At 33.4% G+C, this 72,089-nt stretch overlaps 3 protein-coding genes across 5 annotated transcripts; 2 read left to right on the forward strand and 1 right to left on the reverse strand.

The window, feature by feature from the left end:
- Positions 1–10,713: 10,713 nt before the first annotated feature.
- Positions 10,714–12,881, reverse strand: LOC112732346 (1-aminocyclopropane-1-carboxylate synthase 7-like). The gene is made up of 3 exons (XM_025781048.3): positions 12,535–12,881; positions 12,140–12,435; positions 10,714–11,875 (listed from the first exon to the last, which is right to left on the reverse strand). Exons 1-3 carry the CDS (start codon positions 12,706–12,708, stop codon positions 10,999–11,001), a joined length of 1,347 nt encoding a protein of 448 aa, XP_025636833.1. The 5' UTR covers positions 12,709–12,881; the 3' UTR covers positions 10,714–10,998.
- Positions 12,882–21,269: 8,388 nt separating this feature from the next.
- Positions 21,270–22,457, forward strand: LOC112735108 (uncharacterized). Its single transcript, XM_025784681.3, has one exon. It carries the CDS (start codon positions 21,270–21,272, stop codon positions 22,455–22,457), a length of 1,188 nt encoding a protein of 395 aa, XP_025640466.2.
- Positions 22,458–25,076: 2,619 nt separating this feature from the next.
- LOC112732347 (uncharacterized) lies at positions 25,077–29,215 on the forward strand. 3 transcript variants are annotated; one of them, XM_025781049.3, is made up of 7 exons: positions 25,077–25,660; positions 25,755–26,002; positions 26,174–26,377; positions 26,469–26,561; positions 26,671–26,778; positions 27,775–28,168; positions 28,918–29,215. In XM_025781049.3, exons 1-3 carry the CDS (start codon positions 25,108–25,110, stop codon positions 26,354–26,356), a joined length of 984 nt encoding a protein of 327 aa, XP_025636834.3. In that variant the 5' UTR covers positions 25,077–25,107; the 3' UTR covers positions 26,357–26,377; positions 26,469–26,561; positions 26,671–26,778; positions 27,775–28,168; positions 28,918–29,215. The 3 variants fall into 3 exon arrangements, with proteins under 3 accessions (XP_025636834.3, XP_072068202.1, XP_072068203.1); XM_072212101.1 differs by having other exon boundaries at positions 28,921–29,215; XM_072212102.1 differs by lacking the exon at positions 28,918–29,215 and adding an exon at positions 28,357–28,814.
- Positions 29,216–72,089: the final 42,874 nt, after the last annotated feature.

The raw sequence follows: 72,089 nt of genomic DNA on the forward strand, positions 1-72,089 counted from the left end.
GCACTGAGCCCCCAACCCAACTCTTTGCACGCGTGCGCGCACATTACGCGTGCGCATCCTTGCTAGTTAAACAAGTCACGCATGAGCGCACATGACGCTCTTGCGTCCATCCCCAAAAATATTCAATGCACGTGGACGCGCACGGTGCGCGCTCGCGTCGATTCTAAAATGGGATAACCCTAAAGCACGACGAACAATCATGCAGACGCCCCATCCCCCAACCCACCTTTCTTCTCCTTCCACCCCTCTCACCCCCATCCCGCCTCTGACCACCGCGCCGGCGCGCCTCCACTGCCGTCCCCCTACCCTTCTTCTTCCACCCTCACCCCGTTCTCTCTCTCTCTCTCTCTCTCTCTCTCTCTCTCTCTCTCTCTCTCTTGCTCATTCCTCTTCTCTCACTCCCTCGCTCTCTCTGTCTTCTCTCAACCGCCACCGCGCCGGCCCCTGCTGCGCCGCCGTGGGGTCACTGCCGCCACCATCTGAAGCGGGCACTGCATTTCCGTCCTCCCAACCTCACTACTGCCTACCCTCCCCATTCCATTCCTGCATATTCCTGGTCTGCTCCTAGGTCGTTCTCCTGTTTCCCTTATTTCATTCTTTCTTTGTTCATTAGTTTACTGTTAATTTGTTGTTAATTAGAATTTAATTTTCTTTTCGTTACATGTTAGGATAGCTAGAGATATCTGCTGTTAAGTAGTTAGGTTCTGGATAGAGGATTCTAGGCTTGATATTTGCGCCGTATTTGTTTACCTATCTGAGCTTATTTTGATTGATTGCTGCGTGATATTGATTGCTTTGCTGAGTGATAATTGCGCCTGTTGCATTTCTCATTCTGTAATTCTTTTGCTGCTGCCTGGCTTTGTGACTTCCATTGGGCATCACGAACATTATTTTTTGCTACTATTTGGTTATGCCTCTTGCTTCTTAGATTCATGTGACTCTCCTGCTGATTAGTTGTTGTCCGGAAACGTCCGAATTACTGCCGAAATGCTACCCAATTTTCTAGAATTGCTTTGCTTTCAAACATCTTGCTTATGATTGAACTTGTTGGCTTTGAAATTGCTTATTCACCAAGCTACATAAAGTTCAATTCTTAGGTATCCTTGGGTCAGTTTTTCCATATTTCATATGTTTCCTATGACTCACTTTAAACCATCCCTTGTTTACACTTTTCAAGTTAGTTGAATGTCTTATTCTTGTGCTTCACTCCCCATTCAATCTAACTTGTAATTTTGTGCGTATGGTTCTTGCATTGTAAATAGTTGATGAATTCTACTTGTGTAACTGTTAAACCTTGCAATATAAATTATTGCAAAGAATTGATTGATGACTTGTTTTCAATTAATTGCATCATTCGCAATTTCATATTTCATCATCAATGACTGCACTTCCTTCATGAGTGTGAACGTGCTTGTGTACACATTTTGCAATTCTCTTTCAATTAAGCCGTTTTCCATCATAACACTAACTACAAATCTCATTTTTTTTAACTCACTAACTAGTTTAACCTCCTAACTTCAATTTTCATTTTACTTAACTGTTTAACCATTCTTTTGAGTTATGATGGTGAATGCGCCTAATATACTCACTTCATGACTATCCCATTGCTTGCTTGCTATCTCTCTACTTGGTTAAGTGCTTATTTGTCATATTTGATTTTTAGGATGGCCGATAGAGAAATAGAAAAGTCCACTACTTCCAAAAAGAGAAAGAAATCTCAAGCTCTTACCCTTTTCCCTTATGTCAATTATGCCAAGAATCCGATTAATAAGGTGGATAAGGAGAATCAGCTAAAACCACCCACCGATACATACATGTTCCTAAATCTCTACTGTGAGCTCCGTTTTTCCGCCTATCGGAAGACGGGACTGAATATTGAGAAGAAATTGGCCTTACCCGATGACCTGAAGGAACCCATTGAGGCCCGTATTCAGGGATTGGGCCTTGGCTTTATTGATAGGGGTTTGGGACGGATCAACACTTCCTGGGTCAAGGAGTTTTATTGTAACTTCTTTCGAGAGACTCTGGATTCAGTGCACCTGCGGGGTGGGCAGATTTCGATCCTTGAGGCAAACATTGAGAGTGTTTTACAGTGCCTACCTCAGACTAGTGATATTTGTGCATATCAGGAGGCAGAGACTGCCATAAACACTATGACTTTTGATTATGAAGCGCTGAAGAGCGTTATTGCCACGCCGGACGCCTCTTGGGTCATGGAGTCCACCAACCCCAGGCCAAAGGGGATGCTATTCACCTATCTAACTAAGGAGGCTAGGACCTGGCAGCAGATATTCGCACACTATGTCCTGCCTACTACACACTTTTCTGAGATCCCGATTGATATGCTTCTTCTGATTGGCTGTGTCATGGAAGGGAAGGAGGTATATTTCCCCCGGCTGATCAGGAGAAGCATGTGGTGCGCTCACATCCGTGGCCTTCTGCCATTTCCCACCATGATCACTAGGTTGATTGAGTTAGCTAGCGCCCCATGGAGGGATGATGATGCAATTCAACCACCCCCAGATGAGGATGAGAAGGAAGTTACTATCCCATGGGGCGGGTGGGTGCACGAGAAGTCCCCTTCCAGGCGCCGCTCTCGAGCTCGAGCAGTAGTCGAGGCAGCTAGACCCTCATCTTCCACAGCAGCAGCAGGACCATCTTCTTCTACAGCACCAGCAGCAGTACCACCACCAGTACCTCAGCCAACCTACTTATTGGTTCAGCGTCTTTTCCGGTTCATGGAGCACGGCCAGCGTCAGATCATGCGTCGCCTGGATCGGATTGACCAGATGTTTGTGGCCCAGGGCCTTGAGCTGCCCCCTCTCCCAGAGTCCTCTGGTTCAGATAAGGAGACCCACGAGGAGGAGCATACGGATTTACATGATGAGGATACTCATGAGGAGGAGCCGGTTCATGTGGAGGCACCATCCCAGACCCAGGCTACTCAGGAGACACCTCAGCCACAGCCCCAGCCAGAGCCAACCGGCGTACCTCTCCCTGAGCCTGAGGATTAGCATCGAGGATGATGCTTGATCTTAAGTGTGGGGAGGTTGCCGTTGGCACCATTGGTGGATCGGTGAACATTTTGGCATATTTCCTAGTTATATTCTCTTAGTTATCTTGTTTTGTACACTGTTATATATATTGGTTGTTTTGGATTACTTTGGATACTTTTGCCTTAGTTGTTGCATACTTTGTCATTTTGGATGCTAGATTTCATACTTTAGTTGGATTTTTCTTATATAGTTATCTTTTAGCTTATGGTTGTGATTAGAAATTGTTTTAGAATTGTTTAGACCTAGTTAACCCTTTTCATATAAAACCTGTTTTGATTGAAAAGAAAAGGGTGAACTAAGGAATTTTTATAAACTCTCAATCACAATATTGCATTAATAAGCGTAGTCAAAATGATGAAATTTTCAAAAGAATCTATCTATAGAGCACACCCCAATTGATTGAAAATTTTTGTAACTTTCTTGAATTCATACTTTGTGGAGCATGTAGTGAGCCAAGAACACAAGCATGTGAGATTTGAGCCTATTGATATGGTTACATTTTATAACCACCCATTTTTCATTCTTGTGTGTGATTATCTCTTCCTATGATTGTGATTCTTGGTTTGCTTGATTCTATATGTCCATTTATTCATTGTATTCATGCATTTATATGATTGAGACCATTATTTCAATTAGCTCACTTACCCAAATAGCCTACCTTCTATCCTCCATTGTTAACCAATTTTGAGCCTAGCTTAACCCAATTGTTCTTATTTCAGCATATTACAAGCCTAAAGCGAAAAACAATAAAGTCCCTTGTTTGGATATTTGATTGGCTTAGAGTAGTGAGAGTGTCTTATATTCAAGTTTGGGGAGATTAGGAACATTGGTTGGGATAAAAGAGTAGTTTTGTATTTTTATTGAAATTATTGGGAATTGGGTACATGCACATGTATTAATAAAATGTATAGACCTTATGCATTGATGTCTTATATATAGTTTAAAAGAAAAAAAAAGAAAAAGAAAAGAAAAAAATAGAAAAAAAAGAAAGAAACAAATAAAAAGAAAGAAATAAAAAGGGGACAAAATGCCTCAAAACAAAGTAAAGCTCAATAAAATCAATGCATAAGTGTTGTGAAATGAAAAGGAATACATGAGTATGTGAAAAAGTGAGAAAAATGGGTAGTTAGGTTAGATTAGAATTTGTATAGGTCATTGTATAGATTAGGTGGGAAGGTCTAGGTTAATCAAAGATTCAAATCTCTAGCCCACTTAACCATATATGACCCTACCTAGACCCTAACTCCATTACAACCTATGAGAAAGACCTCATGATGAATGAATGCATACATTGAATGATTGTTGATTGTTAGATGAAGAACAAACTTTGGAAAACATGATTAGGAGAGAATTGAGTAAATCAACCCCTAAACACTTGAGTGAATAGAGCGGATACACATCCGGTGAGGGTTCGACTGCTCAAATTACATGTATTCACCACTATCATCTATGTTCATGCAAGTTTGTAAATTCCTATGGTAATTCAATACAATTGTGGGTTGGATTCAACTTCCATTGTTTGAGCCCTTTGTGCTTACATGTATTCTTTTGGAATTTGATTTGTTTTAACCAAGCATTAGCATTCATATAATTAGTTGCATTCATTTGGATCGTTGCATATAGGTAGTTTAATTGCATTGAATAAATGTCATACCCTTTGCTTCATTCTTGGTTAAGCATGAGGACATGTTTGGTTTAAGTGTGGGGAGGTTGATAAACCCCCTTTGTAGGATTTATCTTGTGTTGCATTTAGAGCATTTTGATAACCTTTCCTCACATTTATCCAATAAAATAGCATGGTTTTGTGATTGTCTCCATACTTGTGCTTAGATGTGAAAATATGCTTCTTAGACCTTTAATTTGATAATTTTGATTTGCCTTTGATTCCACTAGATGCCTTGATGTGTTTGCTAGTGATTTCAGGTTGAAAAGGGCTAGAAAGAGATCAAAGGAGTGAAAGGAAAGCATACAAAATGGAGAAATCATGAAAAGCCAAAAGTTTGGAAAACCTCATGGGCGCGCACACGCACTATGCGCTTACGCGCAGATCGCGAAATTCTCCAGGGGCGCGCGCGCACAGCACTGTGCGCGCACGCGTCGATGACCACACGTGATATTTAAAGAGGAAAACGTGCCTGGCGATTTTAGAGGGTTTCCAGCCCCATTTGGAGCTGAGTTTTTGGTGGGAAAGAGACTAAAAAGACCAAGGAATGAAGGGGGAGGGGGAGCATCTAACACAAGACACATTAGGCTAGTTTAGTTTTAGTTTTAGAGAGAGAAGCTCTCACTTCTCTCTAGGATTAGAATTAGGATTAGGTTTAGTTCAATAATTTAGATCTAGGTTTCAATTCATGCTTTCTTCTTCTTCTACCTTTCAATTCTATGTTGTTACATTCATCATTCTTCTCTTGTTGTTATTTCTTTCTTCTATTTTGTTTGTAGATCCACTCTTGTTCATTCTATTTTCTTTTAATGCAATTTGAGGTAATTCATGTAGATCTTGTTTTCTTTGATTGTTGTTATTAATTCCTTGCAATAAGTAGTTGTTAGATTTCATTGTTGTTATCAATTTACTTTGCTTTACTTTTATGCCTTCCAAGTATTTGATGAAATGCTTGGTTGGATTTTAGTGTAGATTTTGTTCCTCTTGGCTATGGTAGAGTAATTAGTGATGCTTGAGTTATCTAATTCCCTTGTTGATTGATAATTAGAAGTTGCTAATTGATTTGGATACCACTAAAGCTAGTCTTTCCCTTGGGAGTTGGCTAGGACTTGTGGAATCAAGTTAATTCATCCACTTGACTTTCCTCCATGGTTAGAGGTTAATTAAGTGGTAGCAATGGATAATTTGTGGTCACAATTGAGGAGGATAACTAGGATAGGACTTCTAATTCTCACAACCTTACCAAGAGCTTTCATAGTTATTAGTTTACTTTCATTGCCATTTATATTCTAGTCTAAAACCTCAAAATCCCAAAATATAACTCATAACCAATAACAAGACACTTTATTGTGATTCCTAGGGAGAACGACCCGAGGTTCAATACTTCGGTTTATAAATTTAGGGGTTTGTTACTTGTGACAAACAATCTTTTGTATGAAAGGACTATTGATTGGTTTAGAAACTATACTTGCAACGAGATTTGAATTGTGAATTCTAGGCCACACAAAAGTCCAAATCATCAATGTTTTAATTAAATATATCATTCTAAAAAATTGAAGTGCAAAAGAGAGAGAGAAGAGTGTAATTAAATAGTGACACACGGGATGTGCACAATTAATAGGATCATGCTAATAGAGACGGTTATCAAGCATGTGAATGGACTTTCTCTCTTATCCAGAAGTTAAGATAAATCTTATCAGGATCAATTATTTCATCTTTAAAAAAGATTTCAAGGATAATAATAATTCTAAGGGGCAATTTATTAGTCGAAGAATTTTGTGAATCGAAATATTGTTGGTCGAACTGGTAAGGATGCTAGCTTGGAAAATAAGTGTTGATAGAAAGGGGTCTCGATCTACCATAACTTGTCAAAAAATGAGATTAACAGACAACGTGTCAAGATCGATGGTGTATTGCACAAGGGCGGTTATTTGGCTTTGCACTTGGCGGAAACGTTTTTTTTTTTTCGGACTTCTCAGAGATGACATCTGGCAGTAGGATAAGATTGATCGAATTGATCTATAAATTAACAAAGCTCAAAAGAAGCAACGGGTTGGAATTTGTCTTCAGAAAATACTCCTGCACACTCACATCTTAACAAATTTCTGAGTGTACCTTAAGTTCATTTCTATAGAATTTTTTCTATGTTTTTCAATTCATGTCTTTACATTTTTCTTTTCAATTTCTTGTAATGTCTCTTCCAGTAAAGTAATTTTTTTTTCTCTTTAAATTATGTATTGTCATTTTCATTCCAAAGTCCTTCGACTGTGTTGAAGGCGTTTGTTACTTCCTTTAGATTGAAGTCATTCACTTTATTTTCTGTAATTTTAAATTCAAGAAATTTAATTCCAGTTTATGTTTTATTTTTTGGTACCTTTTATTTTGTTCAAAATGGAACTTTTGGTATATTTTAAAGGAAAAGTCTAGGGGGCTAGTAACTTTGTTAAATTCTGGGCAGCATGTAATCAGCAAAGAAAAGTGAGCTATTGGATGAAATCTCACACCTATCTCACACCATTAAAACTATCATTGATGGGTATTTAATGGCTACAAATCACAAAGTTGCTAGCCCCTATCATTCCTCTATTTTAAAAATTGATATTCACAAAAGAAGAGTATGTTTCGCTCCTAAATCATAAATATCGAACTAACTCGGTTTAAAAATTTTTGTATTTTTTTCTGAGTAAAAAACTTATTAACATCTCGGCTTCCAAAAGATAGATGAATCCTGGAAAATTGGAGATTATTAAAGACTATAGTTATATTCAACTAAAAAATATAATAAAGAATTAATAGTAACAAAATAAATAACTCGTTTACATAACTTTTATATTTATATAAATATAAATATTTGAAGGCATCTATGAGAGGTGTTAAAAAAATTAAATTGATAAAAAAATATAAATGTAGATTTTTTTATTCATGAATTTTTACATAAATTGTTTTTAGTTGTTTTCTACTTAAAATTATTTATCTAAAAAATTAAACTAAAAAAAAAACACAAATAATTATATTTGTCACAACCAGCAGTTATGGTTAAACTTGAGGAGCCAGATGGGACCCAACCCAACACTCGTCTTTGTTTGGTAGGATATATCAGTTTTAGCTAACAACACACGCATAATAATAACTGTTTCGAGGAACTGTCATCAACATTTCTCCATCTTAATTAAATTCATAGCACAGAATGATTGGTTCAAATGCGCAGAAATTGTCAACAACAAACAAGAAAACTTCTGTTATGCAATCTGGGATATACTATATAGGAGGATATTATCTTGTGCATACAAATTAAGAAAGATACAAAACTTACCGCGATTCTCATACGCAGGCATAATTATTCTACGCAATATTTAATTAATTTTTCGAACGGACTTAAATTATGGTACTAATTATACACCGAGAAGTAACTCACATCATGCATCCCAAAATCGCTATTTTACTGCATATCAACCTTTAATTTACGTACCAGGAATATATAATTTATTATTGCCAACTAACAAAAGAAATAGTCAAATGCAACGTGATACTATACTTTGCTGTCTTGGGCTATATTACTAAGAAAAAAAAGGAGTGACGCGATATATACCAATCTCGTTCAAAGATGGATGGAATATAAAATCAAAAATACTATTTGTATATCAAAATTAGTTATTAAAATTAATTAATAATATATTTATGTATATATAAATGTAATTTAATTTATTTTTAATGTATATTTATATTTTAATATATATTTTATACTAATAATTGATTTTAGTAATTGATTTTAGTATACACTTAATATAATTAATATAAAATAATAATATTATCGTGATCCTCATAAGCCAAAAATATTTTGACCACACAACTGAGGTTGACTAAATCATTTTTATTCAATCATCGCTCATAAGAGAAGTACACAACGTAACTCGAACTATGTATATATATGATGAGTAGACTTCGCCTTTTTAATAAATTCTGTTTATTGGCACAAGAAACTAGTTGTCACGTTTGATTGGATATCAAGCCATGTTTAAGTATCTTGTATTACGTTGTTTAGTATATGGGTCTGTGTGTATATATACATACAGATGTTTCGCATTAAGAACTTAAACCGACAAGAATATTCTCATATGTATTACAAATACAAACAATCATCAGCAGGGTCTGTACGTATTTAGTAGAAAAGTAGCTAGATGGATCATTATCAAAGTCAAACCATACCTTTAAAGTAATTAGTACTAAATTAAATAATTTAATAATTATATTAAACTCCTGCTGATGATGCTTGATCAGAAGACAAGAAGCGATGAGCTAGTTAGTCTCTCTATTAATATACAAATGTTGACTTAGATTATAGTATTCAGTTCTTATCATGTAATTAATTTATTATTCTCTAGTACTATAAGTTGAAAGCAATGAGAACACTTCCGACATATAATGATGATTATAATAATGTCAAAAGGATAACAATTTAAAGTTATTTTATTTAATTTAATATTTATAATTTTAAATATTTATTATCTTTAATATTATTTAATTATTGTAATAATAATTAAAAATATAAAATAAAATAATTTCATATTTTTTTATCGTCTCTTAAGTATTTTTTATAATGATTATATATGTTGTTGTAATGAATTGGAGGAGATTGTATTATCATCAGTGTTAGTTTTAGCTCAAATTAGTTTGTACCTATAAGCATGCTTATAATACATGGATACATATAGATTCGCAATTGTTTTAGAACATCACGTGCATGCCAAGTCTAATAAATAGGCCTTAATTAGTCATGTGACTAACGACAAATCTTAAATAAAATCTAAATTTACCACAGATTAATTTTTATTATGTCAGAACTAGGGATACTTTGGGAAAAAAATGATGAAAACGACCTTGAGATGAAGTTTCCACATCATATCATAGGGTTGGTTTCTTGCTAGCTGTTGCGCGCTTGCACACGATCACTCACACGCACACGTGTGCTCACCTTTGACCTGGTACGCCGGTACGGTATAGCTTTGTCCCTCACAAAGTCACAACAAGCACTGCTAATGTCTAAATCCATGAAACCAATAATGACTAAATGTATAAAGACTTTTCAATACCAATTTTTACTGATTTTATGTCAATAATAATTTTATAGGACTGGTTAGCAAATGTTCTCACCTCTAAGAATACTTATTAATATTACTTAATGTAAATATTTAATTTTTTTCTAATACGTACAACAATATTGAAAACTTCAAAGTTTTCAATTTTAAATAATTGTTTTATATTTGATACTTTAAAAATAAAGTAATTAGAAATTAATTTTTTATATTTAAGTTTTAATAAATAAAATACTTAATATAAATAATTTTAAATATTTTTTATTATCTTTTTCATCGTTTTAGTATAATTTTTACCTAACATTTAAATTCTTAAATTTTAGCCAATAAATTAAGAAACTTTTTATGCAAAATATACAACAGGAACAAAATACATAGAAAGTAAATTGAAGAATAAATTGTACACAAATATATATCCAATTTTTCGTCCGCAATCAACTTTTCGTATACATATTCTGAAATTGTAAAACTAATTCATATTCCAATAATAAATAACTATTGATGGCTACTATTTTGTGTGTATATAATATTATATATAATTTTTTACCATAAAATCAACTACTAATATATTTATATATAAATATATATTTTATTTAATTTAATTTTAATATATATATTTATATTTTAATAAATATTTTATATTAGTATCTAATTTAATGTGTACCTAACATGATTATGTATATACTTTTATTATTCGTGTAAAATGTTGTCGTGGCATGAATGGTGCATTTTGTTTTTGGAGTGAATTGTGATTTTTATTGGACTAGTAGATTAAATGAATTGAATTAATAGTTAAAAATAATAATAAAAAATAATAAATTATACCGAGACTCGACTCGAGCATTTTTTTTTATATTCCAACGTCATTTCATAGTCAATATTTCTATATATAAACTGTAGATAGATAAGATCTATTTTCATTATTGATCAGCAATATAATTCCAAAACAAAAGTAGCACTAGAGTTACAAGAAACTTGCTTAAGCAGTAAAGCAAGCAAACAAATACAACCAATGACAATTATTAAGATGAAAAGTAATAATATGCTTTACAGTATTAATTAAGTACCCGGCCATTTACCCCTCCAAAGAATTGATCAAAATGGCCCGAAGGAATTAACAAGTGTACCATTTATCAAAAAGTTAAGGGACTAATTAATCATGAAGTATATGTATAGTATAGAGTCGTCAATTAGAACCAGCTGTGAGAGTGTGAGTCCTTATTTTATCTACGAAGTTACGTATTCTTTCGAGTGCAACTTGGAGGGTGTTCTCAGACATGTTTGCAAAGCAAACCCTGAACCAACCTGGTTCGGAACAATGGCATGAAGACCCTGGCGATATATTGAGCTTCACTTGATGAATAATCGCATTCCATAGCTTAAGTTCACCTTCCTTGGTTGCCTTCTCAAGCAACGGACTCATATTCATCCAACAAAACAATCCTCCATTACCTTTCAAGCACTCAATCCCATTGCTCCTCAACCCTTCAATGATCATCTCGTAGCGCTTCCTCAGTCTCTCTCTGTTGGTCCTAATGTAGAGCTCCGTGAAGTCCTTATCCGATAACATGGAAGCCAAGAGATGCTGCGTCTGAGAGGATATCAGTGTGAAACTCGACATCCGCCTCGCGGTCGTAACCACCTTATCGTTGTAAGAATAAATGGTTCCCACTCTGAAGCCGGGGAGTCCAAGATCCTTCGAGAGGCTATAAACAATGTGAACTCTTTCAGCATCTTTGTAATTGCGTGCTTCCAGGATCTCCGCAACGCTCACGAACTCTGATGGAGAGAACACTGAGCCTGAGTAGATCTCGTCGGAAACCAGGTGGATGTTCTTGCGAGTAACAAACTCCAGAATTTGCTCCAGAACTGAGCGCTCTATGGTTGCACCTAATGGGTTTGAGGGGTTTGTAATTAGCACTCCTCTCACCTTTGTGTTCATAGATTCTGCTTCTTTGTATGCGCCTTCTAACGCTTCTGGAGTGATTTGGAAGTTGTTGGAGCTGTCGCAGTGAATTGGAACTATCTTCACCCCAGTCCTCCACCTCAAATCTCTATCAAATCTGTAGAATCGTCACAATTAGATTCTTCTAGCTAAAACTTACGTTCCAAAAATTAAAAAGAAAAAATGACCCCATATTTTTTTATAGTCGGGTACTGTAGTAACTATAATAATTATGCAAGTGTTGACAAAATTAAATTTATATATATTTTTTATTTTGATAATATTTTTTAAAATGTTATAATCATGATAATCACTGTAATATAATTCTAGAATAATTTTTTTATAATATATAATTAAATGTATATATAAAGCATTTTGTTACCCTGGATAGTAAGGGGTTGGAACGAGCAAAGCGTCTCCAGGGTTTGCGAGGATGAAGGTTAAGAGTTCATTGGCTGCGGTTGCACCAGCAGTGATGACGAGTCGGTCAGGCTCGAATTTGGCTCTCTCTCCTCTTATTTGCTCCATGAAGCTGGCCATTGCAGCTCTAAAAGAGTGGAGTCCATGGTAGTCTTGAAACAAAGCATTGTCTCTGAAGCTACTATTACGAACTCCTTTACCCCATGTTGTGGCCTCTGAGTGTTCCTCCAAGTATTTCTCAAGTAAATCAAATGAAACCTGCACAATAAAAAAATAACAAGATTAGTGTTCATATTCTAATATATATGTATAATATGTGTATATAGTGTGGTTATAATAATGCATGTATTTACTTACTTGATTCTCTGCTAGTCCCATTTGTATAACCCCAGAAGGGTTAGTGAGTTCATCATAGGGGTTGTCATCGTAGGCTTTCCAACCAGCGAAATAAGGAGAGTCTTCTCCATGAGTGTTAGAAACTGCAATATTGGAAAGCTCCACCACGCAAGGTTTCTCAATCTCAATACCCATTATTATATCTAGCTGCTTCTTAGCTTGTTAATTATAGCGTACAGATTAATATTTAGTAACAAAGCCGAAAGTTTCTTAATTATATATGTTATGTTGGTGTGTATTATGTATGTTGTGAGAGAAGAATGAAAGAGAGATTCTGATATATGATGAGAGATTGTGTTGTGTTGAATGAGAAGCTTGTCATGAAACTCACGCTATATATAAGCTTTGAGCTAAGAGTGATGCAATAAGAAATAGAAAAAACGTTCCCTTCAACTTGGCTGGCGCGCTTACCACTAAGAAAATAAAAAAATAAAAAATGAAATTATCAATTATTGGTAGCAAACTCAAAGCTATAAAGCCCACTTACTTTGAGTAGTTTATAGCCTTTTAACAAAGATTTATCTGATTTTGACTAGTGACAACTGTACTTCCTGCCAGATCCGCACGGATCAAATATATATGGTGGTTGTTTGGGGGTGGATTTCTTTTATTTATAATTTCCAAAACCGTAGGGATTTTTCTTATTTGTCGGTTTAATGGACTAGTGTTAGTTTATAGTATTACTTTATCACTTTTAAATTTACCAATTCTCATATTCGAAGAGGTCGAGTTGTCTTTAAAAATATTTATATACTTTTATATATATAAGTAGTATTTTATTTTATCAAGTAAAAACATTTTTATTATGTGTTTTTTTATTGGTCAATTCTATGATATTTTTTATTTTAGTGTTTAAATTGTCTAATTTATTTTTTATAATTTATAAAATATTATTAATTTATATTTTTTAGCAAATTAAACACCATGTTAAAAATATCATAACGATCACTTTCTCTATTTTAAGTATAGTCTCTTGTATGGTGTTTAATATTTACTCATAGAATTTAAAAATAAAGAGGAGATTGTCACTTTACTCTATCTCTACTTTTAAGTAATTAGACAAAAATTATATAGCTAGACACGAAAAAACCCACCTTTAAATATAGAGATTCATTTAAAAAATGTTATTAACATTTTTTTTTTCCTAATACATTATAATAGCAATGAAACCCTACTGCATAGATATTTCTTAATCTAAGAGTGATTGAGTTCCGATGAGAAGTAAATTTTCAGTTCTCAGCAACTGAGCAACCTGTACATGAGGTTATGACTAATCAATTTTCTATATCATAAAATTATTTTTTTAATTTTAAATTAATAAAAAAATATAAATAATTATATTTTTAATATATCTTATTCAAATATTTTTTTATTTATTTAAATTTTTTACATAAATATTTTTTTATTTTATGCTATTTTTTTAAGAGATAACAAAAATTAAATTCTTTTAGTCATAAAAATTTTAATATTATATTAAAAAATTATTTTTTTTAAAAATTTCTAACACTCTAATTAACAACTAGAAGAACAAATATACTCCAAAAATTCCTTTATGGGGGAAACCAGATAGCATGCTTTCACATTGATTACTATAGGTTCTATTGTTCTAACGTACGTAGTGTCTTAATAAGAGTAGTTAAGTTTCAATAGCGACATGACGAGTGGCAAAGATACATTATCAGGTAGTAACTGGAAAGATCGAACAAGATAGATTGTGAATTGCAAGGAGGAGGTTGAAAGTAAGAAAAAAAGAGCGTTCACGGATCTTGTGACCCCCACACTCTTTTAATTGATGAGAGGGAGCCAAGAACAAACAACACAACGCAAGTACTATAGAACTTCAATAACGACTTCCGTCAAAAATTTGTTGTCATTTCAACAGTAGTTTAACATAGTTCCATGATGTGATTTCATCATCATTGCAATCAATGATCATCATTGCAACAGATTAAAGAGCCAAATTCATCAGTAGTACATATATTTTTGTATTTTTCATTTATTAAAAGGAATTAATTAATAGTCGTATACATGGTTTTAAAAATCAGATCGGATGAATCGATTGGACCAAATTAAAATCTAGACCAATTTAACTGAGATCCGAATGTTTTTGCGGTTCGGTTATAATAGAAAAATCAAAATTATAAAAATTGTTGTTGAGCTGTTGAATCGGTCGAGTATCGGTTAATTAGATCGAATTGAAACTCGGCTGATTTACATAAAGTGATGCCGTTTTTTAAATTAAAAAAACGGAGAACATTGAGCTGAAACTGAAAACGCGTTCTCCTCTCATAATTAAAAAATTGTTTATTACAGAAGGATTTATAGATAGATTTTATCTTTATTATAGACGAATTTTCGTTACTAGATTTTGTCCCTCTATAAAAGCAGCATTGAAAATTATTTACCGACAAATTTTTTCCCGTCGATAATTTATCGACATATTTTTTCTTGGTAATCATCCCCTCCATTTCGCTAAAAAGTCAGATTTTTCGATAAATTTTCTGTTGGTAACTAGCATAAGATTTTTTAACAGATTTTTCGTTGGTAATTGGAGCCTGAAAAAGCATTCCGAACTCTGAATATAGACGAATTTTTCGTCTGTAAATCCATCGGTAAGGTAAAACATAATTTTTTTTAGATTTTTCCATTGCAAAATAAACATAATTCCATACAAAATAAATATAATTTTAATCAAGACAAATTTTCATCTAATTTGTCTTTGAATATTCATAGTATTTCAAAAAATAAACAAATTTATCATATTATCAAACTAGAAAAAAAAGTACTAAAAGTGTTCTATATTATTGATGTACAGAATCTTATTATTTGAGCTATTGTACACAGTGTATCAGCAAATCTCTCTTTGTTTTCCTTCAAAGTGTGGGTGTACTTGAAGGTCTTTGCCAATGTCGCATCGCGATCCAGCGACTTCGACTAGACATGTTGCATTGAAACAATATATTAGGATGCCTACTAATGATATCTCAAAGAATTTAACTAAGTTAATGACAAAATTAGAGATCACTGAAAGACTTTGTTCTACTAATGATATATCAAAAAATTTAACCCATATTATCTTGGCTTTAGTCTCCATGAAGGTCGCTGAGCCATCGTTATACTTGGATGACTTGATCGATGCCATGTTAGCTCTGTTTGTGAGACACTGATGCCTGAATCCCTTATCGGTCTCCCAGTGAACGTACAAAGCCTTCTTAATTTCTGGGCGGAGCCAGGTAGTGAGGTGGTCGTGCCTCTCACATACATCCTCCAGTATCTATCGCAGCCGCCTACCCATTCGATGGTCATATATCTTCCTGATGAGGACATCGTGCTCCTTGTCCCATATAAAGAAAAGCTGCACAAAAAACTTTAAAATTAGTTAAACAAAACAGAAGATATAAACTAGCTAATAAGGTTTAACTATACTAAATTTTTACTGCCCACTTCTGCAATCATTGCTTTCTAGTCTCAGATGGGATCTTCTTGTAGCTCGGCCATGGTTGGTCGTACATCAGCTTGATGACGTTGGTCATCTCTTGAATACATGCATTGTTGTTTGGTGCAAACCTATCAACAATTCATAAACAATCCAATATGACAATATAAATTAAAACTTCAGAAGCAAAAAATCATAATATATAGAGATTTTTTTTAGAAATTTTGGCAGAGTTGCATCTATAAATGGAATGCGCCACAAACTTTATCCATCAACAATTAACTTAAACAGCACCAACTATCAACAATCAATGAACAATAGTAAATAATCAAGAAGCAAAATCTATAAATCCACTAAATCCACTAAACTAGAATCATTAATCATGATATATTAAACACTTTTAGCGGTTCAAACCTACAATCTTAAATCCACTAAAACTAGAATCAATAACCAGGATATATCAAACACTTTCAGCATATAAAAGACTTAAAATAGTACTTACACCATTTCGCCATCAGAACAGATAATCAACCATATGATGGGAGGTGGTGGAGGGGCATTAGCTGACTAGCTTCCGTGAGAGGATTCCGGCGTCGTGGTGTTCGTCGCTGGAGGCGGCGTCGCTGAGATAGTGTTCTGCTAAGCGAATTGAGGCAGCATCATCGTCGTAGATGCAGGGACGTAGTTGGGGTTAGGCACCATAATGAAAGGCTATTCTAATGCACCTGCAACCTGTGACATCACCGGGGTAGTCAGGTTAGAGGGAGAGGATCCAGAATTTCCAAGGGTACCGGCAGAAATCCTCCCTCTACCACGACCACTAGGTTGATCCGCATGTCTGCGAAAAACATACTAATTGGAAATGTTCTTAACATATTCACAACATTGATCAAAATTCTTAATCAAAATAAACTATGTTAAACTTAGTTAAAGAAATTCATTATCCGATACAGCGTCTTATATTCTTACAAGGTGGAGACACGTCGTGAAAAGTTCGTGCACGAGCTATTTCTTTTAATGGATGTATTATAGGGATCTTAAGCTTTAATTCACATCAAGTTTCATTGTAATCGCTTTAAAATTGAATTTCGTACAATTTTTCAAAGTTCTGTCCTTGTCCTAGCAATTTCTAAAAAACAGCAGGCAGGAAAGTTTTTACAAAAATAACAAAAAATTAATTCTAACTCATTGTTCCTAAATTTTGGTGGGGCTATACTAGACACCTTCAAGTTTGATTTAGAACAAGTTTCAGACTCACACCACATCATATGAGAAAGTTATGTAACTTTAAATTCTGTTCTGTTTTAATTTTTTCAATCATTTTTAAGGCAACATACAAGGGTTCAAATCCTAATCCACCCACTAAGAGGCTTCAAGCATTGTTATCAATAAACTCAAATACACACATTTGCTAAACTTTTAAAGCATTCTAAATTTGTGAAACAAACGAACCCACTACAACAATTTTGATCTACGGCAACATATATTCAAAACAATACTTAAAAAGTGTTGTCTAAAATAATAAAAAGCAACTCTTAATATTTATTGCAAAAAAATAAGACTATTGCAACTCTTTTAAATCAACATGTTATAAATGTTATTTTTTAGTTAATTAAAAAACATAACAAAAATGTTGCTTTAATAAATTAAATAGACAACATTTATTGTATTCATATATTACATTTTATAAAAGTTGCTTTAAAATTTTTAATAAACATCAATTTGTAAATGTTGTCTAAAATAAATTAATATTTTTTTTTAAATTATAAGCTTCTCTCCAAATATTTTAACAAAATATTTTTTCCCACTTTAACTAAAAAAAAGAAAAACAAAACCCCTTTCCTCCACGGGTCTTCAATTCATCATCTTCTTTTCCTTTTACTGAAAGAAAGTCTGAGACAAAACCCCAACCCTAACAAGCACAAAATCATCTTCATCTTCCTCTCTTCGATGATGGCAATAGAGGAGACATTGACGTGTGCTCTTCTTTGCTAATTCATCCTCATCTTCATCTTCCTCAGACATTGACGTGCTACTAAATCATCTTCTTCTTCGTCTTCTTCTCTTCGAGGATGGCAATGGAGGTCTTGACACGCGTTTGAGCTTTGATTCTCTCTGCTTGTAGTTCGAGATTCAATCTTCTCTGCTCGCAATCGAGATTCAATCCACTTTGTTCGCGTTTGACCTTCGATCGTCTCCGCTAGCAGTTCGAGCTTCCATCATTTCTGCTCACTTGTTCATCACCGGGTACCTATGATTCTGCCTATTCCTTTTTCTTTTTCATTTTGAATCTTAATTTTAATAATGTTGATGTTGCTATTATAGGGTTTTTGGTAATAATGTTGCTGTTTCGAGCTAGCCGTTCATATTTGTGTATATTTGTGTATTTTGTAACCAGATCTATAAAGTCTTTAGGTTTTGCTTGCCGTTCATCTATGATCTCTTCCAATTTGCCAGCGTTCTTCTGTTAGGGTTCATCACCGCTGATCATTGTTTTACAGGTACTCATGATTTTATCTCTGTTTTTCTTTTCTATTTTTGTGTTTTGAATCCTAATTTTTGGTTATATGAAATTTGTTGCTGTATGTGTGCATTAGTGTTGAAGCAACTCTACTGTCATTGTGTGCGTTTAATGGAACTGCATGTGTATTTTAAATCTTCTGGTTGAACTTAAACTTGTTTTTACATACATAGCTTTGTGCAGTACCATTTTATTTTGGTTTTTTTATTATGATTTTAAATTTTAGCTTATATATATTACAAAATACCTGTTGTTTTATTATTATAATGGGGATGAAATGGTTTCAGAGATAGGTTATGGTAGAAGCAGTTGTTGAAGTGATTAGTATAATTATTATGATGAGTTGGTGTGTGGAAGGAGTTGGAGTGAATTGGATAACACAAGCTACACATGATTTTTACACTATGATGGTTATCTTTGAGTAGGCCATGGATGATTGTGCTCTGAAGTGTAAGTAATAACAAGCATGTTTGGGTCTGTTCTGCTCCTCTCTACTTGTTTCCTTGCTGAACAACCCTTTGAGCTGCTGCATCTATAATACCCCCTAATAATAATAAAAATAAATAATAATTAATGTCACAGACTTATTCATCTTAAGAAACACAAATTTAACCTCTCTATCACCAACAATAATCAAATTGACAATGTCATTTCTTCAATCAATAATAATTAAAAGGAGATATTGCTTTTAACTTTGGGTTGCTAAAGAAATTAAGTGAAGCTTGTTGAATAGTATGTGGTTGTGTTTTTTAAAACCTCAAAGGTGTGAGTGTTGAATGGTCAAGAAACATGGAAGAGACACAGTAGTACACTGCAAGAAATTGATGATTTCAGTTATAGGTCAGCAATATTATATAACTTACTATAAGAATACATACACATATTGATATTAATATGTGCATTATTATTTGTTGCATCTAGCTAGCGTGTTTTTACAATTTAATTAATATTTGATGGATGTTACCAAGAATATTATTGTAATTAATAAGGAGGTAAAGAAAAAGAAATTAAGAATGTGAATGAAGTAGTTACCTTGGATAAGGTGAACCTTTGATAGGTTTCTGACCGTATTTCCTCCAAGCCCACAAATCTGAAGGAACAACCTCTCCAGTTTGTCTGCTGTTTGCAGCTGCTGGTGCAGGAATACACACCACCTTTTTCGCCTAATTCTTCCTGCACATACATTTAACTTAATTAATTTAATTTAAGCTACACATGCATGTTCATTGCAGCTGTTTGATTTTGCTGACAAGTATAGAGGATCGTACTCGCTTTCTTGCCCATTCTACTGCTCCTACTCAGGTTACCAGGTATAATCTGCCTTGGGTAACGATGAGCTTAGAAAAACTCTTCAAACCATTAATTTTTAGTATTTTTCATTTTTTTGTTATTATTTAATCTTTATAAATACTAAATTATTTTTAACATTGGATTTCCAAGTCATGGTTAATTTGTTAGCGCCCTGAGGCTTGCTCTGTAGTCGGTTCCAAGTCATGGTTAATTTTTCTGGTAATGCTAATTTGACTACCTCAACATCTCCAAATTGATCTTTTAGAGACGGTTCTTGTATTTATATTAACATGATGTGTATTTGCACAATTGCTAAAAAATATACATAGTTGTTGGTAATTGGAAATTTTGTGGTTATCAAATTAGTATCATTTTCCTTATAATTTATTCCTTCTTTGATGCTTTTCCTGAGGAATGAAATGGAATTAGTGAATTACCACTTTAAGCATAAACATATATAAAGAGGACCAATTATGAGGACTGGGTCATTGGGTGGGACAGCTAGCTACTGTGGTTGTTTCTAGAAATTACATTATTGAAATTGACATCCTAATCATAATGATTAGTATAGTAGTAATGACAAATTGAGAATAGATTAATAGTGATTAGTTCATTTATGTAGAGTAGTCCACTAAACTAATATTCTTAGTCCTGTTATATTTGCGCATAATAAAATCCAACTAACTAGGCTTCTTTGGATGGCTTCTTTCAACGCCACATATAACTCATTATTTTACAGGTCTCGTCAAGAAAGAAACTAAAAAAGAAAAAAAGAATTGTGGTCTGTGTTCTTTATTAAAAATAATTAGAAAATATTTATTTTTTAAGTTTCTTTTTTTCTCATTTCATCTTATTTTTTATTTGATCTCCTTAATGCATCTAGATGTTAGTACTGATCATACTTGGAGACAGTTTTCATTAAATAATACTGCACTTAAAATAGACATCCATTAATCCTGACTTGAGTTATAGTTTTAGTTCCAACTTGATAATTCACTATGTGGTCTGCAGATACTTAATAAGAACTGGATCTGTTCTTTTTTAAATTTTCTAAATAGAATCCTATGTGAATGAAAATACCTCATTTATGCTGATCCTGTTTTGAATGTTGGAAAACATAAAGTTTTTAATCTTGTTCTATTTCAGGTTCTTTTGTCAATTTGCTCATTGTTGACGGATCCCAACCCTGCTAAGTATGAAGCTACTGCACGCAGCTGAACACTAAGTGCAAATTATTGCGGCATGACCTCGTAAGATATTTCTATCTTATACTTATTTGCTTTTATATGTTTATGTTATTCTTTTGCACTTTTTAATATATTTTATATTAAGTAACTGTGCATATATAGCAAGTTTCAGATTCCATTTTGATAAATAAAAATCGTTTTTAGTTTAATAGTAATATCACTATGAACAATTAGGTTTTCCCAGGACTCATCCAAGAACTGGATGAGTTTACCAAGACATAGCCAAGAGTTTAGAGACGGCATCAATAGATTCTTGGACTATGCTTACTCCGTTGAAAATCCTCAAGGAGAGGAAATTCTATGTCCTTGTGCAAAATGTTGCAACTTCCTTTGGGGTCAAAGAGAGTCTATTTATAGCCATTTAATATGCTTTGGATTTGTCAAGGGCTATACACGATGGGTTAATCATGGGGAAAGTGTAATTGGTATGGATGTCGATACTGGTGATACCGGTGAGATTTATTCATGCGATGACATTGAAGGCTTGCTAGACGAAAGGTTTAGGAATGTGGCAGATGTTGAGGGAGAAAAAGAAGGTATGAACGAAGATGCAAAGAAGTTCTATAATTTGGTTGACGAGGCTAGCAAGGAACTATATCCTGGTTGCAAGGGATTTTCTACGTTATCTTTCACCATCCGACTATACTTGTTGAAGTGTCTACATGGATGGAGCAATGCCTCGTTCACTTCCCTCCTGGAGTTGTTGAAAGAGGCTATTCCTAACTTGAATCTCCCTTGTTCTTTCAACAAATCCAAGGCTATGGTGAGAGATTTAGGTCTTGATTATAAAAAGATTGATGCATGCCCAAATGACTGCATGCTATATTGGAAAGAGCACGAGAATGAAACATGTTGCCATGAATGTGGAACTTCTCGTTGGAATGAGCCTGTGGTAGTTGAAGGTGACATATCTTCAAAGAAAGCTCACAACATTCCTGCAAAGACATTACGGCACTTTCCCCTAATTCCCAGGCTTCAAAGGCTATTCATGTGCTCAAAGACCGCTAAGAATATGAGTTGGCATCAGGAAGAGCGTAAAAAGGATGGAAAGCTAAAGCATCCTGCCGATGGTCAATCATGGAAAGATTTTGATAACCGACATTCAGAATTCGCCAAGGAACCTCGTAACTTGAGACTTGGTTTGGCGAGCGATGGATTCAATCCGTTTCGAACCATGAGTATATCTCATAGCACATGGCCGGTTATTTTAATGACTTATAACTTGCCACCATGGATGTGCATGAAACAAGAATACTTCATGCTTTCTCTGTTGATCCCGAGACCAAAATCGCCAGGAAATGATATTGACGTATACCTGCAACCATTGATTGAGGAATTGAAGGAGTTATGGGTACTTGGGGGTAGAAACATACGATGCCGCAAGAAATAAAACTTTTCAAATGCATGCAGCTCTCTTATGGACAATTAGTGATTTCCCTGCATATGCAATGTTATCCGGGTGGAGTACAAAGGGGAAACTAGCTTGCCCTTCTTGTAACTCTAGGACTTGTTCTAGTTATCTTACACATAGTCGGAAGATGTGTTATATGGGTCATCATGTTTTTTTGCCCGAGGAACATCCATGGAGAACTAATAAAATGTCATTTAATGGAAAAGAAGAACATCGAAAAGCTCCACCGTTGCTAAAGGGCATGGAAGTTTTAAGTCACTTAGATTCTATGGAGAACTCCTTTGGGAAGACAAAAAAAAAGGTGAATGAAGGCCCGTGGAGGAAAAGGTCAATCTTTTTTTATTTACCTTACTAGAAGTATAACACATCAAGACACAATCTTGATGTAATGCATATAGAAAAGAATATAGTTGACAGTATTCTTGGAACTCTCTTGGATATATCTGGAAAGACAAAAGACCACCTAAATGCTCGATATGACTTGAAAGAAATAGGCATTCGTAAGAATCTTCATCCAAAAGAAATAAGAGGTCATAGAAAAGTGAAGTTTGCAAAAGCATGTTTCTCCATGACTAAAGCTGAGAAATCAATTTTTTGTGATGTCTTGAAGAAAGCAAAGCTACCTGATGGTGCTGCCTCAAATATTTCTCGATGCGTGAACCTTGCAGAAAGAAAAGTATCAGGTTACAAGACTCATGATGCCCATTTTATGCTGCATTATTTGCTGCAAATTCCCATCAAAAGTATACTTCCAGATTCGGTCGCAATCCCTTTAATTCGGCTTGGCTCTTTTTTTCGTCAGTTATGTCAAAAGGTTATCACATTAGAAGAGATAAATCAATTGGAAGCAGAGATTGTGATAACACTATGCCAATTGGAGAGGATTTTTCCTCCTTCATTTTTTGACATAATGATGCATTTGCCTATTCATTTGGCTAATGAAGTGAGACTAGGCGGCCCAGTTCAATTTCGGTGGATGTATCCTCCCGAAAGATACATGTGTACTTTGAAGTCATATGTTCGAAATAGAAGTCGTCCTGAAGGATCTATTGCGGAGGCCTACTTGGTTGATGAGTGTTTAACTTTTTGCTCACGTTATTTACATGATGGTGTTCAAACAAAATTGAATAGAATACCCCGGAATAATGATGCTAATGACTTTGAAGCGGAAATTCCACATTCATTTCCAATTTTGTTTCCTAAGAAAGGCTGTCCATTGGGAGCAAAGAAGGGTGAGATTTTTTCTCTTGACGACAAGTCTCGAAACCAAGCCCATAGCTATATATTATTGAACTGTGGAAAAATTGAAGACTATGTTAGGTAAATCCTACTTACCAAACATATTATTGAACTGTCCATTTCTTTTAATTTTTTTAATTATGAATCATGGTATTATCTCTAGGTTTTACTTACGAAAATCCTAATTTTGGATTTAGAGAGCATGAGGCTGATCAACAAGGAACAAGTTGGGTGAAAGCTAAGAACCATAGTATGAACTTTCCCTCATGGTTTAAAGCACGTGCCATGCGTCAGAATGTTCCAGATTGGATTAAGGAGCTTTCTAGAGGGCCCAACAAGATTGCAAAAAGATATTCGGGGTATTTTATCAATGGGTATAGATTTCATACTAGGCAATGTGAGGCAAGACGCAAGACGCAAAATAGTGGTGTAACTTTAGTTGCGTTGACTACGAGCTTTGCAAGTGCAAAGGATCCAAATCCAATTCATGCAAAAGTTTCCTACTGTGGCAGAATAAATGATATAATTGAGTTAGACTACTTTGGCAATTTTAAGGTTGTATTGTTTAGATGTGACTGGTATGAGACTCAAGAGGATGGCTATGGCTCTTCGTATGTTCAATTCAACAAAAAATGCTATCAAGAAGAGCCTTTTGTGTTGGCATGTCAAGTAGACCAATGCTTCTATGTGCAAGATCCATTTGATCAAAATAAACATTATGTTATGAAGTCAATTCCAAGGGATTTATTTAGCATAGGTGACGAAGATGATGTTGATCCCCAAGCTATATATGAAAAAGAGCCATCTGACCAGTCAATGGGTCCTTCTATACCCAATGATAATGGTGAAATTGATTTGATTAGGGGTGACTTGCACGAAGTTGTTATAGATGCTTCAAAAGGAGTTCTTCTTTCACAAGAATACAACACAGAATCAGAAGATAATTCCGAAGACGACATTGAATGATTTATACTTTTTTCCTTCATTACACTAAATAGTAGGGAAGTGGAATGAAAGATGTATCACTTTTTTATATATGTGTCTTATGGCATGCCTTCTTGTTTATTACTATTAAATAGTAGTCTTCAATTACATCCTCAGCAAACAGCTCCTTCAGTTCCACAATGTTATCTCCTTCAGCTCCTTCTTGTTTATTACTATTAAATAGTAGTCTTCAATTATATCCTCAGCAAACAACTCCATTCAGTTTTTTAATGATTTATTAAAGGCTGAATTTGGTGTTGGGAAAGAACTTTATTTACATTGCCAAATTCTAATGTCTAATGTCATCTTTTATTTTGTTTTGTTTTATTTCAGAAATACAATGGAAACAAGAACTACTCCAAAGCGGAGAAGACTGGTAAAACAGTATCAAAGCAACAAGCAATTCATGCAGAAAAATACAGCAGAAATTCATAAGAAGCAACATTTTATCTCTCCAATGATGGCTGGTGGTCATGGACAAAAGAGAGTGACTCCTATGCCTTCTAAGCAAAGCACTCAAAAAGAAGTCCCACTTTCCAAAAGAATGAAAAGTATGCCGAACCAGAAAATTGGAGCTAGTGAAGAAGAACCAAAAAATCTTAAAAAGCGTCCAACCATGGGTATGGATAAATTTTTGGAGACACATGGGGTTCATTTGGAAAGAGAAGATGACGATTTTGAACCAAGTGCTGAAAATGAAAGATCTATTCAAGAAAAGCAACAAAATCTTAGGAAGACAAATACAAAATCAAGTTGTCAAGCCATGACACTTGATACATTTTTGGAGACAAATGGGATTCATGTGGAAGGAGAGGAGGAACATAGTGGAGCAAATGCTAATGAAGTTGGAGATGATGATGATGATGATTTCTCGGATGATGAGGACTATGTTGGTGAATATGAAGATGAAGTTCTTCATGGTGATGACAATCACCTTATGGAAACTAACAATGTTAAAGGTGCTGCACTTTATACATAATTATCATTTTACTTATTCATTAGCATGTATAGCTATATAATTCATTTAAATGGTTAAATTGCACATATTTATAGATACTCCAAAGACTAGAAGGACACGAGGAAAAACATGGTGTGCTAAAATCCATGCAAGAAGTTGGGAAGAAAGAGAAGAGGTGACTTTTTATAAAGGACAAGCAATGGGACCAACTCCAAGAAGAGTGAATGATTTAACTTACTTTATTGGAACAATGGGAAGGAATAGCGATTTCATAACATTGATGTACACTAGTTGGAAAGCTGTGCCCCTCAAAGTAAAAAAGCGCATATGGAAATATATTAATGTAAGTGTTTTATTTCTCATCTATTTTTTATGATCTGAAAATTTTCAATTTCGTATGGCTTAGCTGTAGTTTTGTGAAAATATATAGCTGCTGTTTTACACTACAGTTTTGTCTTTGTTTTTAGTGTTCTTGAATTGTCATTTACAATTTTTGTTTTGTACTTTTTCGTAGTCAAAGTTCATTCTTCCAAAAGAGGGGAAAGGGTGGGTGATGACTGGTGTTCGAGAAGCTTGGAAAGGTTACAAAACAAGAATCAAGGGAAAGCATTTTGAGAGATATAACAACATTGAAGATATGCTGAAAAATCGCCCTTTAGATATTCCAGAAGTTCAATTTCAAAAGTTAATTGCATAATGGAGTATTCCTTCTGTTAAGGTGAGTTGTAGAATAAATAATTCTGTTTCTTTGTCTTTTTTTATGCTTTTGGTTTATTACATATAACTCCCTTTAATTTTGTTGGGTATAGGCTCTATCTCGTTTAAATTCTGAAAATCGTAAAAAGCAACAACATCAACATCGAATGGGACCTATAAATTTTGCAAGAGTGCGTAATGAAATGGTAATAATTTTGATTTTTTATAAGTTTTTTCTTGTTGTATAATGACCATCTTAAAACTAGATAAATATTATTTTTGGCCATTTTTAATACTCTTTCCCCTTACTTGTAGCGTGAAATGAATGAGAACAAAGAAGACCCATCACAGGTTGATGTGTTTGTTGCAACTCGAACTGGACGAAAAGGAAAAGAGCTTGATTCAGGAACACAAGCTGTTATTGTAAGTCATAATAAGTTGAAGTAAAACTGCCTTAATTTACAAATTGATCTAAAATAAAACTGCCTTAATTTACAGTATTATTTTAAGTCAGATTGTCCTGTATAAAACTTAAGATCCTATCCTGAATATAAAATCCTGGATTCTCTTCTACCCTTAAGATTCCCACCGGAGGGTTTAAACTAAAAAAATGTATTGTTATAGTATGTAATATGTATATATCTTGATTTTAGAGCCTTCAAAGTCAATTCCCCGTGGAGGAGGATTCTTCTTGAAAGCTAATATAATTTATAAATAACTAATTAAGTAGATTTAAAACATACATGATCATGTTTTGTGGGGTCCATAATTAAAATATACATGTGAATTGCTTATGCTTTAATTTATTTAGATATAGCAGGCGAGAAGTCAAAGATACAAATGTTAAATGATATATTACCTCTTAATTCTAATTAAAATAACAGTGACTTGTCACAAACTCACAATAGTGTCCCGTGTCCTTTTAGAGTTTGGGATTTGGTAGGCATTAATTTAAGACAGCTTGCTTTTTTAGGTTTGAAATTAATCAAATCATCCTTTAATTTCTGTCATCTATTTATATTTAATGGGTAGCTGATATGGACATGACTGGTAAAGGACATAAAATCTAAGTTTTAACTTTTAATATGTTCATTATATCATTATTAAAAGTATTAAAAGTTCCCCCAATGAAGTTCTCATCTCAGAAACTTCCATTAATGCTGCATCCCTACTCTCATTTGCTTCCATTAACTCCCTCTTGAGTGTCTCAATTGAAACTATTCACATGTCCTTAAGAACTTGAGAAACTTTCTCAGATTCAGTTCTGTTTGGGAAACTCATCATCACATTATTGCTATGCTTCTTCTTGAACCGAGGAAATAGCCATGACATAACACCTTTACTTTTAGACTGTTTTGGAAAGAAGCATGAGAATAAGTGAGTGGAACAAGCTAAAATTGTTATGTTTTCTTTTAATAGGATAAACTTAAGAGCCACCAAGAAGCTGGAGACACTCTCGAGAAAGCATTTACTGCAGTATTTGGCAAAGAACAACCAGGAAGAGTTCGATGTTATGGGAGGACAATCACAAAAACATCTCTGCAGAAAGAACGGGAGATTGCTAAAATTAAGCAACAACATGCAGAGACTATAAGTTCAATGAAAACTGAACTTCATGAGACAAAAGATAGAGTCCAAAGTTTGGAGGATCTTGTGAAGCTTCTCTTGCAACAGAGTTCTCTTGGCACAAATATTGATGAAGCACTATCTTTATTACGAGCCAAGGAATCAACACATGATATAAATAGTAAGCAATGTTCGAATGGCAACGATCGTCCTTCCTCATCAACTCGTGATCCAAAGTGATGACCAGGTATAACAAAAAAATTTGCAGTAATTTTTGTGATTTATCATTTATTGGGAATGGACTATCAACATTTTTTGCCTTTGCTTTCTCTGTCTTCTGCCATCTTACTTCATGGTGGCTTCTGCAATACACTCTTGCTATTTTTAATCAATCATCTTTTTTTCTTTTTCCTTTTTAATTACTTATTTTTGTAGCGTTGTGCTACTGTGAGGAAGAAAATTTTTTCCTCATTGCTGAAATAATGTGGCTATGTTGGGGAGTGATGCGTGTTGTCACTGCAACAGACTCTAGTAACTGCTGTTTCATTCGCAGGAATGACAGAAATTGTCAAGGGAGTTGTTTCATATCTTTATCTTTTCATTTTTTTCCCCTTCAAATTTATGTTTCAGTCATTTATTTCTCTGTTGCTTTCTCTCAAACATAAATTAATTAATTTTATACGATAGTGATAATAAAAGAATAATCATTAAAAAATAAAAGAGAAAAATCTAATATAGCAGCAACGTTATTTCCTTCCACACCAAACAGTTATGTGAGTGAAGTCTCTTCCTGTGATTCTATGATTCTAAATAAGAACTACTAAGCTAATACCTTTTTGGAGCAATCATCGTTATCTGAATTGCATTTCTCTTTCTCAGTTTACTCAGGTACTTCATCAAACATATACCATGCATCATTTTCCGTTATTGCACCTTTTATGTTTCAATTTTTTTTTAAATGCAACTTTAACTAAACCCCAATTCATTTAAATGCAGCAGTTATTGGACTCAGTGGAGGCAAGAGGATTTTGAGTTCATCATACCATTACTCTGATGTTACCGAAAAGCTTTCATTTGGCACTGATTTTGGATCCACACACTATCAGATTGTTCCAACAAAGTCAAGCATAGATATTTTGATATTATTTTGATTGATATTAATTACTATTTTGTTATGACAATTATTGTTAGACAAGAATTTTATTATTTTGTTGAGAATTATTGATGAACATGTATTAGAAATACTAATTGAACTTTTTAATATCTATTTTAATTAGAATTTCATTTTTAGTTATTTTGTCTCTTTTATAATTATTTTTTATTGTGCACAAATTTATTTATTAATTAAAATAATTACAGATGTATGAACAAAAAATTTTATTGTAAATTTTATTTTTTTATATTTTTATTACAAAAATAATTTTTATTTTTATCAAAAAGGCAACCCTTTTATTAGTTGCATATTTTGAATATTAGACAACACTTGTATGGTTGCATATCCAAAAGAAAAAGCAACACTTGTATAGGTTGCATATCCAAAAGAAAAGGCAATATTTTAAAGGGTTGCATATTCAAAACTAATAGGCAACACTTCAAAGGATTGCAAATTCCAACTTATAAGCAACACGTAAAAGAGTTGTATTTTATTTTAAATAGACAACACTTCAAAAGATTGCAAATTCTAATTTATAAGCAACACGTAAAAGAGTTGCATTTTATTGCAAATAAGCAACACTTTTTAGTAGTAACCAAAATATGAGAGAAGAGATAACACTGCAAAAATGTTATCTCAAACACACCTTTGAAGTGTTGTTGTTTTTCAACCAAAGGCAACACTTACCAAGTGTTGCTCTCAAAAGCGTTGCTTTTGAAACAAAAAAGTGTTGCCTTGATCAAGGCTGCATATGCAACGCCGACCAAAAATGTTGCCTTAGGCCCAAAAGTGTTGCCATAGATCAAAAGCAACTTTTTGTCAGCCTTTAGGCAACACTTTTTAAATGTTGTCTCAACCTGAAAATGTTGTAGTGACCCTAAATCATATAATTTATTTTAATTTCTTCATTATCAAATTCCATTTTATAAATTCTCTAACTGATTCTAAATTATCATTTAATTGAAGCAACAACCAATTTGAAAAGAAAATTAAAGCACTAAAATATAATTTTCAAGTAAAATATTAAGAACAAATTAACAATAATGAAAAATATATAATAAAAACTTTACTAAGCAACCTGAATAATCAACACAAATCAATAAAAATCAACACAAATCCTATTTTATAATAACTAATAACAAATAACAATAGTAGGAGCCCTTGACCTCATGCCGGCGCTGAAAAGAAGAAGAGCAAAAGTGGCGGCAGAAGCGTTTGCTGCAGTGGCGGCTGAAGCATTTGCAGTAGCAATGACAGTAAAATGGTGAGAGGGTGCAGTTGGAGGGGCCTGCCGGAGAGGAGGATGTTGACAGAGAGGAGAGATGAGAGGGTTATAGAGAAAGAGAGTGAGAGGCGATAAGTTAGAGAGAGAGAGAGAGAGAGAGAGAGAGAGAGAGAGAGAAATTCGAAATGAAAGGAAAAATGATTTGCGGTTCAAATTTAGGGACGATTAATCCGACGGTAACGGGGCGTGTTGCCAAAACGAAGTGTTCCACTAAAGTTTTTATCGTCGGATTTTTCTGACAGTAAATTTGTCCTAAAGTTCGCACCTATTTTTCTCATTTTTCCTCCAATTATTAACGGCAAATTTACCGTTAGAAATGGAAATACGCTGGTAATGATTTGACATGACGAACCCCACACCAAAACCATCGTTAAATCTGCCGGTAAAGTCGGCGTTAAAGTGCGACACTAAATTCGACAGTAAATTTGACGGTGCTCAATGTTTTTCTTGTAGTGTTTAAAAATATAAAAACACTAGTTTTAGCGAATTTCTAATTGATAATAAATAACCTTTCAAGATATAATCATAACTAATTCCATACTTATTGGATTTGAATAATCTTTGGCTACATAAAAAGATAAGAAAACTAGTTTTATTCTTTGAGTTCAGTGAAATCTCAAATTCAAATTCAATTATGTAGATAAATCTGTTACAAGTTCATATTAGAAAATCGCGCTCTAACTAACCAGCTTGATATACTAACAGTATTTTGTAAATATCTCAAGCTATAGTTATCGATTGAGTTCATTCAAAGTTCATTTCAAATTTAACTCCATTTTTTATAAATTTATTTCTAATAGCTATTTCCAAATTTCAAACATAGAAAACTTTATATGGCTTGCAAAGTGATAATTCAAATTAGAGATTTTACCTAAACGCGAGTTAGATTCTCCTAACATAATCTGCACATACCTAAAAGTCATTTGAGTATTTTCTTTCTCATTCTATTCCTTTTTTATATACAAAAATTTTAGATAACCTACCTTCTCTATCTTTTATTATCTCTATAAATTGTTATTCATATATTTTTTTCACTTCATCATTATAAGAAAAACCATTTTTTCTCACTTCCTTACCCTCACTCTAAACTCTTCGCCATATTATTTACAAATTTCACTCATATATTGTTTGAGAAGGTATCCTCTCTGAACTATACAAACTACGAATACAAAAAATATGGAGATTTTCTTTTTACAATAAGGCCAACAGGGACTCAGAGATTTGCATATGATTCATATTTTTCGCAAACTCAATATTCATCGAAAGAATGAAATCAATCCCTTAGCCAAAGATTCATACCTACATCAAAACACACACAAAGTCTAGCCGTAGAATAAGTCTTTTTTCACTAACGAATCGTATCTATTTGCATTGGAATATATATAGTATTTTCTACAAATTTCACTGGAAGTAGTGATTTTATACTACCTTTTTTGTGTCGTATCTTAAATATTTTTTTAATTTAGATGTTAGCATTGCATGTCGTGATATAATATTTCTTTATTGCATACACATTAAACATTATAATAACAATCTTATGTACATTAAGAAACTGAGGGAATGATCTTTTGGTAAGGGAAGGTGACCTTAGAGACAAGATAATCGAAGTGATCCTTTGGTAAGAGAAGGTAATCGACAAGCTTTTGGAATAAGAACCTTCGGTAAGAGAAGAAGACTCCCATCAATTTTATACACGATTTGACCTCAATACCCTCCAAAGTCAAAATAATGTTACAAGAATACTTAAGAAAAGTTAAAGTCAATTTCATGCATTGCATAAGAGTTATGTCAATAAGGGATCATTTTCTTTTCATATAAAGAGAAGTTAGGAAAATGTTAAGAGAAACTAAGTCAAGATTCATATGTTTGTATTTTGTATGATTTTAACGTTATATGCATTTAGTCATCATGAGTCATATGTGTTGTAACATAAGTAAATGAAAAGAATCTAAAAATTACACCATCTGACTAACAAGACTTTTGAAACTAATAATTGAACAACATTACATTATCACTACTTTTATTTTAAAATTTAGAGTGGTTGGAGATGGATAAGATGACACCATAAAGATAAACTATTGAGAAACTTTTGTTTCTCACTCCTTTCCCCATACCATCTTTAGAAATGACAGGGTGCAAAGTAATACACTACTCGATTGAGCTGAAAGATCAGTACATTATTAGGAGCGGGATATCAAGGACATAGATACGAAACACTAAGTACTTGCTCAAATTTATATTAAGGATGGAGAATAGGCGATTGTTTTAGTCATAGTTAAGTAATGTGATAGAATTAGAATTTTCGATATGTCTTGTTTTATCTTTATTGAGTGACTACAATTGTGAACTATAATATATTTTTTTATATGATTATTTGATATGAGTAAAGTTTGTCATTATTTTTGTCTTTATAATTTAGCACGTCCATTTTTTGTATTAGTATCATTAGATCTACTTACTTTTTCAACTAGTAACGATATTAATAATTAAGGCTTTCAATATTTTTAATTTCAAAAAATAAAAATTAATTATCCACTATTTTTTTATAAATTAATTTACATAAAATTTTATTTTATAAATTTTATAAAATTTGAGTATCAACAATTAATATATCTAAATAAGACTTAAGCCTAATTTAAAAATATTAGGGTGTTATATTGATATTTGTTTAAGAAAATAAGTGAATTAACCACTAAATCAACCAATTAATTTTTAATTTTAATAGTTAATGTGCAAGAAACATGACTGAACAATTGTCATTTAAATCCAAATTTAATTACTTAATCACGGTTTGACTGATGATTAGGTATTTTAGATATTTAATTTGTACATCGTATAAATAGTAGTGTGCATGTGTCCTTTATTATTAAGGGTGAAAATGAGTTAAGCGGAGTTGAAATTTGACTTTGATGAGTCTAATTTATGTTTTAAATAATGTGTTATTTTTTATAGGCTTTTTTTTAAAGCTCGATTTTAGCCTGTTTAAAATCCAACATGACCATAAACCTATTTGAAAAATCTGTTTGGTGAATTATAACTTCAAATAATAAACTTAAAAAGAAAATCTAAATTGACATTGATTGCATTCTAAAATTTATAATTCATAATTTGTAAAGAATAATTCATTTATATACCAATCATTAGTCATATATCATAACTATATTTACAATTCATAATTTTTTTTGAACGAACAAAAAAGCTACCATCTTAACTAATCTTGATTATTAATTTTTTTAGTTTTATTTTACATTTAATATAAGTAAATAGTTAAAAATCTAAATTAAGAATAATTTATTTTTACAAAAAAATATTTTAACAAGTCCTCCCAATAAATTTTGTAGACAATTTTTAAAGTTTATGATGTAATTTTTTTAACTAATAAATTTTATAAAAATTCAAAATTTGACCTGTTTAATAAAATAAATCGAGTTGAGCTAAGTCTAAAATGAACCAAGCCAGTGAAGCCACGTACGAGTTCCTGTCGCGTAGCTGGCCCCTTCCCTCCCTAATTGTTATCTCTCCTCTGTCTCCTACCCCTCAATACAATACTCTATAATATGGAGTTGATACACATACGCATACTTAGATCTTATGCAATCTTATTATATCATGGATCATAATGGAATAATATTAATCTGAAGATGTAATTTTGCCACGAACACGTATATAGTTAGTTCAAATTAAAGTGCAACAATGTACGTTTATGAGTTAGGAATTTAAGATACTTGTGGAGATCGTGTTCATATAATTAGTAGATAAGATTGTGCAATGGGCGAGGAATGAGGGAGAAGAATATGCTTGTTGCTACAAGTCTACAACAAAGACGTGGTGGATCATGAATATCCATGTGCTAATGTGCTAGAGAAGATCAACTTTAGATCTACAGTTAATATGGTGAATCTTAGTGCAAACTCGTCTATGGATATATTATAATTAATATATATATAATATTATTAGATTAGATAACGTGATTGGAGGGTGGGTCCCATCACGACTATGCGGCGACTTCGCCCTCTTAGGTAGGAACATCTATCAAACTAATAATAATCCCTATTAAAATATTTCATATAAATATAATTTAATTGTGTTGTAGGTGTGACAAGTACATTAATGATTATATATATATATATATTGATTTGATGAATTAACTTATTAACACTTAACTACACTACTAGTTAGTAATTAGCCATGATTGAGAATGATATGCACTATTATCACTAGATAAAGAAGAAGCTAAAAGGAATATGTGGCTGACTCTTGTCTATGATCTTTAACCAAAATAGCAAATAGTATTGGTTTGAAAATGAAAAATGGAAAATGCTAATTAAGATGTGTGATGAAAGTGACGAGCTAGTAGTCTATTATTGTTCTTGAAGGAAGCTCACAAAACTGCTTCACTTGTGCTTTTCTCCGACATCTGGTACCTCATTTTTCTAAGCTTTGAAAGTGTAAAAATCAAACCCGTACGTGGGATATGGGATCTTCTGTAATTGTTAACAGCTAAGAGTGTCACCTCAAAGTGAAGGCCTCCATGGGGCCGACGTCATGTCACCTTGATGATGACGTTATTCACTTCCAAACTAATTCATATTACTAGTATATTTATTACAAAATAATTTCATTTAATTATTCATTTTGATTTAGCTGTATATTGCCTGGATGACAAGTACGCTAAAATTTAATGCAGCAACAAGTATGTATGGTCTCTCACAAGTCACAAGTCACAACACAAGTCAGAAATATATTTCAATTGCAATGATATTATTTGAAAGTTCCACACCACATGCATAAATCAATTAATTTATCTAATTAGATTGGTTAATCATAACACATCAAAACACTAGCCTAAAAGAATTGGTTAATCATCATAGGCAGAAATCTAGACAGTGCTAACTAAAAGGTTTATTTGATGTATGAAAAGATATAATATTACTACAACAAATAAATGATGATGGGTAAGGGAAATTGGAATGGAATGATTAATTTGGACCCCAAATCAAAATAATTAGAGGCCATGAATCTTCTTGGAAGATGTAATGCAAACGGTGACACGCCGCGCGGAATCTTTGTTCTAATCATGGATTGGATATTATCTCTAATCTCTAAATGGTGTTAGATAAGTATAGAATATTGAGTAGGTCGAACGTTAAATTCACTGACTAATAAGGCTTGCATTGCATTAGCCTTGTCATATTAATATTTCAACTTTCTGTTTTCTCTTTCTCCTACCATCCATATCCTTCCTTTTTATTTGCTTACATATTCATTTAGATATTACAGCTTACAAGTGTCCAAGTCGTACTTGGATATCCATTTTAAATGCTTAATTTGCATGCAGGCCCTGAGTGCCCTAAAGATTCATGGTGTTTGCTACGGTACGATGATAAATTTATACGTACCGATATAATAAAAACGTGGACAAATAATAAAACGCCACGTGAATTATATTATCTCCGTCAGCATTTAATTTTTATTTTTTTAAAATATATATTTTAACATTATTTTTACTAAAATACCCTCATAATTTAATAAAAATAAAAAATATTTTTATATAAATATATAAAAAAGACTTAAATGTCCTTTTTTATGTTAAATAAAAATTATCATTTTAAATTAATTAAATTTTAACATTCAACTAACTTTAATCTTATATTTTAAAATCTTAAATAATTTAAAAAACAAAACAAAAACACATGAAAAGAAAACAAAAAAAATAAAAAAAGTTGTTCATCTAGCTGCTTCGTGTTCTTCGTCTCCTCCCTCCTCTTCCTTCTCTCTGCTAGAGGAGAAGAAGAAGAAGCCCTCTAACCCTAAACCTTTTTTCTCGAGCTTCAATCAGTATTGTTTCTGTTGGATCCACAGAGACGGCGACGCCGGAGTCTTCTGCTTCCTCTCTTTTGTCAGAGCTGCTCACCATCTCCTCTAGTTGTGCGTGGTTCGAATCTGTTGCAGCTGCGAGAGACGAAGCCCGTCATGTACCACTGCTTACTGCTTGCCTGAAGCTTTTCTCTGCTCTGCTCTGCTCCGCTGCACTGAAGCGCAGCAAGTCCATCGCCGTACCAAGAAAATCCCGCTCTCTCCTTGACTCCGCTATCTCTTCTGACTCCGTGATTGCAAATTGGTGGCAGGGAAGCAAATTGGGGCTGGGATTTTGTTAAATATTAGCATGCTTTAGCCTTGCTCATGCCATTATTAATTGGAATTTCTTCGAACGGAACATGATTTTAATCACATGATTGTCTGAATTTTAATAACTTTTTTTTGTCTGAATTTTAATCACTTTTTTTTTCTATTTGATTCAATATCTTTATTTTGTTTCTTTGTTCTTGTCAATATAATGTATCAATGCCTCTGTTATTGGGATTTCTCTATTTTGCCAAAAATCTGTAGTATGGTGAACTTTTTGGTTTCATGGATGCTTACCCTTTTTCATATTTTAATAAGTACTTATGTGCTTAGAAGAGCAATTGACTCTGGTTGCAAATTCGGATTGTTGGTGGAAGGAATGCAAATTGGGACTGGTTTTCTAGTTGTTGGTGGACTAGCCTAGCTTACTGAATTGATTAATTCATTAATAGAAGGGAGTGGTGTCATAATCTGCATTGACTCTGAAACAAGAAGTGATGTCTCGGTTCCTTCAGTTTCTCTGTGTCATCATAGCAGCTTCGCATGCTATTAGGTTTGCCACCAACTTCTCTATTCTTGTAGAACACCCTACACAACACCCAATCTTCCTGTATGGACAGAAAAAAGAGTTAATTAGATGCTATCATAGTTAATTTGAACCTATGACTATGCTTTAGAAAATGGCCGAGGTTTGTGAAAGCTTCAATTTTTACCATCATTCAATTGCTTCTTTTTCTTTTCTTTTTTGCTGCTTCATTGAACTTCAAAGTGTTTGGACTAGTTGGTTACATTACATGTAATTCTATATTTGCGCTATAGTCTTAGTAAATGAAATTTTAAATTCGATGACACTCCACAAGTCTTGGTTCCTACAAGGGGTTTTGTAGCGTGAAAATGCATGACTTTTATTTAAAATTTAAGAGGAATCTTATTTGGGAAGAAATCATTTTAGAAATTTTGTTTACTCTTCAAAATTTTCACTAAATTTGTTATTTCCTCAAAATAGGGGGGTAAGTACTCCTTTATCATTTTCTTTCTTTTGCCCTTCTTCACATTTCACAGAGAATAATTAAAGTTACTTAAAATGAAATTAAATATGCCTCGTATTTGGTATAATGTTCTCAAAATATATAATTCCAATATGAAATGAAACTAAACGTATTCAAATTTAACTTTTTTTTCGTAATATAAATCAAATTCAACTACTAGTGTGGTTTATAAAATTTGATTTGACAGTGTTTTCTTTTGAATATATGTGTAATGTATATGTGCAAAATGATCGAAATACAATCAGACTGTAATGTTGAAAAAATATAAAATAATGTATGATGAAGAGTGAAACTTCATCTAATTATCTTTATATGTCACTTTAAATGGCACTTTCTCAAAAATGAGCAGGAACCAATCTTCCCTTTCGTTATTCTTGAATACAATTTACAAAATCTATAGAGCGTTAATGGTTAAAATCGCAACCTGGCTAATTAGGACTGGAGAGCTTGAAGGATTAACAATAAATCTTAAAATGACATTCAAAGGGATTTCTACCTTTACTCACTAGTTAACCTGTCCTACTTGAACCAGAGACTTGATATCTTAGCAAAACATTTCCCTTTGTCTCAGATATCTCCAATAATTAGGGTCAAGGCAATTTAGTGGAGAGGATTAGATTGTTGTAGCTGGTAGAAGTGTGGAGCAGCCTCCAAGAGCCATGATCTTGGAGTGCATGTCGAAGATCCCCCCTTCTGAGAGCTTGCACAATGTCACTGTACTATCCAACAGTAGAAGATATCATTATATTAAAACTTCAAAGGCTGATAAAATTTTATATGAATGTGAACTATCAAAGGAATTTGCATTCTTTATCTTTGCTCCAGCAAGTTTGATTGCTTCTGCAGTTCTGTACATATCATCTGTGCCTATTGCAAAATCTGTAAAGAAACAGATGACAAATATATCAGAGAAATTACTCTTCATTAACAGGCATAAAACTTTTTGGTACGGCGATGGAGAAGAGATAGCGGGGTCAAGGAGAGAGCGGGATCTTCTTGGTACGGCGATGGACTTGCTGCGCTTCAGTGCAGCGGAGCAGAGCAGAGCAGAGAAAAGCTTCAGGCAAGCAGTAAGCAGTGGTACATGACGGGCTTCGTCTCTCGCAGCTGCAATAGATTCGAACCACGCACAACTAGAGGAGATGGTGAGCAGCTCTGACAAAAGAGAGGAAGCAGAAGACCCCGGCGTCGCCGTCTCTGTGGATCCAACAGAAACAGTACTGATTGAAGCTCGAGAAAAAAGGTTTAGGGTTAGAGGGCTTCTTCTTCTTCTCCTTTAGCAGAGAGAAGGAAGAGGAGGGAGGAGACGAAGAACACGAAGCAGCTAGATGAACAACTTTTTTTATTTTTTTTGTTTTCTTTTCATGTGTTTTTGTTTTGTTTTTTTAAATTATTTAAGATTTTAAAATATAAGATTAAAGTTAGTTGAATGTTAAAATTTAATTAATTTAAAATGATAATTTTTATTTAACATAAAAAAGGACATTTAAGTCTTTTTTATATATTTATATAAAAATATTTTTTATTTTTATTAAATTATGAGGGTATTTTAGTAAAAATAATGTTAAAATATATATTTTAAAAAAATAAAAATTAAATGCTGACGGAGATAATATAATTTACGTGGCGTTTTATTATTTGTCCACGTTTTTATTATATCGGTACGTATAAATTTATCATCGTACCATAGCAAACACCAAGATTCATATGCCGTGTTCGTACACACGCTTTTCTCAATAAATATAACTTTGTGTAACAAAATTATGTATCTAAAAACAAATTCTGGATGCCCTTAATAATGTCAAGTAGGGAACTCTCATTTAAAAAAGGGTCCAGAAATGGAACTGTACCCCAAAAAGGAAAAAGTCCAAGTATGGCCTATAATTTTTCGTGATATATATGGGAAAAAATCATTGGATTATTACAAATCATTACTCGTTTAATTTCAAAATAATTGTGATATATGCATATATAGTATTTAATTTCAAGCAAAGGTTTAAAAAATCACGTTATTTATTATTAACGAAAAATGATAAGAAAGTAATATTAATCCAGCCAATTGATTTAAAAATAGGTTAACGGTTGAAAAGAAATTATTATCAGCAGAAAGAAACATATAAAATAAAAAAAAATATCCAAAATTTAAGTAAAAAAAAATCTGAAGGTAAAACAAAGTAATATTAATTTAGAATTTAAAATTTAAGATTTAAAATTTAAGGGAAATGTGTATGGAACCGGCAATTGGTGGCTAACTAACGGTGGTGGTGGATAGCTGGTGGTAATGGGTAAAATCGTGGAGTTGGAAAGAAAAAAAATAATAAATAAAATAAAAATAAAAAGTAACTTTATGTGCCTGTAGCTATTAACTAGGGTTGACTTTTTTTGTTGACTTTAGTGGGCTTGATTATTAATTATGACAAAATTAAAGAACATAACAATTAATGAGTTATAACTCAAATGATATAATCTTTTCATACTCAATTAAGAGGTTGCGGATTTCGAGTCTTCTATCTTTGATAAAAAAAAAAAAAAACAATCTCCTTACTAATGAAAACAATAATAATGTTATAGAATTATTTTTTTAGTTAATATTAACTAATTTTTTAAAATTAATTAATTTATTTTAAATTTAAATTTCAAATTTTTAAAACAAAGTTTTTTAAAATTAAAAAATTAACTAATATTAATTAACAAGTAGTTCTATATATTATCTACATATATATAAATAAAAGTTGTGTATACGTATGCATGGCGTTGTTTGTTGGTCCACTTGGCTTTGTTTTCAGGTCCTTCCCATGGAGGTGCGTGTCTCTTATTTTGTACGTCACTAACAATATGCTCCAAAGATTGGCCTGTTTTTGTAAAGATGGAGTAATTAATGAAATTCTCTCTAATGATCACATTCACATGAGATGTGAGACCACTACTAGTGCATGCGTGATATCAGTAGTGTTCAAATAATATAATAGAAGAAACACATATATATAGTATAGCTCGGATATGAATTATGATCTTGCATTCCCTAAATTCCTATATATAATTTCAACGAGTAAATCTTCTTATTAGGATTGGACACATCAAATAATGATTACTTCTTCCAACAGAAAACCAACATTTATTGCCTTGAATTCTAGATATCCCGTCTCCATACTTTTGACCCTAGGTTTGTTTACCGAGCATCACTTCTCATTGGTCAGTTTTAACGAACATTTCTGCTTGGCTGGCCACCATTCCAGCTTGGCAATATAATCTTGACCACAACCCGTTTTAGTATTACTTACACTTATGCTCCGATATATTGGAACTCATGAAACATAACTGTTAATTATTTTTTTATTACACATATTTCTTCACGATATATGGTATTCTTGTACGTATAACTAATCAATATATATATAGATAAAGATGATTTGCTCCTTCTTCAATTTTAAGCCCACTTGCATTGCAAATAGGTAATTGAGATCAAAACATAATACAAGGAATAGCCAACAGATTTCCAATACAGTATGCCACATTTTTTTGTCCTCTCAATAGTCAATATATATGTTGCTTCTAGTAATCATGTTGCAGTTAACTAACCATCTTTGTTTTTTTAGGGTTGTATTCTTATTTTCAGAAGAAAGAATATAGAAAGCTAATGTACGTCAGAGGATTTTTTATTTCGTAATTCTTAGCTGCCATATTAATAACATTCTTATGTGTTAATAACGTGTAAAAAAAGATGAAGTGTCTACTAGTAAAACAAAAAATAAGTTATTAAAAATATAATAATTTTTGTCTTTTTTTATGAGCATAATTAAGAGAAGCCATTTCATACAGGAATCGGACTCACATTGTTAGCAGAGGGCACTGGCAGATCTTTTAATAGAAAAAGCGGGCTATGGCCCACAAAATTTCATTAGTAGTTTTATCTCAAATTTTTTTTATTCACTCAATAAATTTTATAACATCTTTTGTTAATGGACTTTGAAAATTATACAGTAATACATTTTTGAAAATTATAATAATTTAGTAGAACACAATAAGATTTGTCATCATTATAATCGTTACAATAATTGATTTCCTTTAAATACTATTTTATGTTTTGTTGGTTTTTTAATTTAATTTTTTTAAATAAAAATATTAAAATATTCAATAAATATTAGTTTTATTGTATCCGTATAGAGTGATAAAGAATTTATAAACCATAATTTTTATCATTTAAATCTTTCAAATTAAGTTACAGATAATTATATTTTCTTATACAATCTTCGAGAAATTGAATATTTTTTTTATCCAATTTAATACTATTTTACTGGCTGTTTAATTGAATTTTTTTTTAAGAAAAATATTCAATAAGTATTATATTAATTTTTATCATTGTAATTATAATTTTTTTAACATATGTTATGTTCTGAGAGTTATCTGAAACGGAGTTATATTTGGGCTTGAATGTGAGGTTTAGACTTCTTTTGATGTAGCGTTCGACTTGCACTGGTGCTGAGGTGCCGCCGTCCAAATTCCTCGTGAGGAAGTGAGAGGTGGTACCTGTAAGAGACTCCGATACTTAAGTTAACAAAGGCTTTAGGCAGATTTTTAGTAGATTGAGTTCTTACCTGAGGGTCTCAGTGTATTTATAGTAGAAAAGATAACCACTTTTTAGAGTAGTTCTACCTTAGATGGTGGATGGCCATTCCCCTTTTCTGAAGAAGTTGTTTAGATCTCTCTTCTAGATGGATAGAAGATATCTTAGGGATTAGTTATCTATTCAAATAGGTAAGGCTGAATTTCTGTTGTCACACCCGACCTCTATGAGGTTGGATAGGAGTAGATGAGGCCACCTCCGTTGGGTTGGCTTTATCTTTGTGGGCCTTGTTTTATTTTGGGTCAGAGTATGAATAGTGTCTCTGCTTGATTCCGAGTTTTTATAAGGTCGGGCTCGAGCATTTGTAGGTTTGGCCTCCTACGTCAAGTATACCGCCTTTAGTAGGTCAGGTACTCGATGTGTTTTTGAAAAATTTCAAAATGTTGCCTCCCCTTATGGTACGACACACGTTACTTTTGTGGTTGCCTTGGAAATCACGCACATCATTTATGAGGGTGTGTGAATTTACTCTTTTGTCCATTGTGTCTTATAAATACCCAAATCTTTTCTCTTTCTCCTTTTTCGCTCCTTCTTCTGAAATGTTTGCCTATTTTCTTTCAAACATTTCTTCCACTTCTTCTGAAAAGGGTTTTGTCTATGCTTTTGGAGTGGAACGTTCATGTTTTTACTGTTCAAGTATTCTGTTTTGATTTGCGCTCCTTCAAGATTAGCGTTGCTTATCTTTTTTAAATTTCTGTCTCTATTTTCTTGTACTCTGGATGGTGTTGTTGCTTTATTTTGTTGGAGAAGTTTTGAAAAACTTTGCTTCTTTTCTTTATTGAATCTGAACTTTTGATTGTTACTGTGAGTCTTGAGTGTAGGGTTTTTACGTTATGTTGCCCCCAAATGGCGTCACCTTAGTTATTGAAGATGGCGCCGTTTCTATTTTGATAGTGTGATTGTAGTTGCTGAGTTCTATAAGTATTTGTTGGTGTTTGTTAACGATGACCCGACTTCTTATGATTGTTATAGTTGCTTTGATATACTCGACTTGTTGTGATGTTTTTCCTGTGTTTGTTGTATTATAGGTATTGCTTTTATGTCTCGGTTAGTAATTCACAACATGTCTTCTAAAGTTCCGTTTGACTTGACTTAGGTAGATATGTCTGTTCTTATTCCCATTTCCATTATTGATAATGATGAGTATAATGAGACTCTTCATAGACATCATAGGTTGTATGAAAATCGAGAGCATGAGAGGAAACACAAGATTATAGTTGCCGACCCTGAAGAGAGGATTTGTTTTTCCCGACTTGACAAGTCAGAACATCACTTTATATACATGTATATGAGTGTTTTTTTTTTCACAAAGTTGGGGGTTAGTCTTTCCTTTACCGATTTTGAAGTAGAAGTCCTCAAGCTTTGTAATGTTGCCCCTTCCCAGTTTCATCCCAACTCTTGGAATTTTCTGAAAATCTATTAACTCCTTTGCCATGAACTTGATGTCCCACCTTCCTCTAAAGCTTTCTTTTACTTTTTTATGGTCACTAAACCTTTTAGTTCCAAAAAACATGGCTGGATCTCCTTCCGAACTATCTAAGAGAGGAAGGTCTGTGCTATTTTTTATGAGTCTTTCAACAACTTTAAGATTTACTTCTTCAAAATCTGAGCAGTTAAGGGTTTTTGACCTTTCTTTCTAGGTGAAAGGGATGAGCCAATCTTTCCTTTGTATTGGGAGGAGAGTCCCGTAATAGTCAAATACAACCTGGACAATTTAGATAAGGTAGAAGAGAGTGTACTATCTTTAATCCAAGAGTGTTGGGGTCGAGCTCCTTATCTGGATACTAAGAGATTTTTAAAAAATCCAAGGCAACATCAACATGAATTAAGTAGTCTTCTTTTACATGTTTTAAAGGTAATTTTTATTGATTGTTTCTTAGATTTTGTTGTAACCTGACTTTGATGTCGTGCAAAAAGGATGGCTCCTAAGTCAGCTGCCATGAAGACTCTTCGGACCGCCAAGAAGAATATCGTTACCTGAAATCTATTACTAAAAGAGTCCGGTGGATCTGGCGACCTTTCTTCTCCCTCCAAGTGGAACTCAGGTGCTTTGGTATCAAAAAAAATTGTTGATCCCACTCCTCCTCCTCCTTTTAGTTCAGAGAAACAAACTCTTCCTCCTCCTAATCCCGAGCCGAAGCCTAAAAATGCAAGACTACCGAATCAGTAGGAGTCTATGAGCAAGGTTTTGAGTCATAGCTTGGGCCGAAAAACACATCCTTCTAAATAGTTTTATTGGTATGAATGATGTTTCTATAAAAAGTCATCTCCAAGTTCTAGCCCGTGGTGAAATCCGAACAGCAAGGATGTGTCCATTGTTGTTGAAGAAATTGGAAAAGACTCCCCTTGGTGCCACTCAGTGTACTATGACTGATCTTCAAGCTGAAGTGACATTTTTTAGGGAGCAAAAAAAGAGTTGTAGGGTGAAAAGGAGGCGCTTGTGTTCGACTTGGCCAAATCTCGAGAAAGAGTAAAACAAGTTGAGGCCGCTTTAGCCGTGGCGGAAGGTCTAAAAAAGAAGGCCAAGAAGAGTTACACCAGGGTCTTTGGGAAGAAGCTCGTCTTGGTAGATGAGGTCACCAACTCCAGAGATAAATATACAGAGCTTGAGGCAACCATAGATGAAGGTATGGATGAGATGGTGGAGAACCTGAAGGCTCAGTTCTGGGTTGTTGCTCCTGAGTCAAACCTTTTCTTCATCAGCCCTGACAACATGGTGGTTAACAGGAAGATTTTTCCTACTCCTGAAGATGAGGAGGACACTCATATGCCCGACTTCAAAACCTCGAAGATGCAAGTTGGGGGAGCTTATCAGGTCGCCGCTCAACTGAACAATGAGCCTATCCGACCTCCTCCTAAGGAACTCCCTACTTCTTCTAAAGGTATTTTGATCTCCTCTACTCAGCTTGAAGACGCTACTACTGGTGAATAGCTCCTTCCTTTGTAACTCATTGCTTTGAACGACCTGGCTTGTGGGTCTTTATGAACAATTTAATTTTTTGTAATAGTTGTAGTTTGAGAAACTTTTATTTTGTTTTAAAAACTTTTTTCCACTATTCTAATAGTGGCTTTTCGCATGAATGATTGTGTTGTTAACCATCTTTCATTAGTTGGTATAACTGTTAGTTCAGTAGAAATTTCCATTAAGTAGGGAAAGACGTTGGCGGAGTAGGTCAGTCATTTCTGGACCTTCCATTTATAAATATTATTTTCCCTTAATCTTTAAAATTCTGACTTTAAGTAGTCAAACTTATCAAGTTACTCTTGCATTTCGTTTTAGATCCCACTCTTTTAAGATCGGACCACAAACTGCTTACATAACTTCTAACACTAATTTGTACCACGTCTTTTCATCTTGCCGACCATTCAGGTCGGTGGTGCACGAATTGTGAATCACACTTTTCACAACTCGTACCACTAACCAGCAAGTGCACTGGGTTGTCCAAGTAATACCTTACGTGAGTAAGGGTCGAATCCCACGGAGATTGTTGGTTTGAAGCAATCTATGGTTATCTTGCAATTTTTAGTCAGGAAGTCAATTATATTTATCAGTTGAATTGCGAATAAACAAGAGAGCATGAGTTAAAGGTTACTTGTTATGCAGTAATGGAGAATATGTTGGAGTTTTGGAGATGCTTCGTCTTCTGAATCTCTGCTTTCCTCTGTCTTCTGATTCACGCACGCATGTCCTTCTATAGCAAGCTGTGTGTTGGTGGATCACCGTTGTCAATGGCTACCATCCATCCTTCCAGTGAAAAGGGTCCAGGTGCGCTGTCACCGCACGGCTAATCATCTGCAGGTTCTCAGTCGTACCGGAATAGGACTTACTATCCTTTTGCGTCTGTCACTACGCCCAGCACTCGCGAGTTTGAAGTTTGTCACAGTCATCCAATCCCAGAATCCTACTCGGAATACCACAGACAAGGTTTAGACTTTCCAGATTCTCATGAATGCCGCCATCAATCTAGCTTATACCACGGAGATTCTGATTAAGGAATCTAAGAGATATTCATTCAATCTGATGTAGAACGGAGGTGATTGTCAGACACACGTTCATGGATTGAGAAAGGTGATGAGTGTCACTGATCATCACCTTCTCCATAGTTAGGCGCGAATGGATATCTTAGATAGGAACACGCATGTTTGAATGGAAAACAGAATTACTTGCATTAATTCATCAGGACACAGCAGAGCTCCTCACCCCCAACAATGGAGTTTAGAGACTCATGCCATCAAAGAGTACAAAATTCAGATCTAAAATGTCATGAGATACAAAATAAATCTCTAAAAGTTGTTTAAATACTAAACTGGTAACCTAGGTTTACAGAAAATGAGTAGACTATGACAGATAGTGCAGAAATCTACTTCTGGGGCCCACTTGGTGTGTGCTGGGGCTGAGACTAAAGCTTCTCACGTGCCTGGGCTGTTTTGGGCATTCAACGCCAGGTTGTAACCTGTTTCTGGCGTTGAACTCCACTTTGTAACTTGTTTCTGGCGCTGGACACCAGACAGCAGCATGGAACTGGCGTTGAACACCAGTTTACGTCATCTATCCTTGAGCAAAGTATGGACTATTATATATTGCTGGAAAGCCCTGGATGTCTACTTTCCATCGAAATTAGAAGCGTGCCATTTGGACTCCTGTAGCTCCAGAAATTCCATTTTGAGTGCAGAAATGTCAGAATCCAACAGCATCAGCAGTCCTTTTTCAACCTGAATCAGATTTTTGCTCAGCTCCCTCAATTTCAGCCAGAAAATACCTGAAATTACAGAAAAATATACAAACTCATAGTAAAGTCCAGAAATATGAATTTTTCCTAGAAACTAATGAGAATAAACTAAAAACTAACTAAAATATACTAAAATCTATGTGAAATTAACCCCAAAAAGCGTATAAAATATCCGCTCATCACAACACCAAACTTGAACTGTTGCTTGTCCTCAAGCAACTAGACAAATAAAATAGAAGACTAATAAGTCAAGAAGCAATAATATCTCAGAGTTTTTGAGTGAAGCTCAGATTCTAATTAGATGAGCAGGACTAGTAGCTTTTTGCTTCCGAACAGTTTTGGCATCTCACTTTATCCATTGAAGCTCAGAGTGGTTGGCATCTATAGGAACTTAGAATTCAGATAGTGTTATTGATTCTCCTATTTCAGTATGATGATTCTTGAACACAGCTACTTTATGAGTCTTGGCCGTGGCCCTAAGCACTTTGTTTTCCAGTATTACCACCGGATACATAAATGCCACAGACACATAATTGGGTGAACCCTTTTAGATTGTGACTCAGCTTTGCTAAAGTCCCCAATTAGAGGTGTCCAGGGTTCTTAAGCACACTCTTCTTTTTGCTTTGGACCTTGACTTTAACCGTTCAGTCTCAAGTTTTCACTTGACACCTTCACGCCACAAGCACATGGCTAGGGACAGCCTGGTTTAGCCGCTTAGGCCAGGATTTTATTCCTTTAGACCCTCCTATCCACTGATGCTCAAAGCCTTGGGATCCTTTTTATTTACCCTTGCCTTTTGGTTTTAAGAGCTTTTGGCTTTTTCTGCTTGCTTTTCTTTTTCTTTCTATAATTTTTTTTTCTGCAAGCTTTGTTCTTTGCTGCTTTTTCTTGCTTCAAGAAAGATTTTTATGATTTTTCAGATTATCAATAACATGTCTCATGTTCATCATTCTTTCAAGAGCCAACATATTTAACAGTCTTAAACAACAAATTCAAAAGATATATGCACTGCTCAAGCATTCATTCAGAAGACAGAAAGCATTGCCACCACATGTTACTAATTAGAATTTTTTTTCTTATTAAAACTCGAATTTTATTGCCTCTTATTCAAAAGATCTGCTATTTTATTCATGTTTGCTGATGATGAGAAAAATAGACTATAACTTAATTGGAGATAAAATCAAAATAGACACTAATTACTATTATATGACTCCTAAGGTAAACTCCTATAAAGACAACTATCACAGAGTTAAAGCAGAAATTGGAATTTAACAACCTTTGCTCTGGGAAGTGGATGTTCCTCAGATCTGTGGGGTGCTTGGTCCTTCAAGAGATAACTTCTGGCGCTTTAATTCCCTCAAGTCACGCCCTTGCTCTTCCTGTTCTTTAATCAAATAGCAAAGAATTTGACTTTGTTCCTTCTGTTCCTTTAGTATTTGTTCCATAGCTTCTTGCATCTTGGTAACTGATGTTTCAAGATACTCCCAATATTCAGATTGAGGGATTTCTGGGAGAAATTCCTGTGTTTTCTTCTTGATGGGGTCATCCTGTGCTTGTTGTTTTTCCATTGATGCTTTGGTGATCGGTTTCTCAATTGAGATATACTCAGTTATTCCCATCCTTACTCCAGCGTCCTTGCAGAGCAGAGAAATCAAGCTTGGGTAAGCCAACCTGGTCTCTTTAGAATTTTTGTTAGCAATTTTGTAGAATTCAGTTGAAATCAGTTGATGAACTTCCACTTCTTTTCCCATCATGATGCAATGGATCATCACTGCTCTTTTAACAGTGACTTCAGAACGGTTGCTAGTGGGCAGCAGAGAATGCCCAATGAAGTCCAGCCAGCCTCTGGCTACTGGTTTGAGATCTTCTCTTTTGAGTTGATTAGGAACACCCTTCGTGCTGGTGGTCCACTGGCTCCAGAGATGCATATGTCCTCTAGAATCTTATCCAGGCTCTTGTTTGTTCTCATCATTCTCCTATTGAAGGAGTCTGGATCATCTTTCAGCTGAGGTAGCTTTAAGATCTCTCTGATCTTGTCAGGGTGGGTGTGAATAATCTTTCCTCTGACCATAGTTTGATAGTCATAGATATCAGATCCAGATAGTCTTTGCCTGTCTGTATGCCACATATTAGTGTAGAACTCCTGGACCATATTCCTTTCCATTTTCGTTTCAGGATTGGCTAGGATCTCCCAGTTCCTGACTTGGATTTGCTCCTGGATCTCCGGATATTCGTCTTCTTTCAGATCGAATCTAACTTCCGGGATCACTGATCTTAGACCCATTATTTTATAATAATGGTCTGAATGTTCTTTAGATAAGAACTTCCCTTGATTCCAAAGTGGTTTTGGAACGCTCTCTTTCTTGCCTCTTGAAGTGGGTTGTTTTCCCTTAGGAGCCATGCTCTTAGTGATCACGGATAAACACACCAAACTTAGAGGTTTGCTTGTCCTCAAGCAAAGGAAAAGAAAGGAGAGGGATAGAAGGAGAGCTAGGTGCAATTGTTGATGGAAGGGGAGGGAGGCCGAACCCATATTTAAAGGGAGGGGGGTGGGTTCGAAAATTTACATAAGATATGATAAAAAAGATTGATTTGGAAAAGATAAGATAGAAGATATGATAAGAGAGGATATAGTTTAAAATTGAAAAGATATGAAAGATTTTTGAAAAAGATAACTCTAATTTTTGAAAAAGATAATGTGAAGATTTGAAAAAGATATTAGTTGAGAGGATTTTAGAGTAAAAAGATAGATTTGTTTTGAAAATTTGAAAAAGAGTTGAATTGGATTGAAAAAGAGGGTTGGTGCTTATGGATTAAGATATATTTGATATTTTTAAGGTAGGGTTTTTAGAAATTAGGGATTTTAGAAATCAGGGTTCTTAACATGTTTATGCAAAAAATCATGAATTGAAGCATGAAAATTAAGATTAGAATGAAAAAATATGAAGAAAAATGAATTTACCTCCTCCACACCATCCTGGCGTTTGAACGCCCAAACGCTGCATGTTTTGGGCGTTCAACGCCCAAATGCTGCCTCTCTTGGGCGTTCAACGCCCAGCTGCTGCTTCTTTCTGGCGTTGAACGCCAGGAAGTCCTTTGTTACTGGGCATTTTTCTGAACGCCCAGAATGCTGTAAATTTGGCGTTAAACGCCCAGAAAGAGCTTCTTTCTGGCGTTTAACGCCCAGATGGCTATCCTCACTGGCGTTCAACGCCCAAAACATACTTTTACTGGCGTTTTCTTGCCAGTGAGCTCCTTTTCTCTGTTTTGTGTGCAGAATCCTTTTGTAACCCTGTGAACTTATACAATTGACTCTTTACCTTAGGATCAGTAAACTTTATATAAACAAATAAAAATAAAAATAGGGAAAAATACTTAGAGGATTGATGCCCCATGGCTGGGTTGCCTCCCAGCAAGCGCTTCTTTATTGTCGTTAGCTGGACCTTGCTGAGCTTTTAGTCTAGCTTCAGCCTTGAGCACTCTTGCTCAATATTGCCTTCAAGATAGTGCTTGATTCTCTGTCCATTGACAATGAACTTCTTATCAGAATCAATATCTTGAAGCTCCACATAACCATATGGTGATACACTTGTAATCACATATGGTCCCCTCTACCGGGACTTCAGTTTCCTGGGGAATAGCCTGAGCCTAGAGTTGAACAACAGAACCTTTTGTCCTGGTTCAAAGATTCTAGATGACAGCTTTCTGTCATGCCACTTTTTTTATTTTTCTTTATAAAGCTTGGCATTTTCGAAGGCAGTGAATCTGAATTCCTCTAGCTCATTTAGCTGGAGCAATCTTTTTTCTCCAACTAATCTAGCATCAAAGTTCAGGAATCTGGTTGCCCAGTAGGCTTTATGTTCCAGTTCCACGGGTAGGTGACATGCCTTACCATAGACCAGTTGGTATGGAGAGGTCCCTATATGAGTCTTGAATGCTGTTCTGTATGCCCACAGAGCATCATCCAAGCTTCTTGCACAATCCTTTCTACAGGTATTTACAGTCCGTTCTAGGATTCTTTTTAGCTCTCTGTTAGAGACTTCAACTTGTCCATTAGTCTGTGGATGATATGGGGTCGCCACCTTATGGTGAATCCCATACCGGACCATGGCAGAATAAAGCTGTTTGTTGCAGAAGTGAGTGCCCCCATCACTGATTAGTACTCTAGGGACCCCAAACCTGCTGAAGATATATTTCTGGAGGAACTTCAGCACTGTTTTAGTATCATTGGTGGGTGTGGCAATGGCCTCAACCCATTTTGATACATAATCAACTGCCACCAGAATATAAGTGTTTGAGAATGATGGTGGGAAAGGTCCCATGAAGTCAATTCCCCATACGTCAAACAACTCAATCTCCAGGATTCCTTGTTGAGGCATGGCGTAACCATGAGGCAGATTACCAGCTCTTTGGCAACTGTCACAGTTACGTACAAACTCTCGGGAATCTTTATAGAGTGTGGGCCAATAGAAGCCACATTGGAGGACCTTGGTGGCTGATCGCTCACCTCCGAAATGGCCTCCATATTGAGATCCATGGCAATGCCATAGGATCCTCTGTGCTTCTTCTCTAGGAAGACACCTACGGATTATTCCGTCTGCACATCTCTTAAAGAGATAGGGTTCATCCCACAAGTAGTACTTTGCATCAGTGATTAATTTTTTCTTTTGTTGCCTGTTGTACTCTTTGGGTATGAACCTTGCAGCTTTATAGTTTGCAATATCGGCAAACCATGGTGTTTCCTGAATGGCAAATAAATGCTCATCCGGAAAAGTCTCAGAGATCTCAAGAGAGGGGAGGGACGTCCCTTCTACTGGCTCTATCCGGGACAGATGATCAGCCACTTGGTTCTTTGTCCCTTTTCTGTCCCTTATTTCTATATCAAACTCTTGCAGAAGCAACACCCATCTGATGAGCCTGGGTTTTGAATCCTGCTTTGTGAGTAGATATTTAAGAGCAGTATAGTTAGTATACACAATCACTTTTGATCCTACTAAGTATGATCTGAACTTGTCAATGGCATAAACCACTGCAAGTAATTCTTTTCTGTGGTAGTGTAATTTTTCTGGGCATCATTTAAAACGTGACTAGCATAATAAATGATGTGCAGAAGCTTGTCATGCCTCTGTCCCAATACTGCACCAATGGCGTGATCACTGGCATCACACATTAACTCAAATGGTAATGTCCAGTCTGGTGCAGAAATAACTGGTGCTGTGACCAGCTTAGCTTTCAGTGTTTCAAACGCCTGCAGACACTCTGTGTCAAACACAAATGGCGTGTCAGCAGCTAGCAGATTACTCAGAGGTTTTACGATTTTTGAAAAATCCTTTATAAACCTCCTATAGAATCCTGCATGCCCCAGAAAGCTTCTGATTGCCTTAACATTGGCAGGTGGTGGTAATTTTTCAATTACCTCTATTTTTGCTCGATCCACCTCTATTCCCTTGTTTGAGATTTTATGCCCAAGGACAATTCCTTCAGTCACCATGAAGTGACATTTTTCCCAGTTTAAAACTAGGTTGGTTCTTGGCATCTCTTCAGAACAAGTTTCAGGTGATCAAGACAGGAGCTGAATGAGTCTCCATATACTGAGAAGTCATCCATGAAGACTTCCAGAAATTTTTCCACCATATCAGAGAAAATAGAAAGCATGCATCTCTGGAAGGTTGCCGGTGCATTACACAGCCCAAATGGCATTCTTCTATAAGCAAACACTCTAGATGGACATGTAAATGCTGTTTTCTCTTGATCCTGGGGATCTACTGCAATCTGGTTATAGCCTGAGTAGCCATCTAGAAAGTAGTAATAATCATGACCTGCCAGTCTTTCTAGCATCTGGTCTATGAATGGTAAAGGAAAATGATCCTTTCTGGTGACTGTATTGAGCCTTCTGTAGTCAATACACATGCGCCACCCTGTAACTGTTCTTGTAGGAACCAGTTCATTTTTTTCATTATGAATCACTGTCATGCCTCCCTTTTTTGGGACGACTTGGACAGGGCTCACCCAGGGGCTGTCAGAAATAGGATAAATAATCCCAGCCTCTAGTAATTTGGTGACCTCTTTCTGCACCACTTCCTTCATGGCTGGATTTAGCCGCCTCTGTGGTTGAACCACTGGTTTAGCATTATCCTCCAATAAGATTTTGTGCATGCATCTAGCTTGGCTTATGCCCTTAAGGTCACCTATGGACCACCCAAGAGCTGTCTTGTGTGTCCTTAGCACTTGAATAAGTGCTTCCTCTTCCTGTGGATTTAAAGCAGAGCTTATGATCACTGGAAAAGTGTCACCTTATCCCAGAAATACATATTTCAGGGATGGTGGTAATGGTTTGAGCTCGGGTTTAGGAGGTTTTTCCTCTTCCAGAGGAAATTTCAGAGGCTCTTTAATCTCCTCTGAATCCTCCAAATCAGGTTGAACATCTTTAAAGATGTCTTCCAACTCTGATTCGAGACTCTCAGCCATGTTGATCTCTTCTACCAAAGAGTCAATAAGATCAACTTTCATGCAGTCCTTTGATGTGTCTGGATGCTGCATGGCTTTGACAGCATTCAACTTAAACTCATCATCATTGACTCTCAGGGTTATTTCCCCTTGTTGGACATCAATGAGGGTTCGTCCAGTTGCTAGGAAAGGTCTTCCTAGAATGAGAGTAGCACTCTTGTGCTCTTCCATTTCCAGCACTACAAAGTCAGTGGGAAAGGCGAATGGCCCAACTCTGACAATCATGTCTTCAATCACGCCTGATGGGTATTTAATGGAGCCATCAGCAAGTTGGAGACATATCCGGGTTGGTTTAACTTCATCAGTTAAGCCAAGCTTTCTGACAGTGGATGCAGGTATTAGGTTGATGCTTGCCCCAAGATCGCACAAAGCTGTCTTGGTGCAGTTACCTTCTAATATGCATGGTATCAGAAAACTCCCAGGGTCTTTAAGCTTTTCAGGAAAGCTTTTTAGAATGACTGCACTGCATTCTTCAGTGAGGAGAACTCTTTCTATTTCTCTTCAATCCTTTTTATGACTCAAGATCTCTTTCATGAACTTGGCATAAGAAGGTATTTGCTCAAGTGCCTCTGCAAATGGAATCTTTATTTCAAGAGTCATGAGATAATCTGCAAAGCGAGTAAATTGCTTATCCTGTTCCTCTTTCCGAAGTTTTTGAGGATAAGGTATCTTGGCTTTATATTCCTCAACCTTAGTCGCTGTAGGTTTATTGTCTACAGAAGTGGCTGAAGAAGCCTTTTTAGAGGGATTGTCATCAGCACTTGTGTGTGTCTGATCCCTCACTGGCAATTGAGTGCCAGAGTTAGAAGCTGGAGTGATGTGAGACGTCAACTCCTTGTTTGTTCCTGGCGTCTGAACGCCAGAACTGTGCCCATTTTGGGCGTTTAGCGCCAGATCTTGCCCATTTTGGGCGTTCAATGCCAGATCCTTGCTTGTTTCTGGCGTTGAATGCCAGTCTTTGCTTGTTACTGGCGTTGAACGCCAGTCTTGGGCATGGTCTGGGCGTTCAGCGCCAGCCTTCCACCAGATTGCTGGCGTTTTAACGCCAGAATTACTTTTCCCTGGGCTCTTACTGTCCTCAGGTGAATTTTGGGTTGTTTGCTCATTCCTTAACTCTTTGCTGCCTTGAGGTGGGGTATTTAATATTTTCCCACTTCTTAATTGAACTGCTTGGCATTCTTCTGTTATTTGTCTTGACAGTTGCTGCTTTGTTTGCTTCAATTGTTCTTCCATATTTATATTAGCCATCCTTGTCTCTTGTAGTTTATCCTTGAATTCGGCTAACTGCTTTGTTAGAAAGTCCAATTGCTGATTGAATTCAGCAGCTTGTTTTACAGGGCTGAGTTCAGCAGTTACTGTTTGAACCTCTTCTTTCATGGAAGGGTCACTGCTTAGGTACAGATGCTGATTCCTGGCAACTGTATCAATGAGCTCTTGAGCCTCTTCAATTGTCTTTCTCATGTGGATAGATCCACCAGCTGAGTAATCTAGAGACATCTGAGCTCCTTCTGCAAGCCCATAATAGAAGATGTCTAACTGAACCCACTCTGAAAATATTTCAGAGGGGCATTTTCGTAGCATCTCTCTGTATCTCTCCCAGGCATCATAAAGAGATTTCTTATCTCCTTGTTTAAAGCCTTGGATGTTCAGCCTTAGCTGTGTCATCCGTTTTGGGGGAAAGTATTGATTCAGGAATTTTTCTGTCAGCTGTTTCCATGTCCTTATGCTGGCCTAAATCAAAAGTATGAAAGTGCAGAATGAGGAAGAAGAAAAGTAGAGAGCCCGAAGGACTGAATCTTTGCTCCTTTTATATCTAATCCTAATTGATTTGAAATTAAAATTCTAAACCTCATAAAATCTTTTTCTAAATTAAAAAGTAATAAAAGAAAATCAAATAAGGCCTTATGTGGAGAGTGGACAATATGCTACTAGCGCTAAACGCTAGGCTCGGTGTTTAGCACCGCTGGATAGAAAGAAAATGTACTGTTACTGGCCTCCTGGCGCTAAACGCCAGGTAGCAGCGTTTAGTGCCACTACCGTATATCCTTGGCATGAGTTATAAAGCTCCTGGTGCTAGACGCCGGATCGTGGCATTTAGCGCAAGCTTGATAGTATCAAAATTCTTCCTTTTTTCTCTACACGAACTCTGTCAAACTTGCCCGAACTTTACTTAAAATCAATTATACTTACTAGACTTTCCTTCATTGTTAGAGGATTCCAAAGTAGGAATACTCTTGCTAATTACCATATTTATGGTTAACAACAAGGATAGGAAGCTTAGTTCTCACCCCTAGCCAAGGCTCTTTAGATTAAAAGATTGTCAATCCTTTTTGTTGATTTTAATTTCTTAGTTCTTTTACTTTAAATTCGTATTTCTTAGTCATATGCCATTTTATTGTTATCATCTTAATTGCATGCTTGTTAGATAGTCAATTACTTACTTGGTGATCCTACTTCTCCCATTTTAAATGTTAATTGTTAATTACTTTTGAATTCTAGTCACTTTACTTTTCCTGCAAGCAATTCAAAACCCCCAAATTTCCTAATCAATGATGTGCATTCAATTGCAAGTCCTAGGAAAAATGACCTGGGAACCTACTCTCAATAATTGATTTGATTCTTGTGACACTCTTCTAAACTTTGATTGAGGATCACTTGTCAGTATAGACTATACTTGCGACATTCGAGTTTAAAAACCTTTGGATTTTCTAGATCGACATTTATCCTCCATCAACCATTCCTCGAATTTTGTGCCCCCGTGTTTAGCGCCGAGCCACTTGACTTGAATATCCTCTAGAGTGTGCTGAATTCCCTTCTGATTGCACCATTTCTTGTTTTAAATACTTTGCATGATCAAAACAAACGTAAAAAGAAGGAAAACTATAAAAAACCAAAATAAAATAACTAAAACCAAAATGCATATAAAATCTAAGGATACTAAAGATTGGGCTGCCTCGCAACAAGCGATTCTTTAATGTCATTACTTGACGATTGATTTCTTGTTAAGGTGGGAGTTGATCATAATGCTTCAACTCCTCCCTTCTTACTGTGAATCTTCTCCCTGTGTCCTCATGAAGTAGCTCAATATGCTCAAGAGAGAGAATTTTGTTCACTGTATGAGGTAACACTGGATTGCAAGTCAACACGACCTTCAACCCTGGTGAGAAACCTTCAGTAGGAATCTTCTTATTTCTCCATCGCATGGATACTTTCTTCTTGGGGGCCTCCCCCTTTCTTGGCACTACATTCCCAACACCAAACTTAGTTTTGATGTCATGGGGTGCTTTGTTGATTTTCAACAAAGGAGGCTTAGGCTACAAATCCTGTTGTGTATCATTAGGGGGTTCTTTAAGGTTTGGATCAATAAGCTTAGTCTGCATGCACCTCTCCTCTTCACTTGATGAATGCATATTCTTGAAGTCATGAAAGACCAGTTGCTCCCCATGCACTCTAAGCACTAATTCACCCTCTCCTACATCGATTAGAGCTCTCCCAATGGCTATAAATGGTCTTCCTAGGATTATAGAGGCGTTATCATCCTCCCCCATGTCAAGAATGATAAAGTCAGTTGGGAGGAAGAACTTTCCCACTTTGACCAAGAGATTCTCCACTATTCCATGTGCACTCTTCAAGGATTTATCTGCCATTTGTAATGCTATCCTTGTTGGTTGTGCCTCTTTGATTTGCAGCTTCTTCATCACAGACAAGGGCATTAAATTAATGCTTGCTCCTTGATCACACAAGGCTTTATAAAAGGTTGTGCTTCCAATGGTGCATGGAATTTGAAAGCTCCTTGGCTCTGGCCTCTTTCTTGGTAAATCACTCTAAATTATGGCACTACATTTCTTGGTCAAGACCATTATCTCATCTTCCTTTAAAGTCTTCTTCTTGGATATATAACAACTCTTTCATGAATTTAACATAGAGATACATTTGCTCTAAAACCTCAGCAAAAGGAATATTAATTTGTAATTTTCTGAAGACTTCCAAGAACTTTGAAAACTGCTTGTCCTTGGTCTCCTTTTGAAACCTCTAAGGGTATGGAATTTTGGGCTTATGCTCACACACTGGAGACTTCACCTTGTATTGCTCAACATCAACCAGGAAGGGATTATCAGGGTTCCTTTCAGGGGCGTGCTTCTCCTTGACTTGTGCCTTCTCCGGGGCTTCTTTTTCAATCGGCTCCTCAGTAACTTTTGTCTATATGCCTGTCACTTGTCCACTTACCAAGGTGATAGCCTTGCACTCCTCTCTTGGATTTGGAGTTGTGTTACTAGGAAAGGTATTGGTGGACCTCTAATCAATTTCAGCAACTTGTGTGGCTAATTGACCTATCTAAACCTCCAAGTTCCTAATTGAAGCTCAGGTTTCCTGCATGAAACTAATAGTATTCTTGGAAAGTTCTGCCACTAAACCTTCCAAGTCAGAATATTTCTGAGAAGTGGATGGTGGATTATTGTTGTTGAAATTATTCTGATTGAAATTATTCTTATGGCCATGATTGGTATTGAAATTCTGTTGCATCTGTGGTTGATTTTCCCATCAGAAATTTAGTTAATTCTTCCACCCCGAATTGTAAGTCTTAGAAAAAGGATCATGGTTACGGGGCTATTGGAATTGGCTACATAATTAACCTGTTCAGAGAAAAATTGACCATAATTAAAACTCTCACCTTGAGAAATTCCACCACTCATGTCACAAGGAATATCTTGGATATTCATAGCTGAAACTTGTAATCCACCCAAGTGTTGAGTAATGACATTTATCTGTTGAGACATGACTTTTTCTGAGTAAGAATAGTATCCAAAGCATCTAGATCCATGAATCCCTTCCTCATGGCGGTCATCTCAGAAGAGTATAGATATTGGTTGTTAGTAACCATCTCAATCAACTTTAGAACCTCTTTAGTAGTTTTCGTCATACGCAGGGATCCTCCTACAAAATTATCAAAAGAGGTCCTGGCGGCCTGAGTAATCCCATCATAGAAGATCTGCAACTGTATCCAGTCTAGAATCATATCGGGAGGACACTTTCTGAGCATAACCTTGTATCTTTTCTAAGCTTCATAGAGAGATTCACCTTCTTGTTTCTTGAAGGTCTAAACATCAGTCCTCAGCTTGGTCATCCTCTGAGGTGGAAAGAATTTAGTTAAGAACCAACTGACCATATTATCCCGTGTATCTAGGCTCTCCTTGGGTTATGTATTAAGCCACTGCTTTGCTCAATCTCATACAGCAAATAGAAAGAGCAATAACTGATACACATCAGGACAGACTCCATTAGTCTTCACTGTATCAAAAATTTGCATGAAATTAGAGATAAACAAGTTTGGGTCTTGTTGCGGGAGTCCATGAAATTGACAGTTTTATTGCACCAAAGTAATGAGTTGAGACTTCAACTCAAAGTTGTTGGCATTCACTGGGGGCGCAACAATGCTACTGCCATAGAAGGTAGGATTTGGAGCAGTGTTAGAACCAAGAGTTCTTCTAAGTTGCTCAGGAGTATTAGGAGCATTGGGAATAGCAACATTGTTGTTATTATTTGGCTCCATTCAGCTTCCTTCTTAGAATTGTCTCTGAGATTTTTAGTAGCTCTATAAGCTCTAGTCTGTTGTTGGCGTCTTTTAACGGTTCTTTCAATCTCAGGATCAAAATTAAGAAGAGGTTCCTTGTCTCTGTTCTTACTCAAACAAACAGAAAGCAGAAAAAAGTGGGAGTCTCTACGTCAAAGTAAAGAGATTTCTCAGTGAGGTAAACTAAGTAAAATAAATAAAATAAAATAAAATAAACAAAAGGAAGCACTTTTTTTCAAAAATGAAAAAGAAAATTAAAGAAAAAATTTCAAAATTAAGAAGGAAAATTAAGAAAATAAACTGAATAAAACAAGAAAAAATGCAATTAAAGAACTCAAAAATTAAAAATAAAAATTTAAGCAAATTAAAGTAGAAAACGTCTAATTTAGGTAATTAAACAACGGATAGTTGTCAATCACAGTTAATCCCCAGCAACGGCGCCAAAAACTTAGTGCGGATTTTCGAATACCACAACTTACTGGCAAGTGCACTGGGTCGTACCAAGTAATAATTCAGGTGAGTGAATGTCGATCCCACAAGGATTAATGGACTGAGCAATAATAATTGAGTGATTAGGCTAGTAAGACAAGCTAAATTGAGTGTTTTTTATTCCAATTATCATAAAGCAATAATTCAGAGAATTCAAGAAAGCATGTAATGAATGGTTGGTGAAAATAGTATGAGAAAACAGTTAAGGCTTTGGAGGTGATTAATTTTCCAGATTAATAATTCTTATCAACTACTTTAATCATGTAAAGGTTCAATTCATGACAAACTTTAATTGATTAAACCCTAATTCTTTACTAATTTAATCTCCTCTAACCTAGTCAACCGCTAATTCCTTGGTCACTTAATTTCATTTAGAGGATTAAGTCCAATTCTAGTTTATGAGCCACACAAACCTTAAGTACCCAAAGATTAGATGATTATATGTCACATATCATACTAAGTCAAGGTAGTTAGAGGGTTATGAGGAATCGATTTCAAGCCGTTGTTCAAGTGATTTAACTTTCCAAGATTCAACTAGAACTCAATTAGAATAGGAGTTATCTTCGAATATATTCTAATCCCTAGGATGAAGAACGAAAACAATCCTTGAATTTAAACCAATGCATTAATTAAGAGTAGAATGAAAATAACATTAATCATTAATCTATCAAAATAAACAGAGTTCCTAACCTTAACAGTAGAGGTTTAGTTGCTCATAGCTCAGAGAAAAACCTAAAGCAAAAGTATGAAAGTGCAAAATGAGGAAGAAGAAGAGCAGAGAGCACAAAGGGCTGAATCTTTTTTCCTTTTATATCTAATCCTAATTGATTTGAAATTAAAATTCTAAACCTCATAATATCTTTTTCTAAATTAAAAACTAATTAAAGAAAATCAAATAAGGCCTTCCGTGGAGAGTGAAAAATGCGCCATTGGCGCTAAAAGCTAGGCTTGACGTTTACCGCTGCTGGACAGAAAGCAAATCTGGTGTTACTGGCCTTCTGGCACTAAACGCCAGGTAGCAGTGTATATCGCCACTAGCGTACATACTTGGCACAAGTTACGAAGCTCTTGGCGCTAGATGCCGGGTTGTGGCATTTAGCGCCAGCTTGACAGCATCAAAATTCTTCCTTTTTTTCTCTACAAGAACTCTGTCAAACTTGTTTGAACTTTACCTGAAATAACCAGAACAACAGGGCACATCAAAGTAGCATCCAAACAGGTTTAAAACACTAGAATCTAATAAAAACTCCACAAATTCGCATCTAAATTACTAAGAAAATATAGAAAAAATGCTCACGCATCAATCAACCACAATGTAGTCAATGCTTAAGGTTCTTGATTTCATGCCTTTACTAAAAATGGTATATAACGAGATGAAATCAAGAGGACGGGTAGGCGTATCTTCTAACCCAAAGGTTGTCTAGATAAGCCTTTAAGTCTTTTTCTTCTAACCCGAGTTTGTCAAAAACGGGCTTGAATAGTATGTCGGCCGAACTTCCTTGGTCCACCAAAGTTCTAAGGAAGTTTGCATTAATAGGGATCATTGTAATTAATTGCCATGGGATCGTCGTGACAAGATGTCACCCCTTGTGAATCTTCTTTGATGAATGAAATTGTAGGTAGATCTGGATATCCGATGTCTTCTCCGACTTGATATACCTCCTTAAGATGTCTTTTGTGAGGATTTAGTAATTTTTCCTCCTGCAAATCCTCCATTTATCATGTGTATGTGCCTATCAGGGGTTTGTCATGGTGGATCTCGCCGACATCCATCTTCATCACCTCTCTTCCTTTTTCCTGGGTCGTCCGACCTTTCAGCGAGGTATCTTTCTAGCCGACCTTCTCTGGCTAACTTTTCTATAATATTTTTCCGATTATAACAATCATTGGTATAATGACCATATAGTTTATGATACTCACAGTATTCTGTCTGACTTCCTGCCTTTTGTGCTTAGTAGGGGTGAAGAGGTGGAAGTTTTTCAGTGTGACAGATCTCTCTATAGATATCAACAAGAGAAACTCAGAGTGGGGTGTAGTTGTGGTATCTCCGAGGCTTTTTCGAGCTGTACTCCTCTTTTTTCTTTGTCTCTTTTTCCTTATCCCGAGCTCGGAAGGGTACGTTCGGCCTTGGTACTAGATCTCTAAGTCAGGAGTTCTTCTCCATATTGATATACTTTTCTGTCTGCTCTTGTACTTCATATAAAGATGTTGGATGCCACTTTCATATGGATTGAGAGAATGACCCTTCTCTAAAGCTATTAACTAATCCCATTATTACTACTTCGAGAGACAAATTCTATATTTCTAAGAAGACTTTGTTGAACCTTTCCATATAAGCTCGGAGGATCTCTCCAACTTCTTGATTTACCCAGAAGAGATTAGAGCATGTTTGACTTTGTCCTTCTGAATTAAAAATGGTAAGAAACTCCCTGGTCAGGTCATCAAATCAAGTCACTGACTTGGGTGGTAAGCTATCAAACTATTTCATTCCTGCTTTGGTTAAGGTTGTCGGAAAAGTCTTGCAACGAGTCGTGTCAGACAAATACATCCTACTTTTGAAATTCCTGAGATGATGGGTTGGTTGTGTCATCATAAAAATCTATGTCGGAACTTTTAAACTTCCTTGGAACCCTAGCCCGCATAATCTCTTCTATAAAGGGATCTTCTCCCCCACAAGGGCTTTCTTCTCCTCAGCATTGTTGGTCCGAGTTCATAGATCAACTTCTGTTTTTAAAAGCTTTTTCTCGAGTTCTCTTCTGCACCATACCTTTCTTCACAGAGTTTTTTCAACTTCTCTTTATCGCTCGATCTCTTGCTCGAGTTGCTCCAATCGGGCTTGCTGTCCATGTACGAGTCTCATGATCTTGGTTGGATGTGGGGACTCTTCATTCTCAGGTAAATGTACCTCTAACTGTAGTCGTTGAGTGTGAGAATTTCGTGATGTTCCTTCCCCATTAGAATTACTTGTTCCTTCTTGTCGTGGGGGTATCATAAGAGCTCGGTCGTCATTTTGAGGTTTTGGCTCAGACTCAGATATAGTGCGTCCATCTTCAAATTGCTCGTCCACCATGGTGCGGTGTAGACTTCCAGGTCCCCGGTAACGACACCAACGTTCCGAAGATTACCTGAAATTAGGTTGTATTTGGGCCTGAACATGAGGTCTGGACTCTTTCTGAGGCAGCGTGTAACTTGTACTGGTGCCGAGATGCTGCTGTTCGAGTTTCTTGTTGAGAGATGGGGGTGGTACCTGCAAGAGACTCCGATGCTTAAGTTAGTAAAGGCTTTAGGCAGGTTTGGGTTCTGAATATACCTGAAGGTCTCAATGTATTTATAGTAGAAAAGATAACCACATTTTAGAGTAGTTCCACCTTAGATGGTGGATGGCCGTTCTCCCTTTTTAGGAAAGTTGTTTAGATCTCTATTCTAGATGGATAGGAGATACTTAGGAGTTAGTTACCTATTTAAATAGGTAAGGCTGAATTTCCGTCGTCACACCCAACCTCTATGAGGTCGGGTAGGAGTAGATGAGGCCACCTTTATTGGGTGGGCTTTATTCCTTTTGGATCTGACTTCATTTTAGGTGAGGATATAAATATGCTACATCTTATATATTCAAAGAATTACATCTATTGAGTTTGATTTTAATTTTTTAGAACTAGACAATGAAAATAATAAAATACTAAAAATTTAGTTCTAATTTAATTATTAAAAATTTTAAAATTTTCAAAACTAAAAAAAATAACACTCAGATATTTCATAAAATGTATTTATAAAATTCTTTATTTAACTTATCAAACTTTAAAAATAATATTTATAAATTTTTTTTATATAAATGCTATTATATATATATACAAAGATTTTTAGTCCCCTCAAAATTATTTTGAAGTTCCGCGATTGATAAAAGTAAAAACTTGCCCCTTCTAGAACTTTACAAAAACAATAATAATTATTAATGTATTTATTGTTTCTATTATTATATTGTACTAGAATATGTTCCCGTACACTGTACGGAATAATTAATAAAAATATATATTTTTTAGTTCTCGACCTGCTGAGTTGAAAAATACAGTGAAAGAAAATAGTATTTATCTTGAAAGTAGAATAATTCTCATTGATGACAGCATACTTATGGAGATTTTGTCTTTATTAAAATTTAACTGTGACAGTTTTATTTATTAGTATTATATTCATTCAAATGATGTCAAACAATATGATCAACGTTGTTACCAGTTAAAATTTTATATTTTATGACATGACTTTCAAGCTTCTAAACTTATAAACTTATGTCATTGCAAAAGCTATTAGATTTATTAATATTTCTTAATAATATTACCAAAATACTGTCGTTGAGTATTAGTTTATGTAAAAAAAACTATAATAACTTTTGTTATTCAATATATAATTTATTCTATTGAAAAATGAATTATTATTCCTAGATTGGTAAATATATTTTTTTTTCTATTTTTATATCATTTTATTTGGCAATAATTGCCATTAAAAAAAATAAATGATTACAATATATTATAATATGATGTACAAAATAATTTTTTATTTTAAAATTAATTATGGTTATTGAAAAAAATTTAAAATATTTTCTTACACAAATTTAAATTTAAATTTGAATTCAAAATTGATTAATAACTCACATTTTTTTAAATTTCAATTAATAGCAAAAACAAAATTAGTTAGGTGTAAAATATTCTGCATTTAAATTTCAATTATCAAAAATTGAGTTAGAAATTAATTATATATATATATATATATATATATATATATATATATATATATATATATATATAACATATAATTTAATTTGTTTAACAGAGTTAATGTACAATTTATTAAGAATTAATTTATTGTCTAAATTTTTTTATAAACTTTGTAGTATGTGAAAATAATAATTTTATTTTTTATTATATAATTAACTTAATTAATAACTTTTATTATTTCTTTTCTACCAAAAAAATCATGTTTATATTATTTGTATATTTTTTAATACTAATAAATATGTAGGTATTTGTACTATTATATTTATTGTCTTAGATAATGGCTTAAGCTACTTATTTCGTATGTTAAATAATATAAATTATATTTTATATATTAAATTCATCATTTATTCATATTAAGAGCAAAAAAATTATGCAATAGACGGTATGTTATAAAAATTAGTTAATTTACATATAAATCATCTTTAGAAAAATAAAGAAATAATTTATCACATATAATAATCCTTGATATATGTAGTGTCATGTATATATTAGGATAATCTATTTTAATTATGTGAGTAATTATTATTATTCACTTTTTCATTAAGATAGTAAATAATATTTAAAATTTAAAAAAAATATAATTAGAATTTTTTTAGTTTGATTATAAAATCTATTGTAAATATACCTAACTTTTATATATACTAAATATAATCATATTTAATAGTATAGTATTTATTACAGCAATGACCCAAAATATTAACTCAAGTGAGTAAGATCAACTTAGGCCTATTGTTAGGATCCTAAATCCGAATTAGGTTCGTTGTCTTAAAATCTAATACAGATAAAGTTCATGTGTCTTATCTCAAATCGTCTCAAATTGAATATCTGTTGTTAGTTAGATATAGTAATAGATACTCGTGTGAGTATAGCGGACCTTTTTTTTCGTCCTTCACTCCCGTTTAAAAAAATATATCCCCTATCATCTCTCTATCTTCGTCGCAAGTCCCCCTATTTAATTATCCCCTCAGCAAATGTAGATACCTACGATTATCTATGGATATCCTTTGAAAATTTTTGAAAAAAATACAAAAAAAAAAACTATAATATAATAATTATAAAATAATCAATTCAATATAATTCAACACAACTCATAATATATTCATTATAAAAAATAATATTTAAAAAAAATATATAAAAATATTTTTTAATATAATATAATATTTTAGGGCGAGACTGACCGACAAAATGACGAACTTAAGAGGTAGATAAAGTGAGTTAGAGAAAGAGTAGATACAGAATCAAGGCCAAGAATGAGTCTAGAGGAAAAAAAAAAGAGTTTAAATTAGAGATAGAAATTAGGATTACTAAATTTATATATATATATATATATATATATATATATATATATATATATATATATATATATATATATATATATATATATAACGGATCCCTTGAAGAGGGTTCCTATGTCTCTATTCCAGTCCCCATTTCAGTCTACTTCACGTGGACAGGTCTCCACCCGTAAAAATTTTACAGATTCTTATTTAGTCCTAAATTGCAAGTAATCCAGCGAATATCCATTTGTTGGTTCGTAACGTAAAACTACTCTAGTCATTTAGTAAATTTCTAGATAACCATATCATTCTCATAAATCACATGTATTCTTGTTATAACAATATTAATAAAAAATAAGTGGTTAAACACTAAATGAGTTACATCATTTTATATATATAATAATGGCTAATATCATATATTACAACTTGTCAAATTATATTATAAAATATTAAAAAGTTTGAACAACTTTAAAAAAATTAAAAATATTAAAAAATTACTTGTTGATTTATAAGATTTTATTTTTAGAAATTTGTTTATAATCTATGATTAATAATGAAATTACATGTTTGCTATTTATCTTATATGTATTTTATTTATGGGTTAAGTATGATTTTGGTCCCTAACGTAGAGGCCGAAAATAGATTTCGTCCCCGGCTTTTTTTTTGCTACAAAATGGTCCCCAAGATTTCAGTTTGTTTTAAAATCGTCATTTTTACCAATTTTATTTTTTTATTACCAAATTATTCTTTATTAAAAAAATTATAAAATAAAATAAATAAAAAATAAATAAAAAAAGGAAGGAAAGGGATACAGAGAATGGGGGAGAAAGAAAGGAGGGGAGGGGCGCGAAGGGAGAAAAGGGGAGGGGGTTCGGGAAGAAGAGGGGGAAGGGTCTTCGCCACCGCTGCTCTTCGTTGCCGCCGCCATTCAACAGCACCAGAATTAGTCGCAGTTCCGCCTTCAAATGTCAGGGCCGCCGTTGCTTGTCGTTGTTCGGTGGTTGGATCTCACCGCTACTCCTCTGGGCTCGGCGGAGGTGCTTGATGGCCTTTGCTCGTCGTTGTTCGGGTGGCTCGTCGGATTCTTCTTCTACTTCCATTCTTCTTCTGCTGCTTCTGCTTTCATTCTGGTTCTATTATATTGTTGATTTTTTATTATTATTGTTTCTGCTTGATTCTGCTTCTGATTGATTATATTGTTTAATTGTTATTGTTGTTGTTGTTCTGTTTCTATTTTTGCTCCTGCTTCTTCTATTTCTACTTGATTCTATTGTTGATTTATTGGTGATTCATTGTTGTTGTTGTTGTCCTGCTGCTGCTTCTGTTTGATTAATTGTTGTTGTTGCTTCTGGTTCTGTTTCTGCTTGTGCTTCTGCTGGTGCTTTTGCATGATTTTGGGGAAGAAGGGGAAGAAGAGGGTAGGGAGGGGTATTTTCGTCCGAAGGGCGATTTTAAAACAAACTAAAACTTTGGGGACCATTTTGTAGCAAAAAAAAGGTCGGGGACGAAATCGATTTTCGGCCTCTACGTTGGGATCAAAATCATACTTAACCCTTTATTTTACTTGATAGAAACTTATACTTTTTTTTGTATTGACGATGTTAGTGACTCTAGAGAGCTTTTTTCCATTAAATAAAATTATAGAGAAATTAAAAACAAAATTTGTTGATATTTTTTTATAATTCATTTAATTTTTAATTAAAATTAAAATTAAATTATATATTCAATTTATATTTGTTTGTTTATTATAATAATTATTTGTAATAGATAATATATTTAAGTATTTTTGAAAGAAACAATTTAATTTTACACAATTGAAAGATAACTATGAAATTGAATACAAAATATGAAAGACAAAAATCAAGATATATTCCTATTAAAAAATTTAAAAAAAAATATTATGAAAAATAACTTATTAATAAAATTCTAAAAAAATATTACAGAAAATTTGAAATATTAATAAACAAAATAATAACAACCTTAAAGCTATTAATCAAAATACATAAAAAAAATATATAAAACAAAATCATAGAAAATTTTGGCAAAATAAAAAAATTACAAAGATTATAATAGAAGTACGAAAAAAAAGAAAAGAAAAGTAGAAACTACATAATATATATATATATATGTGTGTGTGAAAGTTTTAAATTAAATTCATTTATTTCATTTTTATTCATTATTTATTAAATAATTTAATATTTATTTTGGTCAAATTAAATAATTAGTATAATTAATTATTTATCCTTAATGTTATTTATCTAGTAGTATAACTAAAACATATTGAAATATCAAAAATAAAACTAAAACTAAATATTAAGGATAAAATAAAAAAAATTATATTTACTATCTTATAATTTTTTTAGATAAAAATAAGAAATAATATATTTATAAATAAATAAAAATTATTATTAAAAATTAAATATCCAAATAAAACAAAAATAAACTATAACTTGTAAAAATAATTTATAGGATTTGTTACACAAATATTAAAATGTATGAACCGTATACCAAAAAAAAAATAAAATGTATGAACCGTGATGTCGTTAAGGTAGCGTTTGGAAGAGAATATTACAAAATAAAATTATAGTAAGATTATTTAAAAATATAGTTAAAAAGACACATCTATTTTGTTAATTCAAAGTTAGAAGAAAAAATATATGCCTAATAATGAGCAATTAAAATAAATAATTTTTTTTAAAAAATATAAAAAAATAAAATGCACAAGTAGAGATAAAAGAAATAAAAATTAAATAAATTATAAAAATTGTACCCTAAATACAAGAGAGAGGAAGAGAGAAAGAGAGAAAAGAGAGAAGAGAGAAGAGAGAATGAATGAGTAAAAAACACATTATTATGATCTCGTATAAATAGATGACATTGAAAAAAATAAACTAATTAAATTAATTCATATATTTCGTTATCATATTTATTATTTACTAAAATAATTTGATATTTACTCCAAATAAATCAAGTCAAATAATTAATATTATTAAATAAATAAATTAATTGATATAATTAGTTATAAATAATTAATTTATATAAATTATAATAAATGGTGAGATTTGAATGTCTAATCAAATTAATTAATTGATATTATGCATTAGTTATAATTGATTTGCTTTACAGAATTAAAAGAAATAAATTGGGAAACACTCTCAGAAGAATGCCATGTCAACTCTATCATTAAATGCAAAAATCCGATTTTTATATAATAGAATAGATTTGTCCCTACTCCCTACAGTATAAATGATAACCATTTTTTTGAGGTTCATGTTAAAATGAATTTTTGTTTTATTAACTTAACATATGCCAATATTTATCATGTTAAATTTAATTTAGTATCAAAACTATAAATAAATAACTAAATCAACTTAATAAAATTAAAGTAGTATGTAATGATAATATATTTTCTGCAATTAGCTCATTATCAAATTGAAGCTTAGTTTTTTCAACATAGATAAAATTATTAGTGTTTTTTCTCTTTAAAATTAGTTAAGATAAAAAAGAATATTATCTATTTATTAATTATATTTTCATTTTAAAAGTAGTGTATAGTATTTTTTATTTTAACTCTTAAATGAGTTTGCTTATAATAGTTATTTTGGTTAAAAAAAGTTTTTTAAGCCATAAATATTATAGCAACTAGCGGCTCATCAGGCATTATCGTGTCTGTTGAGCCGCTTTTCTATTGAGTTTAAGAAATTAATTTTATATTTTTATTTTAAAATTATAAATTTATTAATAATTAAAAATAAATTATAAAAAATAAAATATTTTAAATTATTTAACATGTAAAATATTAAAAAATTTAAATTAAAAAATAAGATTAAAAAAATATTAATTTGCTATTATGTGTAATAAAATTAATATAAAAATTTATTGATATTATTTAAAGATTAGTTATTTATAAATATGATTAAATTTATTTATTTTTTCAATCCTATTTAATTAGAAACAAAATTAAAAATTTATATCGAAAACATTTTTTATCTCCATCCATAATTCTAATAGATAAAAAAATATATTTTTTTAATTTAATATTAAAATAATAGTACTTTTATCTGACATTTAAGTAAAAATTATCTTTTGTAAATAACTAACATGTATTTTGGTTTATATATATTCTTTTTGAATCAGAATAATGTTATTATCATTATTTTTTGAATTATATATTTTGGTTTATAGTAATTTTAATTTTAATAAAATATGATATAAATATAGTCACATCAACATTAAAATAAAAAATACTTATCTAATAAATTTGAAGAGTGAATGATATATTAACAAAAAAATAAAATTAATTTCTTAAAAATAATAGAAAAGTGGCTGAAAGTGTCTGTTCAGCCGCTTTTTTATTGAGTTAAAAAAATATTTTTATTTTTTTATTTTTAAAATTATAAAGTTGATATCAATAAATAAAAATTAATTATAAAAAAATAAAATATTTTAAATTATTTAAGATATGTAAAAAATATAAAATAATTAAATTTAAATTAAAAAGGTAAAAAGTTATATTATTATTATGTATACTAAAATTAAGATAAAGATTTACTAACATGGTTTACAAATTAGTTATTTATATATTAAATTTATTTATTTTCTCAATCTTATTTAATTTGAAGCAAATTTAAAAATTTATATTTAAAATACTCTTTATCTTTATGTATAATTCGAATAGATAAAAAAATATTTTTTTAATCTTATATTAAACATCTTTAATTATTTTTAATTTTATTTTTATTTTAAAATTATTAATTTTTATTTTGATTATATCATCTCATTATATTATACACTATCGTTTTTTCTTATCATTCTTTTTTACATGGATAACTATTATCGTCTCACCGTCACTATTATGTTGTCTTGTTTTATTTTTTTCTTGTTTTTTTCTTTTATTAACCACAACCGCAATCAATTACCATAATACCATTATGTCAGCTCTCATTTTTGTTCATCACTTTGTATGTGAAAGACAGATTAAAAATATATAAGAATGAGTTAACAAAATAATTTATGAGAGTTCTTCAGTTCATTATTGATAGGTATATATATGTCAAAAAAATTAAAAAATAAATATCAGATAAAAAATCATTTTTTTAAAATTAAATTAATGAGAGAAAACTTTGTATGTGAAAGACAGATTAAAAATATATAAAAATGAATACAGTTTGGTAAGTAAACTGAAGAGAAAGAAAAATGAAGGTGAAAGTTATGCGTGAAATTAATATCCACAGTAAAATGGTATAAAATTTGCAATTGTAGTAAATGAAAGCGAGGAAAAGATGGAGGCGATACAATCACTATATTTAATGAAGGAGAATGATGGCCACGGTAATAATATAGAAGAGTGCACCTAATGGTGAGAGGAGAAGCACTAAAAATTGAATAATGAGATCAAACTTGGTATAAAGTACTCACATAAAGAATATACCCAAAATAAAATGATAAGATCCATAAAAAATTATTTATCACTCCTAATTACCTTTTATACATGTCGTCGAAAATCAACATTTGGCATAGTTACATTCAGACTTTGGAAAAAGAAGTAAAAAAAATTGAAAACGGATAAAATTAATTAAATGGATAAATTATTGGAATAAAGAATTGAAGAAGAGGTTACGGTTCCTACAACTATTAGTGAAATACAGAATGAAACTAAGATAGAAGAATATGTGTTGCATGTACGGGAGAATCTCTATCATTAAGGGCAACATTAGAAAGTAAATTTGGATACAAAAACTCCGTATTCACGTTATAGTTTTTGTATATTGTTATTTTGTTATAGTATAAATAATAGTTTTGAAATTATCTAAATATTTTAATATAAATTATTTAATATAAATAATAGTATAACCAATGTTATCATCATTCAGAATATTATTTGGACAAATTCTAATACTTGAATATCTAAAAACAGATTTTTAACGTATCAATAATACTTTTTGAATTTCGTAAATCTTTTAATATAAATAATTTAATATTGTCTGAATAAAAAAAATAAAAAATAAGATTAATATTTCTTTTAAGAATGATTTTTATCAAAATTATAAATACATAATAAAATTTAGAGTACATTAAAATAGTACTATAATAAAAAAATTCAAATATTAAATTAATAGTGTAAATTTTTTAAGTGAATAATTAACAACTATAATACATTGTATTATAGATATATGTAACATAGTATATTAGAAATAATTAAAAGTTTACTAAGTATGAATTAAAGCTTTTAAAAAATGATAATTTATACCCATTAATATTATTACCGTTCTATCTATTACTTAAATTTGGACTAATTTTATTATTATTATGAATATCTGAATATTTAAAAACAAATCTATTATTGACATGAGTCTAATGTATTTTTAAAATCTATTAATGTATTCAATAATATTAATAAGAGATGAAATAAGAAGAGAAAAATGGATGAGGTAATATGTGAAAATTACGTCAAGTGGGCAAGTGGAGTAATGGGAGTTTTTCAGAGATAACTGACATTAAGTGGAGAAGTTGGACTAAATCCCCATAATGGTCCCCGAGATTGAGGCCGTGCACCAAAATTGTCCCTGAGATTCCAATTGCACTAA

The sequence above is a fragment of the Arachis hypogaea genome, chromosome 13 (genome assembly GCF_003086295.3).
Source record: "Arachis hypogaea cultivar Tifrunner chromosome 13, arahy.Tifrunner.gnm2.J5K5, whole genome shotgun sequence".
Taxonomy (NCBI): Eukaryota; Viridiplantae; Streptophyta; class Magnoliopsida; order Fabales; family Fabaceae; genus Arachis; species Arachis hypogaea.

What these genes read in the sequence shown, in the direction of transcription:
- LOC112732346 (XM_025781048.3), bottom strand. Translation starts at nt 12,708, where the DNA reads ATGGGTATTGAGATTGAGAAACCTTGCGTGGTGGAGCTTTCCAATATT. An exon ending in TGGGACTAGCAGAGAATCAA is followed by an intron (nt 12,436 to 12,534) that starts GTAAGTAAATAC and finishes TTTATTGTGCAG; the next exon opens with GTTTCATTTGATTTACTTGA. An exon ending in CCAACCCCTTACTATCCAGG is followed by an intron (nt 11,876 to 12,139) that starts GTAACAAAATGC and finishes ACGATTCTACAG; the next exon opens with ATTTGATAGAGATTTGAGGT.
- LOC112732347 (XM_025781049.3), top strand. Translation starts at nt 25,108, where the DNA reads ATGCAGAAAAATACAGCAGAAATTCATAAGAAGCAACATTTTATCTCT. An exon ending in GGAAACTAACAATGTTAAAG is followed by an intron (nt 25,661 to 25,754) that starts GTGCTGCACTTT and finishes ACATATTTATAG; the next exon opens with ATACTCCAAAGACTAGAAGG. An exon ending in GCATATGGAAATATATTAAT is followed by an intron (nt 26,003 to 26,173) that starts GTAAGTGTTTTA and finishes ACTTTTTCGTAG; the next exon opens with TCAAAGTTCATTCTTCCAAA.
- LOC112735108 (XM_025784681.3), top strand. Translation starts at nt 21,270, where the DNA reads ATGAGTTTACCAAGACATAGCCAAGAGTTTAGAGACGGCATCAATAGA.